The sequence below is a fragment of the Felis catus genome, chromosome C2, assembly GCF_018350175.1.
Source record: "Felis catus isolate Fca126 chromosome C2, F.catus_Fca126_mat1.0, whole genome shotgun sequence".
Classification (NCBI taxonomy): domain Eukaryota; kingdom Metazoa; phylum Chordata; class Mammalia; order Carnivora; family Felidae; genus Felis; species Felis catus.
The window spans coordinates 143,873,914-143,946,002 of record NC_058376.1 but is presented as its reverse complement, the minus strand read 5'-3'; the positions used below and the strand labels follow the sequence as shown (position 1 = coordinate 143,946,002).

The 72,089-nt window shown below is 39.5% G+C and overlaps 1 long non-coding RNA gene across 1 annotated transcript; it reads right to left on the bottom strand.

Moving 5' to 3' along the window:
• Positions 1-32,800: 32,800 nt before the first annotated feature.
• Positions 32,801-55,369, bottom strand: LOC123379823. Its single transcript, XR_006584690.1, has 3 exons — positions 54,401-55,369; positions 50,918-51,148; positions 32,801-32,944 (listed from the first exon to the last, which is right to left on the bottom strand). It is a non-coding gene; the product is annotated as an uncharacterized LOC123379823 (long non-coding RNA).
• Between the last annotated feature and the right edge of the window lie 16,720 nt (positions 55,370-72,089).

The following is a 72,089-nucleotide window of genomic DNA, read 5'->3' as shown; positions in this document are numbered from 1 at the left end:
GTTCCTCAAAAGATTAAAAATAGACCTACCCTATGACCCAGCAATAGCACTGCTAGGAATTTACCCAAGGGATACAGGAGTATTGATGCATAGGGGCACTTGTACCCCAATGTTTATAGCAGCACTCTCAACAATAATCAAATTATGGAAAGAGACTAAATGTCCATCAACTGATGAATGGATAAAGAAATTGTGGTTTATATACACAATGGAGTACTACGTGGCAATGAGAAAGAATGAAATATGGCCCTTTGTAGCAACGTGGATGGAACTGGAGAGTGCGATGCTAAGTGAAATAAGCCATACAGAGAAAGACAGATACCATGTTTTCACTCTTATGCGGATCCTGAGAAACTTAACAGAAACCCATGGGGGAGGGGAAGGAAAAAAAAGAGAGAGGTGAGAGCGGGAGAGAGCCAAAGAATAAGAGACTCTTAAAAACTGAGAACAAACTGAGGGTTGATGGGGGGTGGGAGGGAGGGGAGGGTGGGTGATGGGTATTGAGGAGGGCACCTTTTGGGATGAGCACTGGGTGTTGTATGGAAACCAATTTGGCAATAAACTTCATATGATGAAAAAAAACAAAACTATTGGGGCTACATCAAAATAAAAAGCTTCTGGACAACAAAGGAAACAACCAACAAAACTAAAAGATATTTGCAAATGACATATCCAAAAAAGAATTCGTATCCAAAATATATAAAGAAGTTAATACAACCCAACACCAAAATATCGAAATCCAATTAAAAATGGGCACTAGACATGAACAGATATTTCTTCAAATCAGGCACAGGTGGCCAATACATATGAAAAGATGCTCAGCATCACTTATAAACAGGCAAATACAAATCAAAAGCACACCTGTCAGAATGGCTAAAATAAAAGAGACAAGAAACAACAATCGTTGGTGCAGATGTGGAAAAAAAGGAACCCTCGTGCAGTTGGTGGGAATGGAAACTGGTGCGGCCACTTTGAAAAACAGTATGAAAGTTCCTCAAAAAGTTAAAAATCAAACTACCATATGATCCAGTAATTCTACCACTGAGTATTTACACAAAGAATATGAAAACACTAATATGAAAGGATATATTCGCCCCATATGTTTATTGCAGCATTATTTACAATAGCCCAAATATGGAAGCAACCCAAGTGCCCAAGGATAGATGAATGGATAAAGAAGTGGTGTGTGTGTGTGTGTGTGTGTGTGTGTGTGTGTGTGTGTGTGTGTATATATATATATATATAATATTGTTAACATATTAACATATATATAATGGAATATTACTCAACCATCGAAAAGAATACAATCTTGCCATTTGCAACAACATGGATGGATCTCAAGGGCATAATGCTAATTGAAATGCTAAGTCAGTCAGAGAAAGACAAATACCATATGATATCACTCATCTGTGGAATTTAAGATACAAAATCAATGAACGAAGAAAAAAACCGACGAACCAAAAAACAGCCTCTTAACTATACAGAACACGTTTTGGTTACCACATGGGAGGTGGGTCAGTAGGTGGTTAAAATAGGTGAAGGAAACGAAGAGTACACCTAACACGATGAGCACTGAGTAATGTATAGAATTATTGAATTGCTATATTGTACATCTGAAACTAATATAACATTGTGTGTTAGTTATATTGGAATTAAAATTTTACAAATGTGAAAATAGATGTGGAAAAATAAAAATAAAAAATAAAACGACGCAGCACCTGGGTGGCTCAGTTGGTTGAGTATCTGACTTGTGATTTCAGCTCAGGTCTTGATCTCAGGGTTGTGAGTTTGAGCCCCATGTTGGGCTCCACACTGGGCGTGGAGCCCACTTAAAAATAAATTAATTAATTAATTACATTAAAAAACAAAAATAAGGGGCGCCTGGGTGGCGCAGTCGGTTAAGCATCCGACTTCAGCCAGGTCATGATCTCGTGGTCCGTGAGTTTGAGCCCCGCGTCGGGCTCTGGGCTGATGGCTCAGAGCCTGGAGCCTGTTTCCGATTCTGTGTCTCCCTCTCTCTCTGCCCCTCCCCCATTCATGCTCTGTCTCTCTCTGTCCCAAAAATAAATAAACGTTGAAAAAAAAAATTAAAAAAAAAAACAAAAATAAGAAAAAATCAAATATTATTAATTTCCTGTATGTAACCTGGGTTTGTTTCTGGACAAACCCTTGTTTTCCCTTTATTTTTTTACTTACACAGGATCACGTTTCTTAATGTCATGAGTTTTTCTTAACAGTAAACTGAAGTTAACAAACTGTTTAGCTCACGCCAAAATTTTGAGATGAGAAATTCTATTCGTTAAAGAGTTGGTTTATATACACCTAAGTTAATAGTGCATACTTAGAATTTTGTAAAGAGGACAACACGCACCATATACTTCATTTAGATTCATGGATAATTAAAATCTGAAGTTAACAGTAAATATGAAAGTTAACCTGAGAGAGCATTTGTGTGATGTCACATAAAATTGTCTTAAATTTTATATGATGACAATCCCAGTTCCTTATCTGCCTTCTTTCCCATACCTCCCAACCATGTAAAAACTAATGAATACTACGTAGAACTAGAGGGGGAAAAATCCGCTGAGAAGATTAAAGCTGGTTGGGGAGGAAGGATGCCAAGATTGGTAATTGAAATTCTGATTTTAATCCATTTGGGATAATGATAAAATAATGATATCTAATGCATTTGAGAGAGAGTGGAAACCTTTTCTATATTTTTCAGGAGCAACACAAGAGACTTCTCCTGAGTCCAAACTGGGTGTAGTCTTTATAATATGTTAATTAATTTCATAAAACTTTTTGATTTTACTTTGTTAGATTGCTTTTTGCTTTTTTTTTTTTTTTTCAGCGTATAGAAACTTTTTTATTGTAGGGCATCCAAGCAGGGGATGGGTAGACTCATCTCATGGAACATGTCATTAGACAGGCTCAAGTATTACCCAACTCACAATACAAACTACACACAAATCATGCACAGTAGGATCATGTATCAATCAATGGTTGATGGGGAATGAAAAATAACAGGTCTTGGCTCACAGACAGTAGAGATGCACTGCTTCATAGAAACCATCCCCAATAACCCGATTTTAATTGGCCTGCCTCTCCACAGACAGTGTTTCATGACAGCGGCAGGTGTTTTGCTCACCACTGACCCCAGGACCTACTGATATCCAGCACAGAAAAGGGGGGTGATAAACAGTGGACATATAAATGAATGGGTTGAATTAGGACTGCAGGGGAATTGCGATAGGCAGGGGTGTGGAGAATGTTCTATGGGGACAGAGCGCTTGAGGCCAACATTTGAAGGTGAGAAAATACTGGCAAACACAAGCCTGCCTGCATTATTTTTAAAACCTGGTGACTTCACATTAGGGAATTACTCAAATTTTAATATGGGGCCCAGCCGGACAGATGGAGAATTCCAGAGGAGTGGATAGATTCCAGAGGATGGAGACTAGCATGTTCACAGTTAGCAGTGTTCAGGTTTTGTTTTTTTGTTTTTTTGTTTTTTAATTTGAGAGATGGGGGGGAAGGGGGAGGTGAGCAGAGGGGGAAAGAGAGAGAGAAATAGGGAGAGGGGGAGAGAGAGAGAGAAATAGAGAGGGGGGGGGAGAGAGAGAGAGAGAGAGAGAGAGAGAGAGAGAGAGAGAGAGAGAGAGAATCTCAAACAGACTCCATGTTCAGCACAGGGACTGACATGGGGTTTGATCCCACAACCCTAGGATCATGACCTGAGCCAAAATCAAAAGTCGGTTGCTCAACCAACTGAGCTGCCCAGGCGCCCCAGCAGTGCTCGGTTTTAAACAAGTAAAATCTTGTCCCTCACTTAAAGGAAATGCTCAAACTCTCTTTAGGTTTTGATGCAGCTCTACCACTTAAATAATCTGCTTGAATTTTCAAGGTTTTGATGGTTTGATTAGGTTCATGTAATTATCTTGGTTAAGTTTTTTACTCTCTTTCATAAAATGATATACTAAAATCCGGTTTCCTAGAGTGACAGAAAAGTGTTATAACAAGTTCTTTGACACAGATATTGATCTTGGGCAACCTGTAAAAACAGTAAGTGGTTTGAAGTCTGGAGTTGTAATGTCCTCAGCTAATTCTACCCTTGAATTTGTGGGCATGCTTTTAAGAACAGTTGACCAATAAATGCATCTTTAAACTTAGAACGATTCAAAACTAAATGGACTTGAGTATTAACGTTTAAATTTTTTTTAATGTTTATTTATTTTTGAGAGAGAGAGAGAGCGCAGAGGAGGGGCAGAGAGAGAGGGAGACACAGAATCTGAAGCAGGCTCCAGGCTCTGAGCTGTCAGAACAGAGCCCAAGGCGGGGCTCAAACTCAGGAGCCATGAGATCATGACCTGAGTGGAAGCTGGATGCTTAACCGACTGAGCCACCCAGGTGCCCCTGAGTATTAACATTTTAAAAACTTGACATTAACTGTGACTGCCCTCTCCTTTTTAATAGATTTGGCATTTTCTCTTCATTGTTTCAAAATTGTATTTTTTCCTTAGTACCAAAATACAACTTGAAAAATAGAAATGTGAAAAAACAAAAACAAAAACAAATGATTCATAGTCCTACTATCAAAAGTTAAGAGCTATTAAATAATTTTCTCTATGTTCTTGGAGTCACATACATTTTTCAAAAATGTTTGTGTGCTCACTAGGAATAAATTGTAACATGGTTTTCATTTTATTATTCGCCTCTCTTTGTGAAATGCAAAAACACAAATACCACATCTGCCTCCTCTATGCTCACACCCCCCGAAGATCAGTACATTCATATTTTACCTATGATTTAGAGCCCAGTTCAAATGGCATCTTAATTTCATTGATTATTCAAATAATTACTTCCATAAGTAAACCTAGCCTCTGCAAGCTCTTTATCTTTTGAAATGCCATTTGTAACTTGGTGTTTTGCGTTTTAATTGTGTACCTATCTCCCCTATTACATGTAACCTTCTTGAGGATACTGCATTAGTCGAGATTCATCTCCTTGTAAGAGATAAAGTCACAATGTAAGCAAAATCAGATAATTTATTGTCTCTGAACCCTGACAAATCTGATAGGCGTCAGGCACGGCTGGATCCAGAGGCTCCGTTCCTTTCCCTCCTCAGCTTTGCTTATTTCACTCTGGCCTTATCCTTCTCACAGACATATTTTACATCTCTTTACTGAGCAATTCATTTTGAAAGAGGAATTCTTTCTTAATACATATGGCAAAAAAAGTCCCACATATCTATCTTAGAGAATTTATCCGTCCTGAACCTATCACACTAGCCAGAAGAAAGGAACATGTTGATTGGCAGGCCTGGGCCATATGCTCCATCTTGTGGCTGAGTATGCACAATAGAAGAAATCAGAAAGGGAAGCAAGGAATCCAGAGATATGTGCTAATGATGGGATCCTTATTTGATTTACCTTTGGGCACTCCATGCTTCTTAGACGGTGCCTTAGCATGTACTTGGTAAGTATTCAATAAATATTTTTTGAATGAAATGACCGTATCATTAATTTCTATTCGGTAGTGGGTAAATAGGGGGGCATCAACATTTTTTAAAGATATTTTCAGCTCCTTGAGATCTGCTAACATAATTAAGAAGACTAACTTTGCTGTTTAGAATTCTTTCCTCAAGGAATTCCATTAAACTGATTTTGCATAAAAGGAAAAGAAAACTTAAGGGGAACAGATGCTTGTATCTACAGTAAAAAGTGGGGAGAGAAAGAGGTACTTACTTGGGACTTAAACAGAGAGCTTCTATTTGCCCCTGCTGATTCCCCGTTCACCTGTCCTGTGTCTGGGGAGGCTGATCTGTAGGATGGCATCACCAGCTTCCCTTGCCCTTTGCTGGGTTTAGCTAATGGGAAGCATCTGCAGAAAATCAGAGGGCAGGAAGTGAGAAGGGTTGAGTATTTGTTCCTCTAACTTCTGCACTGCCAGGTCATTGTGGGTTGGCTACAAGTCTCTTCAAAAAGCCATAGTTCATTTCGTATAGCCTCCTCTGTAGAGTTTGATAATGATTCCTTCTTTTTGCCCCTTGAGGCTAAGGGGTGGTAATGGCTACCAATATTGCACCTTGCTGGTTTTTCTAACCCCCTTTCACACCTTTATAAATACACTATTTACTGAACTCTCCTTAAATTAGCCGGTTAGAGTATGCTCTATGTTCCCTGTTGGATCATTGATACCTGCCTAATGGAAACAATACAAACAAACAAAACACAAACAACAAACAGAGCCTACGTACAATCTGCTAACCTTAAAATGTTTACTCTACGGGGTAGAGGGGAGGAAGACAGGTTGGTTCTTGACAACCACATCTTTGGAACCCTCAGTCTTCATACTTTGTAACACATGTCCCATTCAGCCTGCCCTTGGTGGTCATTCTCATGGAATTTTATTGCTACGAACACCCTTTCTGTTGGTTGGTTGGGTGGTTGCTGAAGAGTCGTTTTTGTTTGTTTGTGTTTGAGGATTAACAGGTCCAATGAATTTTAGTCTTCCGAAAGATAGAATTTGACTTCTAGAGACACGGCTAACATAAATCCATTGGCCCTTTATTTAGACATAAGTTTTTAACGAATGATTTAAGAAAATAGAAGGCAGAAAAAAAAATATTTCATTAATCATTACTGCATCAAAACCAAAGGAAGTAGCCGAGCAATTCCACTTGCCTGTGACTCAAATGACAAAGCACACTTAGAGTTTGCAAAAAAGAAGTGTTCCTCTCATCCCAATTAAAGCAAATTAATATTAAGATATTTCAAATGACTGTCCGTCAGCACTGTTATCAGGTAAGAAGCTTCATCGTGTTGCTTGGTTTTAAAGCGAATTACTTTTGCAACAAAGGTAAAATGTATTATTCTCCTTCCTCTGTGACATTTACTCCCAGCCTGTTTATACCAATGCAGCTGCTGTGTAAGTCACTGCTTTTTCTTCTTCTTTCTTTCTTCTTTCTCTTTTCATTTTAAAGGCATATATACGAGTCATCTGACCCAGGTTGTACATGAGCTATACAGCATATGGTTGGGGTAAAGCACATCGTATCTTTTGTTCAACAGTTTTTGTATTTCTTTCCAGTCTTTTGCTTCCCTGGTCCTCAAATAAGGCTAATTACAAAGAAAAAAAAAAGGTGGGACTGGTGGAGAGGGAGGCTTTAAAACCATTCCTTTTGCAGCATGGAACAAAAGAGAGTAGCAAGGCCATGGCTAGGCCTCCACAAAAAAGAAAAGAGAAAAATCACCTAATGAGGATGTCGAGATAAGTGCTTGTGAAGAAAACTGGCAAAAAAGAGCTTTTAGTCTAAAATCCATAAATAAGTGTGCATCAGATGGGTACTAGAACATTTTTAACAAGATAGGCCATGAAAACTATATCCTTCTATGCAAGAGCCTCAAAAAAAAAAAAACACCTCCTTTCTTTACAGGATATTTTTCTTTCAAAAATTAATTTAAAAAGAAATACTTGAGAATTAAGATGTTTTATTCATGTCTCTGAATCCATTATAGAGTGGATACCATATAAAGAGTTGTTTTTGAGACATAATTACCAATGCTGCTGGCTTCTTAGGGGTCAAAGGTCTTGCATGAGGATATGAAGAAGTCGTTCCCGGAGAAGAGCTGAATACAGGAGATTTTGACCTTGGAGACTTCTGTTGCATTTTTATTTTTACAATAGGAAGGAGAATAAGCAGACATGTTTGAAGTTTGTTAATTCTATGTAGCTCTTCTTTCTGTCTTCCCCGATACATCTGAGCCTTACCCTGGGCACTGACGCAATAGAGGTCAGAGGCTTCAGCCTAAATTAATTACAAAAATACCAAAGAGTCATAGATTTTTAGAGTTAGAAGGACCTTAAATTACCTACCTCTATAAAATATAAGGGTGAAAAAAAGTCCAAGCTGGAAGGAACTCTTATGACCTTAAAAAGGATTTAATTTTGTTATGTATTTGACCTGAATGTATCTACCTTCAGTTTATGTAAAGAAGAATATAGGAATGTATGTCATGGTAACCTTGATATTATGGTGCCACATAAATACAGTGCTCTATTATATATGGAGGACTTAATTGGTTGGTCTAAAGATTTTCTCCCCCCCCCCCTTTTTTTTTGCCACTTGGTCAGGTAAATACACACATTCTATATATTTGAAAGTTTACTTTCTTCTTTTTTGCTCACCAATCATCTCTCACTGTAATATGGTGATGAAAATTATAATCACTTTGGCTTTATCTTCTCCATGTCCCATGAGTTTAATACAAAAATGATGCTTTTATCTTTTATTTTATACCTTGCTGTAAGTAAAGACTTTATATTCTTCCATGGAGTTTATTAAATTCAAAGTCTTCCACTCTTCTCCTGCTGTTGAATGTGAGAGGCTGTCTTTATTTTCTCAATATTATCACTATTACTACTCCTTTGCTCAGGACTCTACCATGGCTCCATGTTGCACTTGATAGAAACCCAACATGATTCCTGCCTGTTCTAGTACCCTAAAGGCTGATCCTCGTTGCCTTCCTCTGCATTTTTTTTCCTGTAGCACCAATAGCATTCTAACATACTATAAATTGTTGAATGAAATTGTTTGAAATTGTTGAAATTGTTATTTATTGTCTGGTTTCCCCTGGTAGGCATAGATAGATCCTCATCTTTTCACTCCCCTATGTACCCTGGGCACCTACAACACTGTCTCCCACAGCAGGCTCTCTGTCAGCATCTGCTAAACTGAATTGAGCTCTAGACCAGAAAAGCTCTAAACCTTTTTTTTTTTTTTGTATTGTTTTTTCAGGGTAAATCCTTTGGTACTCTAAAGAGCCTAGCCTAAGACGAGTTTTGGTTCCAGAGTATGAACATTTTCATGATTTTTAATAAAAGTTGCCTGATTATCCTATAAAATAATCACCTTTGTTTATACTGTAACCAGAAGTATATCAATGTACGTTTTTCCACATTCTAATTAAAATATAAATGTTTTAGCTACTATACTTGGAGCAAACATATGGCAAATTACTGGTTTTAATATGATTTTTCCAATAAATTTTGTTTAATATCTTTACTTTTAAGAATTTTTTTAATGATTTTTTTATTCTTGAGAGAGAGAGAGAATGTGTGTGGGGGGGGGGGGGGGGAGGGGCAGAGAGAGAGACACACACACACAGAATTAAGCAGGATCCAGGCTCCAAGCTGTCAGCACAGAGCCCAGCATGGGACCTGAACTCACGAACCCTAACTGAGGTCATGACCTGAGACGAAGCTGGACGCCTAACCGACTCAGCCACCCAGGCACCCCTAATATCTTTATATATAATCAGTTGATATAATGTATAATGTCAATATATATGCTATTGTATTATCTAAGTTTAATATTAGATCACTTATATTTTCCTTTGTAAAATATCTACTCATTTCTGGGGTTTATTATATTTTGGAGTTTTGGTGATTTTCCTAGTTGTCATTACCAGTTCTATGTTATATTCACTAACCTGTTTATTGTTCTAGTATTGTCTTATATTTTCCTTTTACATAATAGTAATGCAGATTTTCTGTACTATGGAAAAGTTGAAGATGTTACCTATTTTTTTGCTATTTGCATTTTTCTACTATTCCAATTGTACAGAAATTAACAATTTTCTATACTTATAATGTATTGATATTTGAAACTTATTTTCAGGTCTTTGTTTCATAAAAAGTGGTCTATAGACCAATAGCGACCTATTGAATAGGAATCTGCTTTTTCATAAGATCCTTAGATGAGCGTGCACATTAAAGTTTGGGAAGCACTGTTTTAGGTACTCTCTCTCATATCCTGACATTAACAGACTAGTTTTGCTGTATTGGAAACAATGATAGATCAGACACACAGCTATTATCTACTTTTGGTTGTTCCTCCCCAGACAAGGCAGCAATCTTCTCTAGATTGTTGGGCAAACTAGAGTTTTCTAGAATTATCTAGAATAATCTAGAATTTTCTAGATTAACTGGGCAATCAAGCACCCTGGCTTTGACGTCAGACAGACTTGAATTCAAATGATGCTCTATTATTTTTTTCCCATTTTTTAAAAGTTTATTGAGAGAGAGAGAGAGTGAGCAGGGGAGGGGAAGAGAGAGAAGGGGACAGAGGATCCAAAGTGGGCTCCATGCCAACAGCAGAGAGCCTGATGTGGGACTCAAACTCACGAACTGTGAGATCATGATCTGAACCAAAGTCCAACGCTTAATTGACTGAGCCACCCAGGTGCCCCAGATGCTCTATTATTTACTAAATGTATTGGCCAAATCACTTAACCTCTCCATGCTCAATTGTCTCACTTGCAAAATAGAGACAAAAATAGCACCTAAGAGGTTCATCATGAGTGATTATACACTGTCTGGTGTATGGTAAGCATCAAACAATGGTAGCCATCATTATAATTATGATCTCATTGCAATCCAGAAAAAAACCTTATCTGCCCCAAACAGTGCTTCTCAATCCTCTTAAACTCAATGTTGCAAAGATTTTGTGAGTATTCTGATATTCATAGATTTAAAGAAATCCCTACCTAGAACTAAAAGAGAGAGAAAAGGAAAGTAGTTTTTATTTGTTTTCTTTTTTTTTTTTTCTTTTTATTTTTTTTTTATTATTTTTTTTTTTAATTTTTTTTTTAACGTTTATTTATTTTTGAGACAGAGAGAGACAGAGCATGAACGGGGGAGGGGCAGAGAGAGAGGGAGACACAGAACTGGAAGCAGGCTCTAGGCTCCGAGCCATCAGCCCAGAGCCCGACGCGGGGCTCGAACTCACGGAACGCGAGATCGTGACCTGGCTGAAGTCGGACGCTTAACCGACTGCGCCACCCAGGCGCCCCAGGAAAGTAGTTTTTAATGAAACAATTATGAAAGTTCAGACATAACTATACAAGAAAACATAAAAAGTAGTCACATGATTACTTTAATAGAGTCCACACAAATGGGAGAGACAAAATGCTGACTCTCTAAAAACTGGTGTTTCAAATATCGTAACCAGGACTATAATTAGGAACACAATTTTTAAAAAATGGTTAATATCTTTTTGTCAAATTGTGAAAAAAACAAAGGACAAACTTCCATTGATTTACATGGTAGTTACATTTCTAGACCTGTCCGTGAACCTAAAAATTGTGCAAAGTATAATATATGTTAATACATAAAAGAGAGCTGGGTTCTGGGCTCGGGTAATGAGGATATATCATCTTCATGAACATCTGGCATGATGCTAACCTGTGCTGATTGCTGGACAATTCTTCATCACACGGGACTTTTCTGCACATCATGGGTTGTTCTAGCATCCTTCTGGCTATTGCCCACTAAGTGCCAGTGGTAATGCCTTCCAACAATTGGGACAACCGAACATGCCCCATAAATTTGCAAAAGACCCTTAAGGAAAACTGACTGTGGCTCCTGCTGAGACACATTGCCCTCATTAAATGCAGGGTTCTCTTCTAAATATGATGTCTTTTTGTTGTTCATCATTGTAGCTGAGAAGTAACATAACCTATGTAATATGATTTAAGAGGGACCATCCAAGAAATAATTACCACACTTGTAATTTTAGGTAAAAACAGACAGAACCATTACACAATATAGTTATGCCTAAACCTAAAAGTAAATGCCTTTCAGACTGAGGGACCCACAGTGGAGGGATTAAAACTTTCTCTCTCTCCTTAAATCTGGAGATACTTTCAGATACAATTTAGGACGCTTGAAGTGAAACTGTGATACACTACCAATTGTAACTGACTTTCAGAGAACAGACTTCAGCTTTTCAATGCCCCGAGGTATGTGATCTTACATTAATACACACTTTGTCGAATCTGATTGCTTAATTAGGACCCAGAGTTCCTGTGATAGTTGGAAACTTCTGGGGTATTTTCCCTGGCAAAAACTTCATGATCCACACAATCGCACGATGAACAGTTCAAGACTGCAAATGTTATTAATGCATTTTTTAATGGTTGCTGTTAACATATAATTAAACACCATGACAGATGTTCACCAAGCAAGTCTCCAACAGAGATTGTTTATTTATTTATTTATTCATCCTTTAAGATTATAGTAGCAAATTTAAGAAGGAAAAGTTTGAGAAAACGACTAAGTGATCTAATAAAGGGGGTAAAATAGTTATGCTGAAAAGCCAAACAAACCAACAAAAAACTGTGCCATATTAATCTTTCTTTTGCGCATACCTGCCCTTTTCTACTTTTGGTGTGAAAGCATCTGTGGGTTATGTTCAGAGGGTTCAACGCAGCTTAATAAAATTTCCCAGTGAGCTCTTACATGACAGAAAATGTGAACTTTACATGTCCCCTTGGACGAAATGCTTTTGCAGAACTCGGATCTCACCCAACTATTTATGCACATAATTGTTCCTGGTGTCTCACCTTTACAAGGAAGTGTGGCAGGATGGCCAGCCTTCTGGCTAAATTGTATGCTTTAATAGCACAGAATTGTCATTACGAAGAGGTTTCTAGTCAGACACCATTGCTCAGCATCCCTGCATCCAGGCGAGGTCACGTGACAGAGTACTAGCCAATGGAATGTGGACGGAAGGGAGGTCTACCTCTTCCCGCCCTGGCCCATCAAGTCCCTGGACCATCGTCTATGCCCTCTTACGCCTCATCTGCTAACTCCGTACTTTTGTGGGAGCCGTGTTTAAACGACGGCAGATACTCCACCACGCGGTTCCTGAATCACTAGGTGGAGCAAGCGTCTCCTCCTTCTTCCCACATATTGGATTTTACACAAGTCAGAAATACACATTCATAACTTTAATCCGATGGAATTTGGAGTTTTATTCATTACGGCATCTAATATTACCTTAAGAAGTACTAACAGTCACTACTGTGCACACAAATCCTGGAAGAACATCGGGCACATAGTAGGCCCTCAACGAGCAAATGAAAGCACACTCCCTATAGACGGGCAAAGAAAAATGCCACATAAGCACAATTCCTTGGTCTTCTAGGGAAGACCTTGGTCAAACAGACGAGATCGTAAACTATCTTAAAGGAAGAGTAGGACAGACAGTGGAGCAGGTAATGCTACCTGCTGTCCAATTCCACGGGACAGTATTTTCTTATGGGACTTTGGGGATCAGGAGAGAATCTGATAGTAATTCCAGGTCATTGAGGAGCCATACAAATGATAGTTGCATCAGAGACACTACTGCAGTTTCACAGAAAAGCTACCATGGAAATTAGTACTAAAAAACAAAAAAACACAAAAAAACGTGGTGTCGTCTCTGTGACATAACTCTGGGTAACCACCTGCCTTTGCCCCTACAGCTAGTTGAGGAAAAGCAACCCCATACGACCATTTAAATGTGCTTTTTAAAAACAATTTTTTAAATGTTTATTTTTGAGAGAGAGAGAGAGAGAGAGAGAGAGAGGGAGGCAGCACAAGTGGGGGAGGGGCAGAGAGGGAGGGAGACACAGAATCCGAAGCAGGCTCCGGGCTCCGAACTGTCAGCACAGAGCCCAACGCGGAACTCGAACTCATGAGCCATGACATGGTGACCTGAGCCGAAGTTGGATGCTTAACCCACCAAGCCACCCACGCTCCCCTCAATGTGCTTTTACTGTAAGAATAATCACCATTATTTGTGGAGAGCGCACTCCGCCAATATCCACGATTGTGACAAAACCCTTCACGGTAGATTCTATAGTATTCCATTCAGCCTGATCAGAGATGGGTTTCGTTGATTATGCCAAACACTTGCACACACATTTTCTTATTTAAGCCTTCATACATTATCATCCCCCACCTCCCATGAGGGGGAATGGAGGCCCAAAGTTGTTGGTGATGTAATTTGCCCAAAGGCACCCAGCTGTGTGCCCCGCCAGACATCTCATTCTCTACTCACCACTTTCTAATATCCCCGGGTCTCACACTTCCATTGTGGCTCCAAGCATCCACCACCGTATCACCACAAAACCGCTAGTTTAACATCAAAGACAAACTCAGACAATTAATTCAGGTACAGCACACCGGGGTTTGGAATAATCTCCTTTGGATACTGGCTTCACAAGTTCACTCAAACTGCAAACAGAGCATCTCTGTTGTGGTTGCTGTGTTCTAGTAATCAACTTTTCCTCTAGGCGCGCAAGCTTCACCTTGTGCCATGGCACCTTCAGCTTGGGGTTTTTTCCCCCCTTCTTACCTGGAGGTTCACTACATGTTGCCAAGTGTTCACTGTATAGCTCAAGCTGTGTTTCCTAGAGATGTCTGTCTTCCCGGTGGGGTCCCATTACAATCCCTCGGCGCTCTATCCTCCAAAAAAACAATCTTTCATAACAGGGCTCATCAAACTCGCTTCCATAAAGGGACAGGTAGTAAACATTTTAGGCTGAGTGGGCCCCACAGCGTGTCACAGCTACTTAATTGTCTCCTTGTGGTGCAAAAGCAGCCACAAACAATTTGTAAGTGAATGGGTGTGGCTGCATTCCAAAAAAACTTTACAAAAATAGTCTGTAGGTTGGACTTGGACTGTGGGCGGCGGTTTGCCAATACCTACGTGATACACATATCATTTCTAGGATCAGATTTCATGTTTCCCCCAACATGTCTCTGTTTTACAATTTTCCTATCTTGGAGCCTTGATGTGACTGTCTAAACAAAAGCTGATACATACCCCCTCGGTTCTTTTAGGATTGTTAGAGTTCATGCACACTCTGTTTGAAAAGAAATTTGTGAAGGGAATTTTGGACTTAAGAAATATTTTCTAATGAGAAAAGAAAAGAAAGAAATGATTTCTGGCCAAGAGCGGAGGGCGCACTAATACGAGAGAACACAAAATTAATGTTGGATACCTAATATTGGGTAATTACTACTGCATACAGTGAAGGTAGGAGAGATTTGCTGTATTTATTTATTAATTAGAAATGTTTGCTTTGCTCCAGGCCCTGGAATTACAATGTGAAAAAGACAAATGTGGTCCCTGTCATACAGAGTTCATGGTTTAATTGGGGGGAGACATGCATTTGACAAATAATTATCACAAAAGGTAAAGAATGTACGGATCTGGCAAGTACAGATGAGACTGTCGCTTGGCTAGAAAAAAAGGAATTAGCAGGGGAAGAAGACAGGAAGAAACTGGTATTAGTAGAAAGAGACGGACAAATGGTGTTGGAATTTGAGGAGAGTTGAATGCGTATCTACAAGACTTTGAAAGGCCAATGACAGACGTCGAAATAGGGAGCGACAGTCAAAGGATTGGGAGATTTTTGGTTTTTTTGTTTTTAAATGTATTTCTAATGACCTTTCAGATTAACTGGAGGCAGAGGTGGGGGGAAGCAAATGGAAAGCAGCAGCTACATAACTAGATGGCAACTCTCAATGAGGGGTTTGGTTGTGTTAAGGAAACAATAAGTAACTCATCTGCCTGGGGCTCTGAATGAAGGAAAGAAAGTAGCTGGAGTTAGGGTGGGAAACAAAGGTTGGAGCCAGACGGTGGGAGGCTTTGAACGCCGGGATAAAGAATTAGATCCACTCGAACAGACTGCGCCAGACCTGAGTAGCCAAGAACGGGGTCTGCGCCAGGCAAGTTTTGGGAAGATAAGAATTAGAGAGGGACGATCTGGAGGCAAGAAAAACAGGTAAGAGACTCTATGAATAGTCCAGGTAATAAAGGGCTGGGAGACGAACGGAGTTACTCCCTCTTGTGAAATTGCTTCCCTCCTGTAAAAACTCCTTTGACCTAAACGCCGCATCTGTGCAGCTGCCTGTGGCACAGTTTTTTCTGGAGGAAGAGCAGCACCGTATTCAGTGGCTGCTGACAGTGTCTCTCCTTGTGCTATGTTTTAATTACGTTTGATATTCATCCCGCACTATCATCCAGTGGAAGCAAAGTGAAGACATACAGCTTCATTTGAAGTCCAACAAAAGCGAGGACACATGTAATTCTATAGTAATATATTATTCCTCGGAAGCCAGGAGAGTTTTAGGTTTCATGTACCTGTGGCTTCCCAGCTACCACCCCACTCCCATATCTCACTTTGATTCAATTGTAAGAAGCCTCAGTCCACAATTTAATTACAAATATCCTGAACAAAGAATCCAAAAATGACATCAGGAATCAGGAGAAGGCGGTACTTTTCATTACAGATATTTCAGACACCTACGAAAATAGAGACCAGTATAATAATCTCCCTGAACACATCATTCAGTTTCTACAATCATCATCACATGGCCTAACTGGTTTCATTTTTAACCCCACCTACTTTTTACCCTTTGCCCACAAATTGGATTATTTTGAACCAAATTTCCAGCATCCTTTAATTTCACCCATACCTACTTCAAACTGTATCTTTGAAAGAGAACTTTTGGGGCACCCGGGTGGCTCAGTCGGTTAAGCATCTAACTCTCGATTTTGGCTCAGGTCAGGATCTCACAGTCGTGAGATTGAGCCCCACGTCAGGCTCCATGTCAGGTGTGGAGCCTGCTGAAGATTGTCGCTGTCCCTCTCCCTCTGCTCCCCCCTAGTTGCACAGGTGCTCTCTCTTTCCAAATAAATAAATAAATTGATAAAAACTTTCTAAAAGCACAGGCTTAATTACTATTATAATGCCTGAAATAACAATGACTTTTCTTAAAATTTTTTTTTCAACGTTTTTTTATTTTATTTTTGGGACAGAGAGAGACAGAGCATGAACGGGGGAGGGGCAGAGAGAGAGGGAGACACAGAATCAGAAACAGGCTCCAGGCTCCGAGCCATCAGCCCGGAGCCTGACGTGGGGCTCGAACTCACGGACCGCGAGGTCGTGACCTGGCTGAAGTCGGATGCTTAACCGACTGCGCCACCCAGGCACCCCTAACAATGACTTTTCAATATCATTAAATATCTAGTAATGCTTTAAATATCTCCAGTTATCTTGTCATCTTTATTTGATAGTGGTTTTCCTTTGTTGTTCGAACGAAGGAGGAACCAGAGCCACATGTGGAGTAGGTTGATATATCTCTTAAGTTTCATTTATTTATAGATTCTTTCACCTTTTGTTTTTGTTTTTTTTTTTTTTGGTTGCTATTTATTTATTAAAGAAACTGGGTCATTTGTCATGTAGAATTTCCCACTTCTTGGATTTATTGATTAGTCATGAGTAACATGTTATTCTAGACCATGGCTTTTCAATAAACTGATAATTAGACCTAAAGGCTTGATAAGATTTGGTTTTATCATTGTTGCAAGAATATTATGGGTGGTCTTGAGTTCGATTGTACTAAATTAGGAGGCATTGAATGATTGGTTGTCTCTCTTTTGGTGGTGTTAAGAGAGATGAATGGGTTCATGTGTTATCAACCCTAGTCCAATTGTTTTAAAGTTCTCCATTAGTTATTTTAGAGCAAAAGTTTATGAAAGAGAAATAGAATAAATGGTTGATATTTTAAAATATCTTGTGTATTTATTAGGAAATTTGTGGATTTTTGAAAATACACTTTTTGAAAAAATGTATTGTGTTTCTTCAATACAATAATATAATATTTTTTGAATGCACAAATTATTTTATCTTTGCCCAAAGGAGAGAATACTTCAAGTTGGCTCCTCCTTACTTTTGGCTTTTCTTTGATATCTTTGGTAGCTTCCTTGCTTTCTGGTACGACAAAAGGCTCATTTTGCACTTTCTGGAATCAGCCACTTTTCCAACAAACCCTGTTTCCTTTTTTTTTTTTTTTTTTGAATGTTTATGCATTTATTTTTTGAGAGAGACAGCATGAGTCGGGTGGGGCAGAGAGAGAGAGAGAGAGACAGACAGACAGACAGAGAGAATCCCAAGCAGGCTCCACACTGTCAGTGTGGAGCCCAGTGTGGGACTTGAACTCATGAACCATGAGATCATGACCTGAGCCCAAATCAACAGTTGGACGCTTAACCAACTGAGCCACCATGGTATCCCAAGCCCTGTTTCCTTTTAGTGAGATGGTATTTAGAAACCACAACCTGGGCAATAAGGGTGTTTATTGATGCAGGACTGGTTATTGTTTCTAGGCCTTTTCAAAAGACAGAACTAAGAAATTTATTTTCAAGAAAAATATAAATCATGAGTTCATACTAATATTTCGAACATAAATGTATAATTTTTATTTACTTGATTTTATAGGGATAATTCCTTTCTCATGTGCTGCAAATCTTAGTTTCTAATGAAATATAATTCTTTGATTCTTATAACATATAATTTCAAAGTAACCATACCACTATTATTACTATCAATATGATTATTAAACATAGCTTAAAAAAAAACAAAAAAACAAATAGCTTCATTTCCTTGTAGGGTTTTTTTTTTTTTTTTTTTTTTTGTCTTTAGGGTATATTACACTAAGCCGTATAATTAAATATACAACATATAATTGATACATTAATAAAGTCATATGTATAAAATTAAAGTCATCAAAATGGTTTTTATCTGGGTGGATAAGCCTACAACTATGTTCATTCTTTCATTTTGTTTTTATTTTTTAGGGATTTTTAAAATTTTGGTAAATTAATCAAGGTGCTCCAGAGAAGCAGAACCATTCAGATATAGAGATGTGTATATAAAAAGAGATTTATTTTTTATTATTTATTAAAAAAAATTTAACATTTATTTATTTTTGAGAGAGAGAGAGAGAGAGTGTGAGCAGGGGAGGGGCAGAGAGAGAGAGGGAGACACAGAATCGGAAGCAGGCTCCAGGCTCTGAGCTGTCAGCACAGAGCCCGACACAGGGCTCAAACCCACGAACCATGAGATCATGAGATCATGACCTGAGCCAAAGTTGGAGACTTAACCGATGAGCCACCCAGGTGCCCCAGGGGATTTATCTGTTTTAAGTTTATCTATTTATTTTGAGAGAGAGCGAGAGAGCAAGCATACTCATGAGCCTGCAAGCTAGGGCGGTGCAGAGCGAGAGGGAGAGAGAGAAGTCCAAGAAGTCTCCACCCAATGTAGGGCTCGATCCCATCAACCATGAGTTTATGACCTGAACTGGAACTAAGGGTCCTATGCCCAACCGACTGAGCCACCCTGGCATCCCATGAGAGATTTATTATAGGAATTGGCTTGCACAGTTATAGAGGCTGAGAAGCTCCACAGTCTGCCATCTCTAAGAGAACTAGGAAAGCCAGTGGTATGATCCAGTCTGAATCCACAGGCCCGGGAACTAAGAGCTGCTCCCGAGAATCCTGAACCCTGAATCCCTGTGAACCGGGAGTGCCGCAATCTGAGGGCAGGAGGGGATGGATGTCTTAGCAGATGCTGGGAGAGTGAGCAAATGCACCTTTCTCCAAATTTGCTGCTCTATGCAAGCCTTCAATGGATTGGATGCTGCCCGCCCACACTGGGGACGGCCATCTGCTTTACTGGGTTCACTAATTCAAATGCTAATCTCTTCAGAAAATATCCTCACAGATACACCCAGAAATAATGTTTACCAGCTATCTGGGCATCCTTTAGCCCAGATAGTTAGTTAAAATTAACTGTCACATTGGGGTTAATTTGGTTTTCTGTTACATAAAACATTTACATGGGCCCAAAGGTAAAACTATATAACTAATCCAGAAAAGTGTAGCTTCCATTTCTTTCCTCTTCACCTTTTCCCTCCTGATCATTATAGATAACCATTTATATTTCTTTTTGGCTTGTTCTTCCGCTAAAAGTGCAACTGTTTAATCCCTTCTTTTATGTACTTTTATATTCCTTCTTTCTTAAAAAAAGATGTACCTTTATATTCCTTTTTTCTTAAAAAAAAGCACATGCTTTCATATTCATTCTTTCTTAAAAATAGACAGTATGTTATACATACTGTTCTCAAGAGGACAGTGTTTAGAAGCTATGGAATAAAGTTCTACAAATCTGAAGTTACTACTCTTATAGAAGTAATTTGTTATCTGTGTCATTAAAATTCAGATCTATTTAGTATAAAATCACTATGTTAACATAGATCTAGTAGAAAAAGTTACATCAAAATGAATTTTGTTTGGCTACACCTTTATAATATATGAACCAAAACACTTTGCTCATCTCATGATTATATATTCAGCATTTACTCTACGCCAGGCACTGTTTTAAGCACTTTCCAAATATTAGCTTATTTAATCCTCATAACAACCCCATGAGGTAAATATTATTATTAACCTCAATTTAGAAATAGGAAAATTAAGCAAGAGAGATTTAGACAGTTGCTAGAAATTTCCATCTAGTAAGCCACAGAGTTAGGATTTGAACCCAACATCCTGGCGTCAGAGTTCAGACACTTAACTGGATCACCAGGCTGCCATCCCCCAAGGTCAAACATTTACCTTGTATCCTTCTGTTTGCTATAATAAACTGCATGAATTGCAGTGAACAGTGGGCATCCTTGAAGACAAATTTTAGTTCACATCAATTAGTACTTCTCTACAATGATGACTTATCTAAGTGGGATTTCTGAGTTGAAAGACAAACATATTTTAAAGTGAGTATTTTGGAATTTTTTAACTTTAGCTCAAAGAAGTGAGAAGGAATCTTTCTGAGTGTGTGGACAATCTCTCTGTGTACGTTTTTTTTTTTTTTTCGATTCAACTCCATGAGGTATAATTTGCATATGATAGATGCATTCAATTTAATTTGTACTTGATGTCTTCACAAATGTATACAGCCATGTAATCCCCACTGCAATCACGAAATAGAACATTTCCAACATCCCCAAAAGTTCCCTTGTGTCCATTTGCCCTTGCCATTAGTTTTGAGGATGGATTCCTTTTACTTGGGGTCTGTTTAGAGGGATAAACAGACTTTTTTAGATATAGGCCATCTCATTCCCAAATGAACCATCTCCAGGCAGAAATAACTTTTCATACTCGTCTGTTTTCCTTTCTGCTAGAATCCACGTCAGAAAGCATTGACTTGAAGCTATCAATATTAACTACTGCTTCCACTATGTGAGCTGAGAGCTGACATCCACTGTGCTGTTCATAATAAGACAGCGACTCTCACATCTCCTGGGTTACTCCCACCAGCCAGCCCTGCTTTTGTTGGACGTGTATATTTGACTTTTATTTAGAGAGAGGAAAACACCCAAATAGCTATCACAGCCTGTTTCCCCAGGGGAGTGTTATACATCTGTCCAAAAGATGGGAAAGTTCAGTTTTTGGATGATTAGGAAATTTCACTTTGAATCAAGAATACGCAAGTGAGTTCTACAGACATGACCAACTATATTAGCATGCAATCATGGAATATTATAATTTTAACTTTGGCATCTATTTATAAGAAAAGCAAAGACCAAAAAGCTTAAATGGGTTGCACAAGGTCACATCATTTAAGATACAACTGAGATTAAAATCCTCAGTCAAGGGATCTGGTACATCTCCCCAACTCTCAGCCTGCTGTCTTAATTTCATGTTCTTTTCATGGTATCATGCTGTCATTTCATATATTTTTTTAAATTTTTAAACATGTTTTATTTTATTTTTTGAGAGACAGAGTGCAAGCAGGGGAGGGGCAGAGAGAGAGGGAGACACAGAATCCAAAGCAGGCTCCAGGCTCTGAGCTGTCAACACAGAATCCGATGTGGGGCTCGAACCTACAAACATGAAATCATGACCTGAACCAAAGTCGGACGTTCAACCAACTGAGCCACCCAGGTGCCCCAAACATATTACTCTTCCTTAGGCATGAGTTTTCCCAGACAAAATTTATAGATACTGTAATCATCATGCTAAGAGAAAATTCTCATGGCCTACACTTTTGGTATCATGTAGATATTAGTTGCAAACCACAATTATTATACTCGGGCTCATACTTACTTGGTATAACATATGCCTTCTCAAACAGCATGTTGTGCCAGAGTGGGAGAAAACACATGCACAACATATCTGTAAAATCTAACTCTTGCAGTCAATTACTATAATACAGAGCCACACTGTCACCAATTGGAAAGGGAGCTGCTGTATGCTTCATAGAATGTTTCCTGTGATAGTGTGGGAAGTCCCACAGGATAGTTTGAAATATATGACCTTCAAAACCAGTGGTTTTTTAATGTAAAAGTAAAGTATTTTTCCCATTTGGAAAAAATAAATAATAACAATAATAAAACAATAAATGAATAAAATAAAATTATCCCCAATATTTAAAAATTGCTTTCTACTGTTAATATTTTGGTGTATACATTCCTCAACTTATAAAAATATTCCAAATTTTTATAGGTTCAGTTTTAATAACACAATCAATACATGAGTAACGTGTCCTTCTTATTAGACATAAGAGAGTATGTTGATTAAAAAGACAAACCCTAGATTACTTGGTTAGCATCTGGATTCTGCTCATTGTTAGTCAGGTGACCTTGAGTAAGTTAATTTGCCCATGCCTCAGTTTTCTCATCTATAAAATAGTTTAATTCTAGTGGTTACTTCCTAGGGTTGCTGCCAGAATTAAATGAATATGTGTGAAGTACTTAGAAAAGAATCTAACAGATTATTATTATAGTATCGTCACTACAAAGCAACTTAATCAGCATGAATGTCCCCTTGGCCTATTGTCTCTGTCCCCCATTCCAATTCCCTCTACAGAAATCACCCAATTATACACATGACAACCCAAACACTCCAAAGTTGTGATCTCCAAGGATAAATTTATGATAGTGTTCTGATTTATGCTAGATTTAAAAGGATTAAGGACATACTTCAGGCGTCCTGAATAAAGCTTTCTGAATGGAGTGAAATTTGGGGAGGGGCAGAAATTGTCAGAAATAAGCTAAATGGTTTCCTTTATTGTAGAAAAAGTGCCTAACTTGCTACAAGGATAAAACAGCCCGGCTTCTTTTACAGGTGTGGAAAGGGGGAACAAATGATCTAGGTCCTGCTCTGGCCAGTCTTGACTGTAGCTGCCAGTGTTGGATACTACAGTTTTTACCGTGGCCTTTAAAAGTCTACACCGTTACCTGCATAAGTAGGGAGAGACAGAAGTAGTTATGTCCGAGTTCCATCTGTCTTTCATTTCAGAGATTTTTCTCCTCTGAAACCCAACTACAACTATGTCCTGTCTGCTCTCCACTTCATGTTGGTGTTTTTGTCATTCTTTCTAACTGTAGACTATTTTTCTCCTCTTAGCTGGAGACATCACTACTGACAGCTCTCTGATTTTCATCTTGTTTCTCACCACCATTGGAGAAGGAATGCCTCTTTTGACTTAGCTCAAATTCTGGGCAGAATGGGTCTAGACTAGGTCAAGTGCTGACCTCCTGAGATAATCACCTACAGTGAGGGAGACTGGGAACCTGTAAAAACATGACAGCCCCTGCCAGAAGCACATGCTGGGAGTGGTGGGAGAGCGTTTTCCATAAGAAGGAGGCAGGAGTGGGTGGGGCATGCTGCTCTTGTAATGATGGTGGGAGCTAAGCAGTCCATAGCACCACCATGACCCTTTCTTAATTTCCTTCTGCTCTCTGCCTGTGCGTCACCTCACTTTCATTACTCAGCAGCATGCTGTGGGTGTGACTTTTGCTCTTGTATGCCATTGGTGCCATCTGCTCCTGCCTTGTCTCCTTTGATGTCATTACATACAGATGGCAAGGGCACAATGGGAAGTGGCACTTAGTTCAATATGGTAGCTCTGGATGCATCAAGCCTGACCTTGTATCAATGCTGCTGATAAGTAATCCTGCTCATGTGTAAGTCTAATAATGGAATCACTACTAGATTTTGGTTTAGCTTCTGAAATCCCATTATAAATTATTGGAACCATATTCATCCATTCAAGATATGTACCTTCTACAGCTAATATATATGATTGTTTTAAAGGTAATCTAGTAGATTTCTATCAAAAATGATGACAATTTGCTACTAACAACCTACCAAAGTTCAGAAATATTGTTGATATTAGAAACAATGGAAAATGTCTTTCAAATGTGCTTGTTAATTTGACCATGTAGGTGTCAGAGCTAATCAGTCAACAGCTACAGCTAATGCAGGAAAGAAAAAAAATTAATATTCATTAGACTCTTGTTTACACTTCTGTTGTCAAGGTTAATCAGTTTGCTTTAAGCACAATGTTTCACTCTTATTAAAGTCATTAGTATCCTTCAGTACACGGAGAACACTTGGGTTTCACAAGTGTGTTTGATTTATACATCACATACACTGCACAGGGACCTAGGCTTAGGGCATATTTTGCTGGGATTTAGACATAAACCTTTATTTAGACCAACCAATTATTATTCTTCACAATTGAATTTTCAGGTATTCAGTAGTTAAAATTTTCAGGTATTCAGTAATATTCCCAATTGTACAAACTCACAGAAACTCAGCCTCTCATCTTCGATACAAACATTACATGGGCTCATATCAAAACACTACTGGTACTGATGGTGGAAGAGGATTCTAGGTGTTTTTGTTTACCTTTATATCAAAACAATCATTGTAAATAACTCAACTGTGACTAGAAATTTTTACTGAGGAACAATATATTCCATGGATACAATCTCATCAGAGGATCAGTTTTTCCTATAAATAAAAAAGTAATTGTTCATGCTCTTCCAAGGGTGGGACTATCCATCTGATAGAAATCCCAGATTAACATTATTCTAGTTTACTCGTCAACAAACTGCAAGTCTGGGTTTCCCAGGGGAAGAAGGCTTTTCTGGGTTAGCTCTCTCACCACTGGTCACCCTTTGTTATCCCATGGAGAAATCTGATAGAAATAATAGAATCTGGTTTTCAATTTTTACTTATGTTTCCTTGGAGTTCGGCTCCAGACACAGGAACTACCATGGGTTACTCAGCAGACTGGATATGGACTCTAATGGCTTATGATTTTCTGAAACTAACTCACTACTCACTGACTTGAGAATTAGAACCCACAGAAATAGTCTGTTCATTTGGGCTTAATATGGAGCTGTGTTGTTTTTTTCTTTTTCAAATTTTATATTCTGATAACTAGGAAGCTCTAGGTATATGCCTCTTGGCTAAAACATATATGACAAACAATATTCCTTCTGTATATAAATTAGATATGCTTATGATATTGAATGTAGAGGAACCTCTGAGAACAAAGGATTCTTGAATAATTGTTGTAAAAGGACTTAATATTAACTATTCTCAAACTACTAATTTTTTAGCAAATCTTCATTTAAAATTAATTAACACGTAGCCAATACATTCATAGAGTAGGAGAGTTCATTCATACTTAAGTGGGGTGGGGACCATTTGTGGTCAATCATTTCTGGTAGTTTTTCTCCTGAAATCTCTTAAAAATAATTGAATATTCACTGGAGCACTCTTGACATTTTCTGTAGATATGATAGGTGACACATATAACTTCCAGCACAAAATAATTTCCACAATACTATAGAAGTATAGACTATAGTACTTTGGGAATTGCATTAATTATTTATGAGTGAGAAAAGACTAAATCTGTAGCCAGATTGGAAATGGCCATCTATCTGGTTTGGAGCCTTTGTTTGGCTTCTCAACTTATTTACTATCTACAAATGCACTGTCCAATATAGTAGCCACTAGCCACAGTTAGGTGTTAAAGGTTGAAATTAATTAAAACTAAATAAAATAAAAAATTCAGTTCCTTAGCCACATTTCAGTATTTAATATCCACCTGTGGCTAGTAGTCACCATATCAAACAATGCCAGAATAAAATATTCTCATCATCTCAACGTTTTTATTGGACAGTGCTGATCTAAAACTTATGTGTCCTTAATATCACAAAAATGATCACTGCCCAGGAGATTTTTACCTCAAGGCTGCCTAACAAAGGTATATTTTGACCTTGTGTCTTCAAAGATCATCCTCAAACAATAACAGGAACAAGAAACAAAAGACAAATTCCATTACTAATGAAACTAGGAGATGTTTAATTCAAATGGAATATGAAGATAGAAAAATACAGAGAAATCATAGATGACATAGCAGGTGAGAGGAAGGTCAAGTGACTGTGTGTTCACATGTGAACAGTGCTAACCATAAGCAAGCAGATGAGCTTTGCAGAACCTGAGAGAGGCTTAGAAATCAGAGGTAGTTTCTAAAAAGTTTCATTTTTATCCTATAGGGCCAGAGTACTTCCCTTATTCTATTGAAGTGGGAAGCTGGATGTTTATTTTCCAGATTAACCAAACCAGAGATTCTGGACTGGGGACCCCAAGCATAGAGGGCAGACAGTGGAAGAAGGTGGCATACTGAAAACAGTGTCACCAAGAGAATAGGAACATCCTGAATGATGAGCATCAGGTTATTTATCCTCCCCTGTCATCACCTCATCTCTAAAACAGGAGACTAGAACCTCCTTCCTTGGAGGAAAGAAACAAGTCCAGAGGAAAGACATGCTGATATGGACATGGGGGGGGGGGGGGTCTACAAATAAAAAGTTAGTGGGTGTCTCCATTTCTCTGCATTACAGCCACTAGCACACAACCTCATCCTTGCACAGACAGATGCAAGGTGATTTCTTAGTGCCTCATTCTTAAACCCAGAAGAATAGCCAGTGATAATTGGGGATTTGAGGACAAACTTCAACATAAAAGAAAGAGAATGAAATAAGCAACAAGGGGAAAACATAGGCAGGAAAAAAAAGGAAAATACAAAACACAAAATCTCAAAGAAAACAGGAGAGAGATAAGAGAAATATTGCACAAATAAAACAAGAACAGCATACCATTAAAAGAAATGGAGAGGGAAATTTAAAATATGAGAGTAAATATGATAAACTCAGTGGAAGCACTGGGAAGACAGAGATGAGGAAATCTCCCCCAAAACTGAGCAAAAATAAAGAGATGACATCAGGAAGAAAAAAAAATAGAGGGACAATATGTGATGAATAGGAATTCGGGGGGTGGGGGGAAGAATAGAGAAAATGGTGAGAGAGAAATACAAGAATATTTTCCCCCAAACCGGAGGAAATGAGTCCAGAACGATGCATGAGGAGAACCTATGTGATTGTGAAATGTCAAAACATTAGGGACAGAAAAAGATCTTGGAGATACCTCACATTGCAAGGAACAGAAATTAGAAGGACACTGATCTTGTCAACGGAGACTCTGGTTGCTACACAGAATCAAGAGAAAAAGGCTGTATATATTATTTTAAAATATTGATACAAATTCCAGAGGAGACAATGACAACAAGCTGAAAATGATTTACTCTGGGCACAGGAGTGAGGAACTGGGGAGAGGGGCATTAAGAAGAGACTGCCATATTTTTGTTGGAAGCCTTTCAGCACTCCTTGATATCTAAGTTATTTGTCTGGCCTATATGAAACAAAACCTATCCCAAGAAAATGATCTTGAGTTATTTAACATCCAATTCTTATCAAATTCCCAGTTTAGAAAATAAGCAAACAGATAACTGAAACTTTAGGACTCAAATCTCAGAAATACCACAGTATAAAATGTATGTCTATAGGTTATGCTACAAAATGAATGAAGGAAAGTAATGAGTAAGTATTTGGGTCTTTTTATTGTGTGGTGATTAGAAGATATCATAAAATATGTAGTTTTCATTGATATGATACAACTGTGCCTTTTAAAAAGCAACCATAAGAAAAAAGGCAACCATAACCACATTTTTAATCTTACCCTCAGAATTCACAATGAAGACTCCTGAAATTATTCAGCAAGCAGAGAAAATAATCTAAATGGCTGACAAAGAATACTTTTTTCATGTTCAGTTTCAAAAATGCATTAATACTAGTCAAGCCTAACATCTTGACCATGACATTTTAGTATGTCAATGATTTTGTAAAAATTCTAAAAGCACCCTTTTTCAGGATGATTTTTCTGGAAACTGACATTTATTAAGAAGAGTAACAAAAATCCAAATATGTTATCACAGAAATCTTGAAACACCTGTATTTCCTACCAGGTCTTTCATTGGAGAATTGGTAATGTCTCAAGACTTGAATATCATAGAAGATGTCAAGTTATTAATGAGGGCAAATTTAAAAAGAAAGCCTGAGAGTGTGATTTTAAGGTATTTTTCCTCCTCCAAATCAAAGTAAAATCGAAATCTTTCAATTACCTGTGTAAGACTGGAAGCCTGGTGGCTTCCTTTTGTCTAGCATATAAAATGTGAATTTCTTAATATTTTATTCCACAGCCTACGTCGATTTTCTCTTTTCTCCTTACTCTTCTTAACACTTCATTAGCTCAAGCCGGATGAATCTATTTGCTTTTTTCAAGTCTGCGTTTGTTTCAGTTCTGCCTTTATGTTTTCATCTATATTTCTGTTTGCCTTGAATGTCTTAATTTCCCCCTTTACCAAACCTTATTTTTCTCAAGGCCCTTCAGGATTGATTCTAACTTTATGTGTTTGTTGCTACGCCAAGCCCTTCTGAGAACTAGTAGTAACTTTACCAATATTTTAGTTTTCATCATGAACTTACAGCAAATTACTGACCAACTTGTTTCCCTTGATAGTGGCCATGCCTTCGCTACCTACTGGGATTTCAACTCTATAGTAGCCTATATAAAATTAATAAAACCTTCCTTTATCTCTTTATGTATATTATGCTTTCTTTAAATTATAGATCCATTGATCACATGAATTTGCTTCATATGCTCAGTGTATCTATTTCCTATAGTGATTGTGTTCCTCAAGAGCCCAGATATTTTGGCCTGTGAGGGTTTGTTCCCCGGAGGGTTTTGGCAACATCTACTAGCATCATGTGGGGGTGTAGGCCAAGTCATGGTTGGTGCCCCTACTGGTGAGAGTAGGTAGAGGGGAGAAATGGGTCCCAGGGCACAGCACTCCAGGCATCAGAGAATGACAATTGACCATGGATGGGCCTAGGATTATAATCCACTGACTCTGGTGGTTTAGAGGAGGAGAAGTGGATACCCTAGCTCTGAATCTGTCCATACTCCAGCAAGTTTTGATGCCTCGATATGCCCAAACCAGACACTTGGGCTTCTTTTGTGGATGTTGATCTCCAAATGCCCACCAGGCTTGTGGTGACTCTTCTTGTGCAATACCGGGGGGGGGGGGGGGGGGGAGCAAGACCAGAAGGTAAAATAGCTCGCCCATGGCTGCATGGCTGGCCACCCTCTACCGTGCTCCCTATCCTTTGTTCTTTAGGTTCCAAGCTTTCCTCTAGCTATTCAGCTTCTCCGGGGTTTTCTGGGGGGGGGGGGGGGTGAAGCTTAGTTACCCCCCTTTCAGCAAATGTGGTATCTGTTCAGGGATTCTTCATCTTTTTTTGTTCCGCTGGCCCTTTTGGACTACACATGCCTATGGACCTCTCTCAGAATAATACTTCTAAATGAATACAACGAAAGGTATAGCATTTCAAAGGAAATAATTATATTAAAATATAGTTAACAAAGCCAATTTACGATAGTTATATGTATGCTTATTTATTCATGAATAAATAACAAGATCTAGTATCTCATTTAATAACTATGCTTTCTGATGATGCTGAGCTTCATAATTCCCAGATAGCTGAGACAACTGTAATATGAAATACATGATTTTCATTGATATAAGTCATAGATATGGTGAATATGGCAATTTAAAAATTTTTTAAATTAGTTCTAAAAATTAGCAATGCATAGATGTGTTACAATTCTAAACTCTTGTGTAGTGAAATACAGTTCTTCTTTCCTCCTCTGTTCCCTGGTCCTTTAGTTACCCTTTCTAGAAGCAGCTGCAGTTACTTGTTTGTATGTCTCCTTCCAGGGAAATTCAGTACATATAAAAGAGAGGGGGGGAAAGTTATGTATTTTACTTAATTCACTTAATACATTTTAAAGACTGTTTTATTTCAACTAAGACTTTTTAAAAACGTGTAGCATTCTACTGTGTGAATGTATTATAATTTATTTAACTCATCCTTTTTTGATAGGCATTTATGGTGTTTTCAACCTTTAGTTTTTATAAATTAGGCATATGCAATTGTAGAAACATGTGGATTATGTATGTTTCACAGACCACTAAAAATGAAATTGCTCAGTCAAAAGGAATATACATTTTTAATTGAGGAGAATTTGGCTGAACTGTCCTCCAAAGAAGGTACATCAATTTCTACTCCCACCAAGAATATTTGAGAACTGTATTTGAGAAATGGACACGTTGTCCCTGGAACTTGGCACTATTTAAGATACTGGGAATAAATTCACAGTATAGTTGATGCTTGAATAATGTGGGGATTATAGGTTTTGACCCCCCCCACACAGACAAAAATAGGTGTATAACTTTTCACTCTTCAACAACTTAACTATTAGAAGGTTACTGTTGACCTGAAGCATTATTGATAATATAAACAGTTGATTAGCATATTTTGTATGTTATATGTATTATATACATAAAAATAAAGTTAGATCAAAGAAACTATCATTAAGAAAATCATGAGAAAATATGTGTTGATTAACACATATTTTGTATGTTATATGTATTATATAATCAAAAATTAAGTTAGATCAAAGAAAATATTATTAAGAAAATCATGAGGAAGAGGAAATACATTTAAAATACTGTATATTTGTTGAAAAGAATCTACATATAAGTGGATTCATGCTGGTCAGACTCCATGTTGTTCAACTGTACCATTACCAATTCATTCCTCACGTTTTACTTGTCTCTAATGTCTCATGCTTAAGCTTAGTAGAATATGGTCATTTTCCTACCTCACTGGCAATTAATTTCACTCCTGTGGCAATGCCTGATTTTGGTTTTTATCTTTGGGAGTGACATAGGATCTTCTATTAGAACCCTGGCAGCCTAGGTAGAATGTTAGAAATCGTTCTAATAAATAATGTTCGGCAGATACTTCATTAGATGTATTGCCTGTCAGGGAGTGGTGGATTTGATGACAAACCTCTTTACCTATATCACACTGGAAGTTTAACACCAACTTCAAAGCATGCAATAGTTGTCTTCTTTTTAGATGTTTAATTCCTAAAATGTATTAAAAATAAATAATGCCAGTAATAGTCTAACAATGATGCAGTATCATTCAGTTTCCATAGTTAACCTGTGTTTTTATTAGCTTAAGGCTTCAGTTATGTAGCTTCAAACTGTGGGTAATTCTAGGAGGTTAGTAGAACACATTTTTCCTTCCACTGGGGAGGCAAACCAGGTTGTAAATGTCATTCATGAAGATAACTCCCAAATGCTACAGTGTTCTATTACATTAAATTCAGAGCAATAAAATATATCTAAGTGTGTTCTCAGAGACACTCATAGCTCTCCTTATTTGACATCATCTTTACCAGTGAAGAGAACATAATTCAAATACTACTAACACTCTTTATAAATTCATTATTTCCTGGATCTCCTCCTGGTTTTAGTTTTGACCAGTTCTTTTGGTAACTCTATGATTTGTAGACATGCTAATTTTAGCCTTCTTTAGACGTTTAGGCTAAAGGATTTCTAATCATTGCAGTCAGTGAGCCCCAAACTAGGTAGGCTCCCCATGAGAGAAGAAGGAGGATTATTAAACAAAAGTGGTGAGAGTTCATTAAAATAATAATGAATAAGTGGATTCACATTCACCGACTGTTCTGAAATCTGATATCAAGAATTGATCCTTGGTTAATCTCAGGCCAGTTAGGTACTCAGGGAGACATACTGAAATTCTTTAAGATTAGATAAGGAAGAGTGGTCATATGTGTTGGTACAGGAAACAGAAAATCTCGGCCTTAGAGATTAATTTTAATACCTTTGAAAACAGTGGGAATTGATAGGAGAACATGTAAAAGAGAATTGAGTATTGGGAAAACATCAAAAGTTTGGTTAGAAACAATCCTCCTATCCTCTCCTGTGGAAGGAGATAAGACTGAGTGATCAAGGAGAAATTATAACTGCAATAAATGTTGATTCAATTCATTCGTTCATTTATTCATTCAGCCTGGTCCCTGGCTCTCAACATAGCTCTCAATTCTATCCTCCATATGACAACCAACCATGTACTCTGGGCAGATCATCAGTTAGAGAGCCCAAAATAAGTGGTTGGACCGAGTGTCATGGTAAATAGTGTCATCAGTTGTGTACAGACTAATATTAAACCTTATTCAGGTAATTGATTAAAGAGAGAGTTAATTAAATGTATAGACAGATGAATCCTCCAACCAGGGATTTGCAAGGCATCTGTACCTTAGGCCATTACTTTTGGGGTCTCCACTGTGCAATGAACACAGGAAAATAACACTAAGAATTTTAAATAGAAGGAAGAATTTCTTAATACTCATTCACATTCAACCGATACTTGCTGAGTACCTAATATGTGCCAGGAACTATACTAAGATGCATTGGAACAAAAAGTCTCTGCTCTTGTGCAACTTACAGTTTATTGGTACAGTTAATGATAATCATAATGATCTGAAACACTTGAACAGTAAAGTGAGATTTAGGAATCCTTATATCTGAATGTCTTCAAGTATATGAGAGATTCTAATTTGCATGGGGAGATGAATGGATAATGGAAATGTGATATATATATCCATTTTATATATGTATATTAAATATATATAAATATCCACTGTATATGTCCATTATATATAAAATATATATGAATATTATATATATACATATGCAAAATGTATTATTGTCACCACAATAAAGAAGCGGTAATTATGTGACATGATGGCAGTGTTAACTAATCTTATTATGGCAATCATTCTGCAATACATACACGTATCAAATCGTCACCTTAAACTTTTACATCGAATGTCAATTATATCTCAGTAAAGCTGGGGATAAAAGCATTATGCATCATCCCATAGGTATGCATGAAGGCAACCGTCTAAAGTACATGCTTCTCCAACAACTCTTTTCAATATTCTAGTTCTTAAAGTTAGAGGGAAATTAGGGAAATAATAAATCTTACCATGAGTCAACATGAGGGTCATAAGACTGGTAAAAAGCTCCTGGAACTTCCGCCTGTGTTCACGTGTGTGCACAGAATGAGATAGTTAATGTTCTTTCACCCTCTGCTTTAGTCAGAGTTTGGAGTGACAGCACTTGGCTGTGAGGGTCTCATAGGAGAAACAATGAGAAAACAAGTTATGACAACATGTGACTAGTCAGCATAACAAAGAATCTGAAAAACCACATTTCATAACATGAAACCCAATTCAGGAAACTGGAGGGCATTTCATTTTTGTTCTGGGGATACAAGTTTGAGTCCCAGTTCTGCCCTTTGTCCTCTGTGCAACCTTGGGTTATATTTTACTTTTTCTACATCTGTTCCTCTTACATGAGAGGAGAATAATAACATTGCCCACTCCGTCAGGATGATGGGGGCTTCTGGTGACTGAAAAGCCAGCTAATCTTGGCTCAGTCCGTAAAGACATCACTTATTTACTTATTGAGATGTCTAGAGGTGGGTGGTTCTAGGGTTAGTTTAATGGCTCTGTGGGGTGAGGGTTCCAGGTTCTCTGTGATTTTCTTGACCTTCCCTCTATTGTTGAAAAATGGCAGCAGTGGTTCCAGACACGTTACCCTCACAATTTCAAGTTCAAAATCTGGCAGCAGTGAGAGCGAGCAGGGAAATGGGAGAAAGCAAAACCATCCAAACATGCCCCTCCCTTTAAAAGGGAGGAAAAGTTTTTCCCAGAAACCCCCTAGCAGATTTTCCTCCATGTCTCCTTGGCCAAAACTGAATCCCACAGCAACTCTTGGCTGCAAAGAGATGAAGACAGAAAGCATTTGCTTTGCCATCATCTATGGCAGGAGAGCACGCAAGAGAGATGGTGCTCATAGAGTTGGCCGTGACCACCTCAGAACATAAATGTAAATATACCATGAGATGAAACACATAAAATAATTTTCACAGGCACATATTGTAAATATTCAAAAATGGTAACAACTATTTGTTACTATTTGCCTTGAAGAGAAAACATTTTTGTTTTAAATAGCTCCACCCTCAGCAAGGAGCCCAACTTGGGGCTTGATCTCATGACCCTGAGATCATGACCCGAGCTGAGATCAAGGGTCAGTGGCTTAACTCACTGAGCCACCCACATGCCCCCAAGTCATAGTAACTTTCTATTATATCTGCTTCAAAATGGTACTGGCTCTGTGCGTAGTGAATGCACCATTAATAAAAGCAGAATTTGTACGATCCCTTTTTTTTAGGTACAAACTTACATCAGATAAATCTAGGATTACTCTTCATTGAAGCTTCTGTGATTCTATAGTACAACAATTAGAAGCTCAAGATACAAGGTCCTTCTCTTGGTTTAAAATGGATTTAATTTCTGATTGAGCTAAATTGCAATGTTCTGGCTATATTCAGAATTTCTAAAATGAGGATATTAAAAGTCTAACCATTCCAACTCTGATTGTAATGAGATGCAATCCATTATTATCAAAGAAGAAACTAGTTGCTTAGATACTGAAGGGTACAAAATAATAGCACTTTTTTCTTGTTCAGAGGTACAAAATTCATCTTATTTTTAGATCTTAAAATTCTAAATATTGATATCTCTTCAAGTGAAAAATGAACGTTGGGTCAGCAGTTCTCTCACAACTTCCTTATTCAATTATGTATTCTTAAAATGACTGTACATTTCTCATTTTATGAACTTCTCTATTGAGTGTGCATACTCTCTCTCCCTTCGTTAGGATTTGGTAAGAGTGTTCTGAATGTGTTAGAATGGTGTAAATGATATTTGCCATGTAGGATTTGTTTCCTCTCCCCAAGCCTGGCAGGGGAGGGAGGTGTTAGATCTCAAGAGACTCTTTTACCAAGTCCAAGTTTTAAATAAATGAAACTTGTACTGACTCCAACACACCATCTTGAGATAACCTCAGGCCCTGAAGCACACTGACAAGCAGAATGATCACAGCCAAGTCGTGAAACTGTCTTTTGAAAAGAATAGCTGGATGAAAAACATTAACAGTGACTGCACCAAGGGAAAGGCTGACTTCTTCAAATTGAAAGGGATTCTAAAGGTAAGATAAACAGTGAAACCGTTACCCCAAATTTATATTTTCAGGATGCTTTAAGCTATCCAAGGAACTCAAAGCTGATATGCAAAGCTTCTTATTGAGAGGCTCACACATGCCATCAACATTTTTCCCCCTCACATGTGTTCTTCAATTTCTCTCCATTTGGCTTCCATTCCACCATTCACTAAAACTGTTCTGTTCAGGTCACCAATGACCTGAGGGTTGCACAACTTGATGGCTGATTTTCTAATCCCACTTTATTTGTCTTTTCAGTACCATTCAACAAGATTGACAGTTCCTTCCTAGATGGCTTTGGTGATATCACATCCTTGTGTTCATGCTTCCTTTCCAGCTGCTCCTTCTCAGTACTTTTTTTTGCTAGCTCTTTCTGCTTTATTCCAGCTTCTATTCTTGGAGTATCACTGATCTTGGATTGGATTCCTCCTTTTCTTCTCTATCCACACTCTCTAAGGCTTGAATCTTTAGCCAATGCTAATCTATGTGTCCAGCCTAGAACTTCTCTGAATCCTATTCCAGATTTCAAACTGCATGTGCCCGGAATGAGTCATGGCTCTTCCTTCTCCCATTCAATGCCACATGACCTCATTGTTCCCACAGTAAATGGTACTATCATCCACCAGTTAATAATACCTGAAACCCAAGCATCATCCATGAGTTCTCCTTTTATAAAACCTTCACACCCAGTTAATCAGCAATTCCTGTCAATGTATCCTCCAAAACTTACATCAGGTGCATCCACTTTTTCCACCTCCACCACTGACCTGGTTTAAGCCACCATCATCTCTCACCTTGTAATGCTGCAGTAGCTTCCAGGTAGTTCTCCCATATTCCTTTATTAGCTCCCCTATAATTCATTCTTTGCAGAGTAGGTCAAACTGGAATCATACAACATCACTCCCCTACTCAAAATGCTTCAAGAGTTCCTACTGCAAGTTAAATAAAATCCAGACTCCTTACTACAGTCTTTGGGTACTTCATGTTCCAAACCCTGGCAAAGTTTTCAATGTCATAACAGTTCTTGCTCTTTCTTTCTTTTTTTTTTTTTTTCAACGTTTATTTATTTTTGGGACAGAGAGAGACAGAGCATGAACGGGGAGGGGCAGAGAGAGAGGGAGACACAGAATCGGAAACAGGCTCCAGGCTCTGAGCCATCAGCCCAGAGCCCAACGCGGGGCTCGAACTCACGGACCGCGAGATCGTGACCTGGCTGAAGTCGGACGCTTAACCGACTGCGCCACCCAGGCGCCCCAGTTCTTGCTCTTTCTTATAAGCCTCAGTCATATTGGCCTAACACACCAAGTGTTTTCCTGCCTCAGGCTCTTTGCACTTGTTACTTCTCTTAGAATATTCTTTGTATGGCTCTTTGTATAGCTTGCTCCTCGTTATCTGTCAAGTCTCAGCTTAAATGCCACCTAATCAGGGATGTAATTCTCAACATTTTACCTAAGGTTTGTTTGTTTGTTTATTGTCTATTTGTTTATTTAGACTGGTAGGAAGATAGTTCTTTTCTCCCTGGGATTTGAGGCACTTTTAGAATCAAACCTGGAAATGATACAAACAGCTGAAACAAAACTAGTATTTGGAAGACAAAATAGATTATGATGAGAAGGACCCCATTTGACCACTTCTCCTGGACATTTTAACTTTTAACAAGACTTATAAATTCTAAAGCTATGAGGGGTCTTTCAGGTGGCTGAAATGAATGTGATGGGTTATGTTTAGGACAGCAGGGAGTAGTGAACTAGTCAGCACGTGTCCATGTAAAGGTATTCGAGACAGAAATTTTAAAATGCTGTCCATGAGCAGGTAAGCCTGTGGCAGAGGGTCAAATTTGGCCCTTTTTCTTTTATTTAATAAATCAGAGAATTCCTAAGTATATAAATATCATTTTTTATGCTTCCATATGTGGAGACTAAAAAATACTAAATAATCAGTCAGTAGTCTAGAGCTATTTACTCTTTATTAGCTCTTTAGATATTTTACTTTTTCTACGAATGTTTTTTGGAGCATTTTAATGGAGCAATTTGGATCAAAATTCCAAATTAATTTGGAGCCATTTAATTAAATTTTAATATTACATAGGCATATTTACCTAACCTGGTTTCCAGAAAAATCTTTGTGTGCTGGCCAAATCTCTTAGTGGTGACCCTAAAGGGGATTGTGGAAAGATTTGAAGCATGCGAATGACTTTCTTTGTATTTTAGATCATCATCTTTGGAAAAAAATCAGTCCACAGCAGTGTGAAATAAGAATGAAAATGAGAGGCAGGTGGCAGAGTGGTTAGTAACTACTGTAATTTAGAGAACTGGTGAAGACAAAGACAGCTTGCGGAGATGGAAGAAGACATATCAATCTAGAAAATCCAGGTTAAGAAAAGCTACAAAACACGTATACAAAAGTTTTAAATTTCCTAACAGTTGTGGAAAAATGGGGAATAAAAAATGCTATTCAATAATAATTACTGGGGGCACCTGGGTGGCTCAGTCGGTTAAGCGGTCGACTTCGGCTCAGGTCATGATCTCGCGGTCCGTGAGTTCGACCCCCGCGTCAGGCTCTGTGCTGACAGCTCAGAGCCTGGAGCCTGTTTCAGATTCTGTGTCACCCTCTCTCTGACCCTCCCCCATTCATGCTTTGTCTCTCTCTGTCTCAAAAATAAATAAACGTTAAAAAAAATAATAATAATAATTACTATATACCAGTCAGTACCAAACTATGTCTTGAACTCCAAGAGGAACACATATGGAATACTGACCTTCAAAGGACACTATGTATGCATTTGGCCTTATGTCAGCCTTTGATGAAGAGCAAGGGAAAAATAGTAGTTCACAATTTATTGAATCAGGTCTATAAGGAGCTAAAACAACATGTTATTTTCTTATGATTTAACTATTATGGAAAGAAAACTTTTGAAATCTAGGAGATAATTTAACTGCATGTCTCTTAAAGTCATGGTTTTCAAATCACAGTTGATGAGCTGTTAAGAGTTGTGAAATCAATATTGTAGGTCATGATCAGCTCTTAAAAAAAACAAAACAATAGCTTTGAATAGAAAATAGACTGTAGGAACAAGACAAGGATGTCCACTCTCACAACTCTTATTCATCATAGTACTGGGGGAGACAGCCCACAGCAATCAGACAACATAAAGAAATAAAAGGCATACAAATTGGTAAGGAAGAGGTAAAACTCTATTTGCAGATGACATGATACTATATATGGAAAACCCTAAAGACTCCACCAAAAAACTACTAAAACTGATAAATGAATTCACTAAAGTTGTAGGACACAGAAATCAATGTATAGAAACTGGTTGCATTTCCATACACCAAAAATGAAGCAGCAGAAAGAAAAATTAGGAAAACAATCCCATTTACAATTGTACCCCAAATAATAAGATACTTAGGAATAAACCTACCCAAAGAGGTGAAAGACCTGTACTCTAAAACTATAAAACACTGATGTAAGCAATTCAAGACAACACAAAGCAATGGACAGACATTACATGCTCATGGATTAGAAGAACAAATATTATTAAAATGTCTATACTACCCAAAGCAGTCTACACATTTAACTCAATCTCTACCAAAATACCGACAGCATTTTTCACAGAACAAGAACAAACAATCTTAAAATTTGTATGGAACCACAGAAGACCCTGAATAGCCAAAACAACCTTGAGAAAGAAAACAAAAAACAAAAAACTGAAGGTATCACATTTCTGCACTTCAAGTTATATTACAAAGCAATAGTAATTAAAACAGTATGGTACTGACATAAAAATAGACACATAGATCAATGGAATGGAATAGAAAACCCAGAAAGAAACCCTTAATTACATGGTCAATTAATCTTCAACAAAACAGGAATGAATATCCAATGGGAAAAAGTCTCTACAACAAATGGTGTTGGAAAAACTGGACAGCTGCATGCAAAAGAACGAAACTGGACCACTTTCTTACATCATACACAAAAATAAATGGATTAAAGACTTAAATGTGAGACATGAAACCATAAAAATCCATGAAGAGAGCACAGGCAGTAATTTCTCTGATATCAGCTGTGGCAATACTTTTCTAGATATTTTTCCAGAGGCAAGGGAAATAAAAGCAAAAATTAACTACTGGGACTACATCAAAACAAAAAGTTTCTGCACAGTGAAGGAGACAATCAACAAAACTACAAGACAACCCACAGAATGGGAGAAGATAATTTCAAATAATATATTTGATAAAGGGTTAGCATCCAAAATATATAAAGAACTGATACAACTCAACACCAAAAAAACCAAGTAATCAAATTTAAAAATAGACAGAAGACATGAACAGATATTTCTCCAAAGAAGATATATGGATGGACAACAGGCACATGAAAAGATACTCATCATCACTTTTCACCAGGGAAATGCAAATCAAAACTACAATGAGATATCATCTGACACCTGTCAGAATAGCTAAAATCAACAATACAAGAAACAGCAAGTGTTGGTGTAGATATGGAAAAAAAAAAGAACCTTCTTGCACTGCTGGTGAGAATGCAAACTGGTGCAGCTATTGTGGAAAACAGTATGGACGTTCCCCAAAAAATTAAAAATAGAGCAACTCCAAAAATATAAAAACACTAATTCAAAGGGATACATACACTCCTATGTTTATTGCACATTATTTACAAGAGCCAAACTGTGGAAACAGCCCAAGCATCTATCAATAGATGAATGGATAAAGAAGATGTGGTGTGTGTGTGTGTGTGTGTGTGTGTGTGTGTGTGTGTGTGTGTGTATTTTTCTATATGTATATATATACAATAGAATATTACTCAGCCATTAAAAAGAATGAAATCTTGCCATGTGCAACAACATAGGTAGAGCTAGAGAGTATTATACAACAACATGGATACAGCTAGAGAGTATTATGTTGAGCAAAACAAGCCAGCCAAAGACAAATTCCATACGAACTCACTCATGTAAAATTTAAGAAACAGGAGAGGTTCAACATGGCGGAGAAGTTGGGGGACCCAAAGTTCTCTCGTCCCTCAAACACAGCAGTGTTGAGGCCAAAAGACTTTGAATTCCAAGGGTCTGGGCTGCAGAATGACAGAGACTCTCCAGGGGCCCACGGGGACAACCTGGCTAGCCATAGGTGCATGATTGAGAACTGGGAGAGATAAAACAGGAAGCATAGGCATAGAGGGGAAGAATTCTCTTCTGTGGAGAGATAAAGGGAAAAGAAAAAGAGACTGTGGAAGTGTAAGACTGTATCTGGACAAGAGAAAAAACCATGGACCAGGACAGAGAAAGATCCAATCTCTAACTGCAAGGCTTTCTCTGGACTTGGGCCAGCTACCCTGTTCGCACACCTGGGGAGGAGGGGAGCCAGCCCCAGGTTTGATAACTAGTTCAGAGGCGCAGTCTGCGTGAGAGAAAGCAATGCCCTCCCTGGAGTGCTATGGGAAGAAGGTATATAACCGTTCGAAGGACAAAGACTGCCTGCACCCCTCAGCCAGAGGCCATATACTGGTGGCGTGGAGTGGCACTTCCCCGGAACTGGGGCACACAGAGCAGGACCCTTTAAGAAATCAGGGTTTAAATCCCAGCCGAGCACCAGGGAGGCGCAGGAGTCGGCAGAGCAGGACAAACTGCCACGTTCATGCCCACAGCACTGTGAGGATGAACTGAATGGAGTGGTTTGGGATACCTGGTCCATGGAGGAGAGACTGGGGTGTCGCCTTTATTTTCCACATCACCAACAAGGTGGGGCTTCAGGGAACGGACAGCAGGCCCACAGTGGAGGCAAGACCGCCTACACCAAACCACGCCCCTCCATGCCTGGTAACTGCATATCTGTTGGAGCAGGATTGATGCCCTCCAACCAGACAGCCCCTCCTCCAGACCAGCACTGCCACCATTTCCAAGGCACCCAGCGTTTTTGCATTTCCTGATTTAATTTTTGGACGATTCTTATTATATGTATGTGTGTATATACATATATATTTTTTCTTTTTTCCTTCCTTTTCTCCTTTCTTCCCTCCTTCTAGTCTGGTTATTCTGGTTGTTCGTTTGTTTAAGCGGACATATTTGATCTATTCTCTTTATGCCTCTTTTATATCCCCTTCTTTATTTTCCTCTCTCGGGATTAAACTGTATAGTTTCTCTGCCTGGTCAATTTTCTTTTCTTTTCTTTCTCCTGCCCCTGTCATTTCTCTCTTTCTATGCGATAAAGCCCCTTTTCCATCAACACTGCTCCCACCCCATTGTTTTCTTGGTGCTGGTGTTTTTGTTTTTTGTTGTTTGTTATTTGTTTGTTTTCTTTCCCAGGGCTACTTCAATGAACGAATCAAAGCACAACTGGTATAAGGTCCAAAGCATCACTATGAATAGGGAGATAAAGCAACCAGAGTCATAATAACAGAGAGCAAGTAACACCTCCTGAAGATCCAGGCCCCGGATGGTGTATGACCCCTCTTTCATAGTGCTCACAGATACAGGACACATAACTAGCCAAGGGACAGAAAACTAGCCAAAATGCTGAAACAGAAGAATTCTCCTCAAAAGAAATTCCAGGAAGAAATGACAGCTAAAGAATTGATCAAAACAGATATAAACAATATAAATGAACAAGAATTTAGAATAATAGTCATAAAATTAATCGCTGGGCTTGATAAAAGCATAGATGACAGCAGAGAATCTATTGCTGCAGAGATCGAGGAACTAAAAAATAGTCATGATGAATTAAAAAATGTTGTAAATGAGGTGCAAAATAAACTAGAGGTGGTGACAGCAAGGATTGAAGAGGCAGAGGGGAGAATAAGTGAAATAGAAGATAAAATTTTGGGAAAAGATAAAGCTGAGAAAAAGAGAGATAAAAAAAATTCTAGACCACAAGGGGAGAATTAGAGAATAAAGTGATTCAATGCAACATAATAATATCCATATCGTTCCATATCTTCAGGAGTTCCAGAAGAAGAAGAGAGAGAGAAAGGGGTGGAAGGTGTATTTGAACAAATCATAGCTGAGAACTTCCACAATCTGGGGAAGGAAACAGACATTGAAATCCAGGAGACACATAGAACTCCCTTAAGACATAACAGGAATTGATCTTTTGCACAACATATAGTGAAACTGGCAAAATACAAAAATAGAGAATTCTGAAAGCAGCTAGGGACAAATGGGCCTTAACCTACAAGAGTAGATACATAAGGGTAGTAGCAGACCCATTTACTGAAACTTGGCAGGCCAGAAGGGAGTGGCAGGAAATATTCAATGTGCTCAATAGAAAAAATATACAGCCAAGAACCCTTTATCCAGCTAGGCTGTCATTCAGAATAGAGGGAGAGATAAAGTTTTTCCTAAACAAAAACTGAAGGAGTTCATCACCACTAAATAACCCCTACAAGAAATCCTAAGGGGGACTCCGTGAATGGAATGTTGCAAAGACCACAAAGTACCAGAGACACCACGACAAGCATGAAACCTACAGATAACACAATAAATCTAAATCCATATCTTTCAATAACACTGAATGTAAATGGACTAAATGCTCCAATCAAAAGACATAGGGTATCAGAATGCGTAAAAGAAACAAGACCCATCTATTTGCTGTCTACAAGAGACCCATTTTAGACGTGAGGACACCTTCAGATAAAATGAGGGGATGAAGAACCATCTATCATGTTACTGGAGGTCAAAAGAAAGCTGGGGTAGCCATACTTATTTCAGACAAACTAGATTTTAAACTAAAGTCTGTAACTAGAGATGAAGAAGGGCATTATATCATAATTATGGGGTCTATCCATGAAGAAGAGTTAACAATTATAAATGTTTATGCACCCAATTTGAAACAACCTAAATATATAAAACAATTAATCACAAACTTAAGCAATCTTATTGACGATATGGTAATTGCAGGGGACTTTAATACTCCACTTACAACAATGGACAGATCACCCAGGCAGAAAATCAATAAAGAAACAATGGCCCTGAATGATACACTGGACCAGATGGACTTGACAGACATATTCAGAACTTTTCATCCTAAAGCAGCAGAATACACATTCTTCTCAAGTGCACATGGAACATTCTTCAAGATAGATCACATACTGGGTCAGAAAGTAGCCCTCAATAAATGTAAAAAAATTGATTTCATACCATGCACATTTTCAGATCACAATGCTATGAAACTAGAAATCAACCACAGGAAAAAGTTTGGAAAACCTCCAAACGCATGGAGGTTAAAGAACATCCTACTAAAAAATGAATAGGTCAACCAGGCGATTAAAGAAGAAATTAAAAAATTTATGAAAACAAATGAAAATGAAAACATGAGAGTCCAAACCCTCTGGGATGCAGCAAAGGCAGTCCTAAGAGGAAAATACATTGCAATCTAGGCCTATCTCAATAGACAAGAAAAATTCCCAATACAAAATTCAGCAGCACACCTAAAGGAACTAGAAACAGAACAGCAAAGAAATCCCAAGGCCAGCAGAAGAAGACAAATAAGATGAGAGCAGAAATAAACAATATAGAATCCAAACAACAACAACATCAACAACAACAAACAGTAGAACAGATCAATGAAACTAAGAGCTTTTTTTTTTTGAAAAAATAAACAAAATTGATATCTCCCTAGCCAGACTTCTCAAAAAAGAAAAGAGAGAGGACTGAAATAGATAAAATCACAAATGAAAACGGCCTTATTACAACCAATCCCTCAGAATTATAGAAAATTATCAGAGAATACTATGAAAAATTATATGCCAAAAATCTGGACAACCTGGAAGAAATGGACAAAGTCCTGGACACCTACACACTACCAAAACTCAAATGGGAAGAAATAGAAAATTTGACCAGACCCATAACTAGTGAAGAAATTGAATCAGTTATCAAAAATCTCCCAACAAATAAGAGTCTTGGGTCAGATGGCTTCCCAGGGGAATTCTATCAGACATTTTTTTTTCCAACGTTTATTTATTTTTGGGACAGAGAGAGACAGAGCATGAACGGGGGAGGGGCAGAGAGAGAGGGAGACACAGAATCGGAAACAGGCTCCAGGCTCTGAGCCATCAGCCCAGAGCCTGATGCGGGGCTTGAACTCACGGACCGCGAGATCGTGACCTGGCTGAAGTCGGACACTTAACCGACTGCGCCACCCAGGCGCCCCTCTATCAGACATTTAAAACAGAGTTAATACCTATCCTTCATAACCTGTTCCAAGAAATATAAAGGGAAGGAAAGCTTCCAGACCCATTCAATGAAGCCAGCATTACCTTGAGTCCCACACCAGACAGAGACCCCACTAAAAAGGAGAATTATAGGCCAATATCCCTGATGAACATGGATATAAAAATTCTCAACAAGGTACTAGCAAATCGAATTCCACAGTATACTAAAAGAACTATTCATCATGATCAAGTGGCATTCATTCCTGGGCTGCAGGGCTGGTTCAATATTCGCAAATCAATCAGTGTGATACATCACATTAATAGAAAAAAGAATAAGAACCATATGATACTGTCAATAGATGTAGAGAAAGCATTTGACAAAATACAGCATCCTCTCTGAATAAGAACCCTCAATAAAGTCAGGACAGAAGGAACATACCTAAACACCATAAAAGACATATATGAAAAGCCCACAGCTAATATCATCCTCCATGGGGAAAAACTGAGAGCTTTCCCCCCTGAGATAAGGAACACGACAGTGATGTCCACTCTCACCACTGGTGTTTAACATAGTGTTGGAAGTCCTAGCATCAGCAATCAGACAACAGAATGAAATAAACGCATCCAAGTTGACAAAGAAGAAGTCAAACTTTCACTTTTTGCAGATGACATGATACTCTACATGGAAAACATGAAAGACTCCACCAAAAGGCTGCTAGAACTGATACATGAATTCAGCAAAGTCACAGGGTACAAAATCAATGTACAGAAATCAGTTGCATTTCTGCACACCAATAATGAAGCAACAGAATGAGATATCAAGGAATTGATCCCATTTACAATTGCACCAAGAACCATAAAATACCTAGGAATAAACTTAACCAAAGATGTAAAAGATCATGCTAAAAACTATAAAAAAAAAAAAAACTCATGAAGGAAATTGAAGAAGACACAAAGAAATGGAAAAATATTCCATGCTCAGGGATTGGGAGAATAAATATTGTTAAAATGTCAATACTACGCAAAACAATCTACACTTTCAATGGAATCCCAATCAAAATTGCACCGGCATTCCTCTCAGAGCTAGAACAAACAATTCTAAAATTTGTATGGAGCCAAGGAAGTCCCCAAGTAGCCAAAGTAATATTGAAAAAGAAAAAGTGGGAGGCATCACAATCCCAAACTTTAGCCTCTACTACAAAGCTGTAACCATCAAGACAGTATAGGATTGGCACAAAAACAGACACGTAGACAATTGGAATAGAATAGATAACCCAGAATTGGACCCACAAATATATGGCCAACTAATCTTTGACAAAGCAGGAAAGAGAATCTAATGGAAAAGAGAGAGTCTCTTTAGCAAATGGTGCTGGGAGAACTGGACAGCAACATGCAGAAGGATGAAACCAGACCACTTTCTTATACCATTCACAAAAATAGACTCAAAATGGATCAAGGACCTGAATGTGAGACAGGAAACCATCAAAGCCCTAGAGGAGAAAGGAGGCAACACCTCTTTGACCTCAGTCGCAGCAATTTCTTGCTTGACACATCTCCAAAGGCTAGGGAATTAAAAGCAGAAATGAACTATGGGACCTCATGAAGCTAGAAAGCTTCTGCACTGCAAAGGAAACAATCAACAAAACTAAAAGGCAACCAACGGAATGGGAGAAGATATTTGCAAATGACATATCAGATAAAGGGTTAGTATCGAAAATCTATAAAGAACTCACCAAACTCAACACCCAAAAAACAAATAATCCAGTGAAGAAATGGTGAGAAGACATGAATAGACACTTTTCCAAAGAATATATCCAGATGGCCAACAGACACATGAAAAGATGCTCATCACTCATCATCAGGTAAATACAAATCAAAACCACACTGAGATACCACCTCACACCAGTCAGAGTGGCTGAAATTAACAACTCAGGAAACGACAGATGCTGGCAAGGATGTGGAAAAATGGGAACCCTTTTGCACTGTTGGTGGGAATGCCAACTGGTACAGCCACTCTGGAAAACAGTGTGGAGTTTCCTCAAAAAATTAAAAATAGAACTACCCTATGACCCAGCAATAGCACTACTAAGAATTTATCCAAAGGATACAGGCATGCTGATGCACAGGGGCACATGTACTGCAATGTTTATAGCAGCACTTTCAATAATAGCCAAATGATGGAAAGAGCCTAAATCAACTGATGAATGGATAAAGACAATGTGGTTTATATAGACAATGGAATACTTGGCAATGAGAAAGAATGAAATCATGCCATTTGCAGCAACGTGGATGGAACTGGAAGGTATTATGCTAAGTGAAACAAGTCAGTCAGAGAAAGACAGATACTTATGTTTTCACTCATATGTGGATCTTGAGAAACTTAACAGAAGACCATGGGGGAAGGGAAGGGGAAAAAAATAGTTATGAACAGAGACGGCGGGAGGCAAACCATAAAAGAGTCTTAAATACAGAGAACAAACTGAGGGTTGATGGAGGGTGGGGAGAGGGGAAAGTGGGTGATGGGCATTGAGGAAGGTACTTGTTGGGATGAGCACTGGGTGTTGTATGTAGGCAATGCATCACGGGAATCTACTCTGAAGCCAAGAGCACACTGTATACACTGTATGTTAGCTAACTTGACAATAAATTATATTAAAAAAAATCAACAAAACAAATGCGCAAAGGACAAAATAAAAAGGGAGAGCGCGAGAGAGATAAACAAGGAAACAGACTCTGAACTATAGAGAACAAACTGATGGCTACCAGAGGGGAGGAGGGTGCAGGGATGGGTAAAGTAGGTGATGGGGATTAAAGAATACACTTATCATGACTAAAAAATGATAAAATGAAATACAAAAGGATATCTGTATTTAGTAAGGGCAAGTGATGTAACATAAAACTTGGGTGTGAGTTTGTGTGTACATGTGGCCCAGTACATTTCTTACTGCGGGTCATGGTCAAAGTAAGTTTGAAAAGCTCTTCTGTAGACAATCCTCCTGTATTCCTCACCTCAGCTATGATTCTGACCAAGGGTGCCGCAGAGGAAGAGAGTATCTCTGGGCTGCTGTTTAAATGCCGATTTGCAGTCATTCATCCGTAGGTAGGTGATGAGACAAGTGACGTCCTCGTGGTTCCACGCAAGGTTACACCCAGATAGACCCAGCTCCTCCTCACAAATTGCTACAAAGGATGTAAGGCTGGCCCAATTGTCCACCTGCTGAAACGAACGCTAGCTTGGAGCTACAGACTTCGGTCCCTTAAAAGTCAAGGCTGCTAACTCAGGAAGCTTCCTTTTGAGTAGGAGCACATCTTGGGCAACCTGCCAGAATGTAACAGTTATGAGATTTCTGTTGTTTGGTGTTGTAAGGAAAAATTCGCTGCTTCTCCCTCCTCTGTACTCTCGGAAGACTCGCAGAATACTTCACTTCCGGTCAAGAAGCGTATGAGCTTTCTTCCCACACCAAGCAATTCTTAGATGCCAGCTGGGTGTCTTACAGTTTAACTCTGATCATGACACTAGGTACCTGCACCCCGCGGGTTAAGTGCTCAGACCCTCAAGCCGGCTCGGACTTCAGATGCCAATCACAAGTCCACGTGGCTACCTGTGCTTTTGACTGATTGGCTATAAATCGTTGGTTCCCACAACCCTGTCCTCAGGTTCAATCATTTGCCAGAGTGGCTCCCAGAGCTCAGGAAAACAGTTTACCTACTACTACCAGCTTGTTACAAAATGACGCAATTTAGGAACAGCCAGACGGAAGATATGCACAGGGCCAGCCATGGGAGAAGCAGCCCAGAGCTTCCATGCCCTCCTTGACAAGTCACCACTCCCCCAGCACCCCCACATGTCCGACCACCTAGAAACTCTCCACACACTGTCCTTTTGGGCTGTAATGAAGGCTTCATTACATAGGCTTGACTGATTAAATCATTGGCCGTTGGTGATTAACTGAACCCCCACCCCCTCCTCCCTTCCAGGACCAGGGCGGGTTGGGGAAGGTAGGACTAATCAGCTTCTAAAAGCAGGTTGGTTTCCCTGACAACCAGCACCCCTGCAAACCCCCCACCCCCCCCCCCGCCCTCCCACCACGCCATCATCTGAGGGCTTTCAGAAAAATCACCCCATTAACATAACCTCAGGTGTAGTTGAAGCGGGGAGGGTTATTCCGAATAAAAAAGACCTCCATTTCACCTTTATCACCCTGGACCTATTTCAGAAATGGAAACAAAGACTAAATATTACAACAAAAGATGCCCTCACTTGGGAAATGATGAGGGTTATAGGAACTAGATGCCAGGAATCTTGACAAAGACCAAAAATATATATTTCTTATTATAGCACAATATCACAGGTGTTAAACATGTACATCAGAGATCACCACCCAAACTGCCCTCAGGTGTGAGGCAAGTAAAATAAATGTGTGACTACATACAGGTGGATAAAAGAAAAAATAGAGAGTCGTGGGGACATGGTGAGTTGGAAAATGTGTAATGTTCTAAAGGAGGCAGCCAGTCCTTAGCCGCAGTAATTATTGTCTAGGGGAATGTGACCCCAGGGGCTCCTGGGTGGCTCAGTCAGTAAAGCCTCCAACTCTTACTTTCAGCTCAGGTCGTGGTCTCACAGTTCGTGAGATCGAGCCTGGTGTTGTGCTCTGCACTGACAGTGTGGAACCTGCTTGGAATTCTCTTTCTCACTTTCTCTGCCCCTCCCTGCTTGTGCTTGCGTGCACACACTCTCTCTCAAAATAAGTAAATAAACTTAAAAAAATAAAATAGAAAGAAATGTGACCCCAGTGTTTTCAGTCCTCCCCAGTTGTCAAGGGACCCAGAAATCTGGATTTTATGTAAAATGACATATTTTTAAATATAGGCAACATTCTTTAAAAAACTGAAGGATGTATTACAGCCTCCAAATTCCATAGGTTAGATCTCCAATGGTTCCTGGTTTGCTTCTTTTCTTTTAGATCAGACTTTTAACATTTTATTTTATTTTATTTTATTTTATTTTATTTTATCAAATCCTTTTCTTTAAATGAAATTTATATGGAAGTCCAATAAATAAAACCACCACCACCACCAATGGTTGGGGGTGGGGCGAAGCTGGCCTCCACTGCCTTAGTCTTTCTAGCCCCGTTCTATGTATGACCTGCCAGTTCTAGAAAATACAGATAACACAGATCTAAATGAGAAACCTATGGCTCTTTGAGCTAGAATTCTTTTTTTTTTTTCTTTTTATTCACATTGGCAATTTGCCAGCCATTTTTATCGCTTCTTGAAGCCATCCTTATAATGTAATAGTAAGATTACATCATCAACCAGGGTGGGGGTGGGGTGCAGGTCATTTAAAATTTTTATATATGTTGGGGCTGGAGGAAACAATATAGATTGTTTCTGTGAGCAGAATTCAATTACTTAGGTACAAGGTATAAATGAAGATACCTAGACACAATCCTGTTGTAAGCCATTAAAAAAATTTTTTTTAATGTTTACTTATTTTTGAGAGAGAAACAGAGTGTGAGTGGGGGAGGCACAGAGAGAGAGGGAGACACAGAATTCAAACAGGCTCCAGGCTTTGAGCTGTCTGCACAGAGCCCAACGTGGGGCTCGAACTCACAAACCGTGAGATGATGACCTGAGCTGAAGTCGGACGCTCAACCGACTGAGCCACCCAGGCGCCCAATTGTAAGCTATTTTAAATTAGAATCAACACTATGAAAATCCATTCTGATACCACCATGTAGATTCAGAAAAACTTTTAAAATTTGATATCTAAGTCAAAATCATATAAGCTAGCCCATAGGACAACCTAGAATTCCTTCTGGTTTTAAGCAGAGTATAGATAACAGGTCTACGTCTATGGAATCCAAAGCTGTTATTAGATCACTTAGGACTGGAAAAATAGGACTTTTCATAGCTTTGAGCCCATGATTAAAAGACACGTTTTAAATCTCATTGTTAACTAGCTATGAGGTGGGGCCTACAATCCAGCTTTTTCTATTCTGAGGTTCCTCTATCGTGAGTTTTCTACACAGCCCCCATCCAAATAACACAAGATTTTAAAATCTCCGTAAAAAAATGTTTCAGGCATCTGATTCAAAATAGCTTTGACAAAAACTGTAATGAGACTAGATACTTTGCTTCTAAACAGATTTTTTTAAGTTTATTTCTTTATTTTGAGAGAGAGAGTGAGGAGGAGGGGCAAAGAGAGGGAGAGCAAGAATCCTAAGTAGGCTCTGTGCTGTCAGCCTGACTCAGGGCTCGATCCCATGAACTGTGAGATCGTGACCTGAGCTGATGCTTAATCGACTGAGCCACCCAGGCTCCCCTAAGCAGATTTTGTTTTAAACAGATTTCCTGTATAACTTTTGTATAAAATCAGTTGACAGCCTTTGGGAGAGGCAGACCAGACTACTAAATACTATGAAAAACGCATTGTAAAATGTGGGTTATTTGCTTGATACATTTCAAACGTTCCCACAAATCTCATCACTCCTCTGGCCTTCCTAACTTCTCTCCCATCCACTCAATAGGGCAGTAAGAGTGAAAAGTGACCCACATAGAAATACTATTTATATCTACCCTTCTACTAGATATCCCACAGTATTTATCACAGAACTTTCATCCTTCCCTGAGCACAGATTCCCTCAAAAACAAAATAAAACAAAACCAAACAAAACCAAAAATAATCCGTCGATATTTTCTCTTCCATTTCTTGCCTCCTGCCCACAATTCTCTTTCTGTTAAGTTCTGCTGAACTCTTGACCTTGGGCAAAGATGCAGCTTGGCATGAATATTTGAAAGTGACTTTTGGTGATTTAGCTGCTAAATGTGTATGATAGAAACCCAGCTTACCTTGGAGGCTCTCAGGGTTTTTCACTCACCGTGCCAGAAAGCAGACCAGTCTGGGGAAAGCCAGCTAATGTCTCCCAGCTGTGCGGAGGAGGTGTGAACAGCTCTGTCAGAAGCTTTGCCTCTTTCTCTTGTTTTCCAGACGGTACCTTATACTCAAACCATCACTTCTCATTTGCCGTTTGGACAACGGTGATGAAACCTCTGCCTTATTGCCCACGGAGAAGCCAAGTGGGGAGTCTGGAGCTGATCTTGTGGTTCCTCTGGACAAAAGAAGTTTTGAGCTCAGGCCTGGTGCCCGAAGTACAAAGAAGGCTGACAGAAAATATATATTCACGGTTTTGACCTAAAGGTTGCTGGTCGACCAATAGGTAATAAGAGGAGAAATGGTCTTTTCTCAAGTTGCAGATCTTTCCGGGTGAGAAAATTAAATGCCATCACTTAGCCCTGGGAGCGATCCAGCATTTCTTGGTAAATATCCAGAGCGTGTTTGTTAGAATGTTGGGGCTGTCGTATGTTCAAAGCTGTTAGAAGAAGTGACAGAAACATAGGGAACAATACCTCGGAAATAAATATTAAATTTTAGCTATGGGGCAATCACTCTCAACCTTAACACTTTATCAAAAAGCAGATATTGAATGACTGCATTTGCTCAGAACTGTTTGTGGCAGAACCCTTCACTTCCTCCCGGGAGCCATCCCCCCCCACCTCTTCTTTCCTATAGCAACACCCTCCTGTCATGGTAGAGGCTGAAGTTTTGGGAACTTGCCTTCCTAGCCTCCCTTGTAAGCAGTTAGTGCCATATTGTGACCCATGAGTTATAAGAAATCTTGTGACTTTCAAGAAAGATTTTTCCCATGATTAAAAATGATAAGGACATGGCTACCTGGGTGGCTCAGTCATTAAGCATCCAACCCTTGATTTTAGAATAGGTCATGATCTCACGGTTTGTGGGTTCCAGCCCTGCATTAGGCTCTGTGCTGACAGTGTGGAGCTTGTTTGGGATTCTCTCTCTCCCTCTCTCTCTGCCTGCCCCTCCCTCCCTCATGCACATGCTCACTCTCTCTCTTTCTCTCAAAAATAAACGTTAAAAAATGGTTTAAAAATGATAAGGATAAAAAAGCCCTTTTCTTTTTTAATCTTTTGACATTAGAATGAAGCTTCATGAGAATAGGGACTTTGTCTATTTTGTTTATGGCTATGTTCCTATGCTCACAACAAGGCCTGGTCCTTAGTCCCTCACCATATTTACTTCCTGACTGAATGAGGGAATAAATGCAAATATTTGTTAGAGAATGTGATGTTTAGAACTACAGCAACCATTTTGTAACCTTGAAGCAACAACCTTTATGAAAATAGCCGACACCCTAAGGATCTCACCACGGAAGTACCTTGGGATCACTGAGCTACAAAGACAGTCTTGTGCAAGTTACCTCTGAATTTCTTTTAATATTCAACAAAATCCTCTATTTTTAAAACTACTTTTCATTGGTTAATTCATTCAGTAAATATTTCCTGAATGCCCAATCTGTGCCAGACTTCATTCTAAGCTCTGGGGAGACAGCAGTGGATAAAACAAAGCCTTTGTCTTCATTTTCATGGAGAGAGTCAGCCAATGAACAAATTCACAAGTTTTCGTGAATTTCATGCATTTCGTATGGTAATTAGCAGTGTGGAGAAAAATAAAGCCACATTAGGAGGGATGGGAAATGCTGAGCTGGGAGGAATTTTTACTGCTCCTTTACCTAGGATGGTCAGGGAAGACCTTACTGGAAAAGTGACATTTAAGCAGGAATGGACGAAATGAGGAAGGGAGTCCTGCCATTATCTGGAGTTGGAGGAGCATTCTGTGCAGAGGACAGAGAAATGCAGAGGCCCGGAGGTGAGATCATGCTTGTGTTTTAAGAACGGCAAGTAGACCTGTGTGATTCGACCAGAATGACAGAGGAGCTTAGTAGGAAGGAAGCTCAGAGAAGTAGTGGGCTGCCTGGTTAGAAGAGCCTGATAGGTGACAGCAAGGACTTTGGCTCCACCCTGCATGAGATGGGAAGCCATTGGGGTGAAGGGAGGTTTAAGCGGAAGAGTGACTTAATGGGACATATTTTAAAAGGATCCACTGTTTGGGGTAGGGACGGAAACAGGGAACCATTTAAGAGGACCTTGGAGTAATCCAGGCAGGATAATCCACTGGATTAAAAAAACAACGACAAAAAAAAGGGGGCACCTGGGTGGCTTAGTCGGTTGAGCTTCCGATTTCGGCTCAGGTCATGATCTCACACTCAGTGAGTTCGAGCCCCGCATCGGGCTTTGTGCTGACCGCTCAGAGCCTGGAGACTGTTTCAGATTCTGTGTCTCCCTCTCTCTCTGAGCCTCCCCCATTCATGCTCTGTCTCTCTCTGTCTCAAAACTAAATAAACGTTAAAAAAATTTTTTTTAAATACCAGATCACATTAGTTTGAGTTCCAGTTTGCTTGATCTCAGGAAATGCAGATGCTGATCGTATTTCCTTCCCCCAAGGAATACCTGAGAAATGTCCATATATTCCAAATGGTGGTCATTTGTCATTTCAACTAACTGGCTTGCTCTGGACCACAAGCCAAGGTCCACTCTGTTCTCTTCTTGCCAATTTTAGGCCAGCTTCTTGCAGGCATCTGTGCTCCCCCGGACCACTGCATTTTTATTTAATTCATTTTTTTTAAATGGTTATTTTTGAGACAGTAGAGACAGAGCATGAGCAGGGGAGGGGCAGAGAAAGAGGGAGACACACACAGAGAGAGGGAGACACAGAATCAGAAGCAGGCTCCAGGTTCTGAGTTGTTAATACAGAGCCTGACACAGGGCTTGAATTCACGAATGGGAGATCATGATCTGAGCTGAAGTCGGACGCTTAACCAACTGAGCCACCCAGGAGCCCCAGGACCACTGTATTTTTAGCAAAGACATCGCCATCACTTTTAATGAGAATTTTCTGAGGTCTTGAGGATAATGTTGTGAGAATCCAGTGAAGAATGGCTATTTGATTCTATCAGTCCTCAGAGTCTTCAGGTCCAAACTTTCCTACTTTGTTTCTCTATTAGGTTCCTCTTTTTTTAAAAAAACATTTATTTATTATAGAGAGAAAGAGAGCATGATCATAGGAGGGGCAGAGAGAGGGGGAGACACAGAATCTGAAACAGGCTCCAGGCTCTGAGCAGGCTGTCAGCACAGAGCCCAACACGGGGCTTGAACCCACAAACTGCAAGATCATGACCTGAGCCGAAGTCAGACGCTCAACCAACCGACCGAACCACCCAGGTGCCCCAATTAGGTTCCTCTTTGTTTACGTCTTTGCTTCGCTTGAATCCAGTAGTCATGGTCACATGACCGTGTTAAAGGGACAAGTTTAGTTATCCCGAAGTGAGGATCTGAAACACATTTACCATACCCAGTATGGTAGTTATATTTGTTTCCCGTGGCTGTTGTAACAAATTACTACAAACTTGGTAATTTAAAACAACAGAAATGTATTCTCTTACAGTTCTGGAGGCCAGAAGTCCAAAATCAGTATCACTGAGCAGAAAGCAAGGTGTCAGCAGGGCATCACTCCCTCCGGAGGCTCTGGGAAAGGTTGTTTCTTGCCTCTTCAGCTTCTGGTTGCTGCCTGCATTTCTGGACTTGAGATTGTATTACTCTGATCTCTGCCTCCATGGTCACATTAAAACCTCCTGACCTCTATCAGATATCTCCCAGCCTCGATGATTTAGAGCCCAGTTTTGATGTATGTATTCCTTTTCCATGCCGCCAAGCAATTCTCTGATACTAGAGCGCTGTCCAGTTCAACTCAATTCTCATACTGTCTACCTGGAGGGAGCATCAGATCCCACCGGTTAAGGATTCAGTCCTACAAAACTTCCATCCCTGCCCCCGCCTCCCACTTCAGATGCTGATTTTAAGTCCGGTTGTCACCTGTGCTTCTGACTGACTCAAATTGATTAATTTGCTAGAGCAGCTCACCGAACGCAGAGAAATATTTTACTCACCAGATCACCTGTGTATTATAAAAGGCTAGAACGCAGGAACAGTCAGACGGAAGAGACACCTAGGGCAAGGCATGTGCGAAGAGGCATGTGACTTCCATGTTCTCTCTGAGCGCATTCCCAGAGTCTCCGAGTGTTCACCAACCCAGAAGCTCTTCAAACAGAGTCCTTTTAGGTTATTAGGGAAGCTTCATTACAAACACATGATCGGTATAACTCATTGGCTTCTTTTGATCGAAGTCAATCTCCAGCTCCTCTGCCCTCCCTGGAAATTGGGAACTTTCAATCCCATCCCTCGGATCAGCAGCCCCCAATCCTCAGGTTACCTAAGGGCTTCAGGAAGTCAATCGTCAACATAACAAAAGACACCTTTATTGCTCTCTTCACAGGGAATTACTAGGGTTTTGGAGCTCCCTGTCAGGAATGAGATGAAAACCAAATATAAATATCTTATTATAAATCACAATGTCACAGCCTCTCCTATACAGACACACATTGTGTCATTTAGGGTCCACCTGGAAAATACAGGATAATGTCCACATCTCAAGAGCCTTAGCTTAATTACATCTGCAAAGGCCCTTTTCTTTCTTTTTTTTTAAATTTTATTTTTTTAACGTTTATTTATTTTTGAGACAGAGAGAGACAGAGCATGAACAGGGGAGGGGCAGAGAGAGAGGGAGACACAGAATCCGAAACGGGCTCCAGGCTCTGAGCTGGCAGCATAGAGCCCGATGCGGGGCTCCAACTCACGGATCGTGAGATCGTGACCTGAGCGGAAGTCGCGGCTTAACCGACTGAGCCACCCAGGCGCCCCAAGCTCTTTTCTTTAAAAAAAAAAATTTTTTTTTTTTAACGAGTAGTCATTGAGAGACAGAGAGAGAGACAGAGCATGAGCGGGGAAGGGGCAGAGAGAGAGGGAGACACAGAATCCGAAGCAGGCTCCAGCCTCTGAGCTGTCAGCCCAGAGCCCGACGCGGGGCTCAAACCCGCCAACCTCGAGATCATGACCTAAGCGGAAGTTGGATGCTCAACCGACTGAGCCACCCAGGCGCCGCCCCCCTCCATCTTTTTATTATTAACAGCTTTATTGAGATATAATTGGATGTACTTCATACACCATAACATTCACTAATTTAACATATATATTTTACTGTTTTCTAGTATATTCAGAGTTTGGCAATTATTGCCACTAATTTTAGAACGTTTTGCCACACCTAAAAGAAATCCTGTACCCATTAGCAGATATTCCCTATTTCTTTCCTTCTACTTCAGCGTCTGGCAATAACTACTTTCTATATCTGTGGATTTGCCTGCTCTGCACATTTCATATAAATGAGATCACACGCTATGTGGTGTTTTGTGCCTGGACTCTTTAGCATAATGTCTTTAAGGCTCATCTGTGTTGTAGCAAAAGCATGTCTACTTCATTCCTTTTGTGGATGAAGAATATCCTACTGTACCCATATACCATGTATGCTTTATCTGTTCATCAGTTAGTGGACGTTTGTTAATAGACATTTTTGATTATTATGAATAAATGCCGCTGTGAACCTTGTGTACAAAATTTTGTGTAGACATAGGTTTTCAATTCCGAGTCATTCAGTCTTAGAATTACATGTGGACCATGAATAGTCGAGCCTAGTCCCTTTCCAAGATCTTTCCTCAAGTTTGGGGTGATGAGGTTACACACCTGTAATAGTTTTCCATAATTGTTGTAGCAAATAACCATACTGGGCTCAAAACAACACAAATTATCATCTTAAAGTTCTGGAGGTTAGAAATCTAAAACAGATCTCCCTGGGCTAAAGTCAAGATGTTCTAAGTTCTAGAGGGGATGATCAGTTTCATCTTCAAAGCCATCTGTCTTTGTCACAATGCATCACTCATTGTAGCTCTTTCTTCTGCCTCCTTCCCCCATGTTTAAAGGATGCCCCTGGTTACACCAGGCCCACCTGGATAATTCAGGTAATCTCCTTATTTTAAGGTCAGCTGATTAGCGACCTTAATTCCAAATGTAACCTTGATTCCTCCTTAACAGGTAACATAGCGTATGCACAGATATTGACACATCTTGCCACTTTCCAGGGGCGTTATTCTGCCTGCCACAGTATCTTTTGAGCTATCTTGAGGTCTCTGCTAGCAGTCCTTTGGAAACAACTATTTTATTTATTTAAAAACAATTTTTTTTTACATTTATTTATCTATTTTTTTGAGAGAGAAACAGAGCACAAGTGTGGGAGGGGCAGAAGGAGTCACAGAACCCGAAGCAGGCTCCAGGCTCTGAGCTGTCAGCACAGAGCCTGAGGTGGGGTTGGAACTCGCAAACTGTGAGATCATGACCTGAGCCAAAGTCAGACACTTAACTGACTGAGCCACCCAGGTGCCCCAGGAAACAACTATTTTAACACACACACACACACACACACACACACAGCAATAAAGTATAGATACAAGGAAGTCTAAATCAATACCTAAAAATAAACAAAAAACAAAAAAACCCAACCTATTTGGTGAGGTTGCAAAATGTATAACTACCTTGGAAGATAGTGTGGCAGCTTCTTAAAAAATTAAGTATGCTCTTACCAGATGCTCCAGCAATCGCGGCTCCTTAGTACTTACCCAAATGAACTGAAAACTTACAACAACACACATAAATTCTTCATAATTGCCACAACATGAAAGCAATGAGAAGAGGGTAAACAAACTGTGGTACATCTAGACAATGGAGTATTATTATTCAGTGATAAAAGAAATGAGCTAACAAAAAATTAAAATGATAAATTAGAAGCCAAGCTGAAAAGGTTACATATTATTGAATGATACTGACTGGATGACATTCTTTAAAAGGCAAAGATATGGAGATGGTAAGAAGATGGGTGGTTACCAAGAGTTTGGAGGGAGAGAGTGAGAGATGAACTGAACAGGTGAGGCACAGGGAATGTGGGGGACAGTAAAACTCTTCCCTATGATACAATGATGGTAGAAACATGTCATTTTACATTTGTCAAAATCCATAGAATGTACAATGGAAAGAGTGAACCTAATGTGAGCCAACTTTAGTTAATAATAATGTATTAATGTTGGCTCATCAATTGTGACAAAGGTACCACAATAATGCAAGATGTTAGCAACAGGGTGAACTGCAGGGAGGAGTGAGTGGGGTATATGGAAACTGCCCTCTATACTTAATTTGTCTACAAATCTAAAACTTCTCTAAAATGATTTTTATTAATAATAACTAATATATTTATTAATATAATGGATTTATTAATTATTTAAAATTCCACCTACAGAGATGCATTCTGACCACCGTAAGGGTAGGGTTTCACATTATTTCCTAGAGAAGTGTAGCTCCTTGTTATCTGCCCTTCCTTAATGCCTGGATTTCAGAAATCTTTCTCTCGTGTGTACAACTAAAAGTTCATTGGAACAGTCTCAAAAAAAGAGGTCAATTAGCTTCAAAAGTCAATTTTTGTCTCTACCTCATAAATGACAGCACTTTTAAATGACAGATTTTGCAGAATCAACTCATTAGAATTTCAAACTTTTGTGGGGTCAGGTCCCCACTGCCGTCACTCTGTGACACCTACAATATGGGTGAGAAATCCAACAGGTTTCTATGTTTAGTAGCTACTTACGTTGGCTGAAATTCAGAGGAATTTCATTTCAGATAGCAGCTATTGTACACTTAATCTCAAAGTAAGCTATTTTTGCACTTTTTAAGTCATCTTCAGACCCCTCAGGGGTTTGTTCTTTTAGAAAAGAAAAGAAGTCTCCACCAGTGAACACTGAAACAGACATCTGAGCATTGCCATCATTTCCTGTTTTTCAGTGAGGATTTCTGGCAGGTCAAACTTGTTCATCATTAACACTTCTGTTCAAGGATTATGAAAATTCAAGTCAATCACCAAGAAAGTGAGTTTCCTTGAGTCTTGGGCAAGATACTTGGCTGGGAATGGGGATATGATCTTTGAGAAGGTAAAAAAAAAAAGAATTTACCATTAGTGAAATTCAAAAACTGCTCAATTTGCTCATTTTTTTAATATTAAGCAGGCAACAACTAGGTATCTAGTAAATTTCTGTCAAGAACTGTGAAGTGTCTGTGATTTTATCCTATTCAAGCTAATGAGCCTGTCACAATTTCATGCACGCTGAGAGACAATATAAGACTTCTGGGTCAGAGACAAAGGACTTGTCTCAGATTTGACTAACTGGTTGTTTTGTTTGTTTCTTTGTTTGTTTTTGGCTTTTGGTTTTTGATTTCTTCCAATTCTTTGACCTCAATGCATTGCTAGTTTGCAGGTGACAGATTCAAACAGCATTAACAAGGCTGAAGCATTCCATTTTATTACGCAGCACGACAGAACGTTTGTGAGCCCACCATTGTAGCTGCCATCATATTTCTACATCACTGGTGTTCTTGACATACAGGAAGAGTGAATTCTCGAGGCAAGTCCAATCCTTCTAAAGGCACATATTTGCCTTGGAATATAATGATGAAGAACATTATTACATCGCGGCATTTGTCACTACAGCTGGTTAATTTACATCAGCCCTTGAACGGAATGATCCTCTGAAGTTTGACAAGTCTGACTCCACAAGGATAGGAGGCCCTATAGTGTCCAGTGGGCAGGGCACTGAGCCACAACATTGCCTTCCCAGTCCCTGTGGACTGGTGGGAATAAGCTCTACCCAACCCTAACACTCCCTTCTGCCTTCAATACCAGGATTACACTAAATGAAGAGTCAGTGAAGAGAGGCCTTTCGTTGGGAACAGCCTAGGGAAAGAAAGGATGCAGTTTGTTTGCCATTCACAGGAAACTCATCTTCAGGCTGGAGTGCCTTGCGATACCTGGTTCATACAGCATATTGGGAGGCCCATTATTACCAGCCAAGTTCACACTTGATGAACATCAAGTTCCTCCAGTCAAAATTATTCCAAACTTAAGCAGGTCAAACAGAGCTGAGTCTGGAAGTTCCTGTAGATCCTTACTGGTGAAATGTACCCCCAAGGTAAGTGTTGTTCCACAGGAGCAGTATCTGAATTTAAAGAAGTCACATTACGATACAGTTATGACATTGCAGAGATGATGATGATGATGATGGCCATTGGAGGAAAACTCTGGTGATTTAAGTTTATATAGCTCATGTGTCTTGATATTATGGGTATTAAACAGTATAAATTCTTGGGTTTAATTTTAAGACCATCAATGTGCCATAGGTTTTTCAATCCATCAATCAACATTTTTGTTGTCATAAAACTCATAAAAGAAGTCATACACTCATAAAATATTGTGTTTGTAATCTCTAGTGAAATTATTTTTCTCCAAAAAATTTATAAATTTCTTCACTGTCCATATACTTAACTTTGGAATCATGATCTAGGCCTATAATAGATTCTTGAAACTTTTCTGCAGATACTTTGTGGTTCTTTGTTTTGTCTTATGCTTTTTGTTTTGAGGCCGTTATAGAGTCACAGGAAGTTGCAAAAATAGCACAGAGAGTCCTGGGTAGTCTTTACCCAGCTTCTCCCAATGGCAATATCTTACATAACAATATACTATAAAACCAAGAAATGACACTGGGACATTACAATACAAAACTGAGTAAGTCCTCAGATTTCACCAGTTTTTACATGCATTCATTACCATGTTTCTGTATGTGTTTGTATTTGTGTGTGTGTGTGTTATTGTAAAATGTTACCTTATGTATTGGTTCATAAATTCACGGCCACAATCAAGACACAGAACTCTTCCATCAGCACGAAGGAACTCCCTTGTGCTACCCCTCACCCAGCCTCTATCCCTCTATCCACAGTAAGATCTTAGAGTGTTATTTACTGTTCCCACTGTCTTAGACTGATCTAAGTGTAGGTCTTCTTCCAGAAAAATTCAAACTATAAATATGGTTTGAAGGCTCCCACTTAGTGGGGGTAGGGTAATCTTTGACTTACATTAACCAGCTACTTTCTATCCAGGTTAATACTTTTCTTTATTTATTTAACTTTAATTTATTGAGAGAGAGAGAGAGAGAGAGAGAGAGAGAGAGAGAGAGAGAGAGAGAACACAAGAGGGGGAGAGACAGAGCGAGAGGGAAACACAGAATCCAAAGCAGGCTCCAGGCTCTGAGCTGTCAGCACAGAGCCTGATGCAGGGCTCGAATCCATGAACTGTGAGATCAAGACCTGAGCTGCAATTGGGTGCTTAACCCACTGAGCCACCCAGGTGCCCTTATCTAGGATAATACTTAACTCAAAATTTTGATTTTGCATTGCTTTTAATTAACGATGCAAGAGGTGGAGAAATTCTTACCTTTTAAATAGTACATACCAAGTAATTTCCTCAAAAGAAGAGAACTATCTTTGGAAAAATACATCAAGAAGTGCCAAGGGCAGAAGGTGAGCCTTTGGAGAGTACGTGTGTTGAGGCCAGAACTCCTGAGGAAGGGAAGAATTCATCTATGAGACAAGGACAGGAGTTTGTTGTTTTGTTTTGCATCTCAAAGGGAAAGCGAAGTGAGTGAATAGGACATTCTTGAGAGTGTGGATACTTAGAATTCCTTTTAAGATGATTTATACCAGGGGGTGCCTGGGTGGCACTGTTGGTTAAGCCTCCAACTTGTCTCATGTCATGATCTCACGGTCCATGAGTTCGAGCCCCGCATCAGGCTCTGTGCTGACAGCTCAGAGCCTGGAGCCTGTTTCAGATTCTGTGTCTCCCTCTCTCTCTGCCCCTCCCTGCTTTTGCTCTGTCTCTGTCTCCCTCAAAAATAAATAAAGATTTAAAAAGAATCTAATAAAAAAAAAGATGATTTACACCATTGGGGCACGTGGGTGGTTCAGTCAGTTGAGCATCCAACTCTTGATTTTAGCTCAGGTCATGATCTCATGGTTCATGAAACTGAGCCCCACTTTGGGAGTGCTGTTAGCGCCATGCCTGCTTGGGTTTCTCTCTTCTCTCTCTCTCTGCCCTTCCTCCTACTCATGTGTGCACTCTCTCTCAAAATAAATAAACTTAAAAAAAGAAGATGATTTATACTGTCGTACTGTGAGCCTCTCTTTCGTCTTAGCCCAGAATGCTTCAGAAAAATCTGTTAGACTCATGTTCTTTCATTTTTTCATGTATTCATTTGTTCATCCATTCACTCATCAAATTGTAACTGAGCACCTTTTATGTTCATGGCATATCCAAGGCTTTGAAGTTACATCAGCGAACATGCCCAAGTCCATTATCTCACCAAGCTTATATTCTAGTTGGAGAGAGAGACAATAATAAGATTAATACATTTGCAACATGTCAGCTACTATGGAATATCGTGAGGAACAAGAAAGCAGGGCATTGGGGCAGAAAGAGAGAGGGGTGTGAGTTAGTTTAGACAGGGTAGTCAAAGGTGGTGATGTTTTAGCAGTGACCCAAATGAAGTGAGGGTGTAATGTATACAAGTATCTGGGAGAACAGTGTTCCAGGCAGAAGGAACAGCAAATGAGATAGAAGTTGGCTTAGTGTGTTTAAGAAACAGAAAATATGGGGCAACTGGGTGGCTCTGTTGGTTAAATGTCTGACTTTGGCTCAGGTCATGATCTCCTGGTTCATGAGTTCAAACCCCACATCAGGCTCTCTGCTATCGGCATGGAGCCTGCTTCGGGTCCTCCGTCCCCCTCTTTCTCTGTCCCTCCCCTGCTAGTGTGCTCTCTCTCTCTCTCTCTCTAAAAAATGAATAAACATTAAAAAAAAGAAATAGAAAATAGACCAGTGTGCCTTGAGATTAGTGAAAAACCGGGAGTTTCAGGAAATGATGTGTATGATTGCTGTGGAAAGTAAGAAAGGACAATTCCACATAGCAAAATGAATATTCCTTTAAAAAAATTTTTTTAAATTTTTATTTATTTTGGAGAGACAGAGAGACAGAGTGCAAGGGGAGGGGCAGAGAGAGAGGGAGACACAGAATCCGAAGCAGGCTCCAGGCTACGAGCTGTCAGCACAGAGCCCAACGCGGGGCTCGAACCTACGAAGCACAGGATCATGACCCGGGCTGAAGTCAGATGCTTAACCGACTGAGCCACCCAGGTGCCCCGCCACGTAGCAAAATGAATAGAACAGAAGAAACTTCTAGAACCCAGACGCCTGACAATTGTGCCACCTCTGAGAATACAAGCCATCACCTCCTTATCCCAGAAAACTTAGGTGCTACTTTGGACTTAGGAAAACAGGGGAATTGGTAGGAGTCGAAGACATTGTCTCAATTTGGAAGGGCAAGGAGTCCCTGACATAGAGTTTCCTCTGGCAGAACTCTTTAGAAGTACTTGAACTTTCATCAGAATTTTCATTTTTGGTCATCATAGCTTTTCAAGAAGCTGTTGCATCACTACAGTGTTCCATTCATTCTTTAGTAAAACTCACTAAATTCTGATAATAAAATCACGGAGATGTAAATTGCGTGAGAGTATCACCTTGGTCTGTCTTGCTCTACACTTTTCAACCTCTGCGAAAGTGCCCGGTGCATAATAGTGAACATATGTATCCTTAAAGAAGTTAACAGTACACATATGTCCCCTTAAATAAGTTAATTAATTAATTTATTTAAAATGTTGATGCTGATGATTTTTCTCCAGGCAGAAGGTAAACAGTACACAGCCCATTCTATCATCTTGGCTTCCCAGGTAGAACATTTTTATGAAAAAATATGATTTGATCACAGAACATCTGTAATAGCCTCCAATATTTACAAGTAATAAGAGTTTAATTTAGATAGCCGGTGTTCTCATCCAGATTTTGTGACATATTTTATTACTGTGAAGTATCAGTCTGAATAGTGTCAATCTAAACTGAAAATATGCCAGATTGATTAGCACCAGCATTAACAGAATTTTTAATTAAGTTGCTGAGTCTGTCAATAATATAGTTAACTGTCGTTTCTGGAAAGAGTTGTGTAATTATTTCTTCTTTATAGAACTTTTATCCTATATGGGTGTGAAGTAGGGCAAAGTTTCAGCAAATGTGCAAGAATCTAAGCACAATTTCACGACGTGTTGTTTTAATGCTGTAAAAATAAAAACATTTGAATTTGTTCCTCAAAACATAAGTCTTGCTTGTCAGGCTTATGCTTAATGTACTATTGCTTAAATGTACTATTGAATCAGTCAAATTTTCTTTTTTTTAAATAGGTACACAGGTTGATCCTCTGGAATCCTGGTTCCCGGATAGGCAGCTGGTGACATCTGGTAGTGCAAATTACATTTCTTCTGCTTTTTTATACTTCTAAAGACTTCTACCACTACTCTCTCATTATATTAGAAAGGTTCTCTTTGTGCCAAGCATACAATACAAAAGAGGACTTACATTCATAAAAACTGAACAACTGAATAAGATGTGATATTCTAGACTTATTGCAGAATCTAGATACCCTATCCAAAAGCAGAATCTTCATTTTCCACCGGGAAAGGGATAGTACTTAAAAGATCCCTATTACTTACATGTTGGGGCTGGATAGTCCGAATGACAATATTGCCCTAAGATGTGCTGCCATTCACATTCATTCGTCTGTAAATATTTTGTTCTGTGCCAAACCAAAACAGGTTGGGTGTTAGAAATGTTGTCTTCCGTGCAGAATGACTTGTTTCAAATTTTCTTTATTGACCGTGTGTCTAGATGATCTGTCCATTTCTGTAAGTGGGGTGTTAAAGTCCCCTGCAATTACCACATTCTTATCAATAAGGTTGCTTATGTTTATGAGTGATTGTTTTATATATTTGGGGGCTCCGGTATTCGGCGCATAGACATTTATAATTGTTAGCTCTTCCTGGTGGATAGACCCTGTAACTATTATATAATGTCCTTCTTCATCTCTTGTTACAGCCTTTAATTTAAAGTCTAGTTTGTCTGATATAAGTATGGCTACTCCAGCTTTCTTTTGGCTTCCAGTCGCATGATAAATAGTTCTCCATCCCCTCACTCTCAATCTAAAGGTGTCCTCAGGTCTAAAATGAGTCTCTTGTAGACAGCAAATAGATGGGTCTTGTTTTTTAATCCATTCTGATACCTTATGTCTTTTGGTTGGTGCATTTAATCCATTTACATTCAGTGTTATTATAGAAAGATACGGGTTTAGAGTCATTGTGATGTCTGTATGTTTTATGCTTGTAGTGATGTCTCTGGGACTTTGTCTCACAGGGTCCCCCTTAGGATCTCTTGTAGGGCTGGTTTAGTGGTGACAAATTCCTTCAGTTTTTGTTTGTTTGGGAAGACCTTTATCTCTCCTTCTATTCTAAATGACAGACTTGCTGGATAAAGGATTCTTGGCTGCATATTTTTTCTGTCTAGCACCCTGAAAATCTCGTGCCAATTCTTTCTGGCCTGCCAAATTTCAAAAGAGAGATCAGTCACGAGTCTTATAGGTCTCCCTTTATATGTGAGGGCACGTTTCCCCCTTGCTGCTTTCAGAATTTTCTCTTTATCCTTGTATTTTGCCAGTTTCACTATGATATGTCGTGCAGAAGATCGATTCAAGTTACGTCTGAAGGGAGTTCTCTGTGCCTCTTGGATTTCAATGCCTTTTTCCTTCCCCAGTTCAGGGAAGTTCTCAGCTATTATTTCTTCAAGTACCCCTTCAGCACCTTTCCCTCTCTCTTCCTCCTCTGGGATACCAATTATGCGTATATTATTTCTTTTTAGTGTATCACTTAGTTCTCTAATTTTCCCCTCATACTCCTGGATTTTTTTATCTCTCTTTTTCTCAGCTTCCTCTTTTTCCATAACTTTATCTTCTAGTTCACCTATTCTCTCCTCTGCCTCTTCAAGCCGAGCTGTGGTGGTTTCCATTTTGTTATACATTTCGTTTAAAGCGTTTTTCAGCTCCTCGTGACCGTTCCTTAGTCCCTTGATCTCTGTAGCAAGAGATTCTCTGCTGTCCTGTATACTGTTTTGAAGCCCAGCGATTAATTTTATGACTACTATTCTAAATTCACTTTCTGTTATATTATTTAAATCCTTTTTGATCAGCTCATTAGCTGTTGTTATTTCCTGGAGATTCTTCTGAGGGGAATTCTTCTGCTTGGTCATTTTGGATAGTCCCTGGCGTGGTGAGGACCTGCAGGGCACTTCCCCTGTGTTGTGGTGTATAACTGGAGTCGGTGGGCGGGGCCGCAGTCAGACCTGATGTCTGCCCCCAGCCCACCGCTGGGGCCACAGTCAGACTGGTGTGTGCCTTCTCTTCCCCTCTCCTAGGGGCGGGATTCACTGTGGGGTGGTGTGGCCCGTCTGGGCTACTTGCACACTGCCAGGCTTGTGATGCTGGGGATCTGGTGTATTAGCTGGGGTGGGTAGGCAAGGTGCACGGGGGCAGGAGGGGCAGGCTTAGATCGCTTCTCCTTAGGTGATCCTCTTCAGGAGGGGCCCTGTGGCAGCGGGAGGGAGTCAGATCCGCTGCCGGAGGTTTGGCTCCGCAGAAGCACAGAGTTGGGTGTTTGCGCGGAGCGAGCAAGTTCCCTGGCAGGAACTGGTTCTCTTTGGGATTTTGGCTGGGGGATGGGCGGGGGAGATGGCGCTGGCGAGCGCCTTTGTTCCCCACCAAACTGAGCTCTGTCGTCAGGGGGCTCAGCAGCTCTCCCTCCCTTTGTTCTCCAGCCTTCCCGCTTTCCGAGCAGAGCTGTTCACTTATGACCTCCCAGATGCTAAGTCGCGCTTGTTGTGAGAACACAGTCCGTCAGGCCCCTCCGCTTTTGCCAGCCAGACTCGGGGGCTCTGCTTGGCCGGCGAGCCGCCCCTCCGCCCCGGCTCCCTCCCGCCAGTCCGTGGAGCGCGCACCACCTCGCCGCCCCTCCTACCCTCTTCCGTGGGCCTCTCGTCTGCGTTTGGCTCGGGCGACTCCGTTCTGCTAATCCTCTGGCAGTTTTCTGGGTTATTTAGGCAGGTGTAGGTGGAATCTAAGTGATCAGCAGGACGCGCGGTGAGCCCAGCGTCCTCCTAAGCCGCCATCTTGCCGCTTCTCCCTTGTTTCAAGTTTTCAAGTCTAAAGTTACATTTGTTCTGGGAGGCCTGGGTGGCTCAGTCTGTTAATCACCTGATTCTTGATCTCGCCTCAGGTCACCATCTTGCAGTTTGTGGGATCGAACTCTCCATCAGGCTGTGCGCTGACAGAGTGAAGTGTGCTTGGGATTCTCTCTGCCCCCCTCTCTCTGCCACTCTGGTGCATTCTCCCTCTCTTTCTGAAAAGAAAGAAACTCAAAAAAGTAAGGTTAGATTTGTTCTAGCTCATGTAGCCTCAGCAGTTGTTTTTATATTTCCTTCATCGATGATTATTTCATATATCAACTTCATGTTTTGTATCCAACCCTTGTTTGAAGGTCTGGATTCCTTTAAAGAGAAAAACCACACGCGGCTTTTGAAAGGAGTATGTCTCTTCTAAGAAGATTCACCTCCATTTTAGTTTCTAATCCTTCCTCATTTTAGCTTCTGCCAAGGAGTCAATTTAGCCCTTGGGGTAGGTTGATTGTGAAAATGTTTCCATTGTATTTAAACCTGCTCTTTGCTCTGTGACTTTGCACTTCCTTTCATTTAAAGGGTGTATTCTATTTCCCCACCCCTTGAAGCTGGGATGAACTTGTTTTGGCCAACAGAACCCAGCGAAACCGAGCCTCAGACTTACAGACTTCTGCTCTATCGCGGACCCCTCACCATGCGAATAGCCTACACTAGTCTGCTTGCCAGTGATCAGATTCCTCCCACTCAAGGACATCCTGGAACTGCCCACCAGCCGGCTAACTGCAGATACATAAGCAAGCACCTCTGTGATCAGCTGAACCCCGAGCAGAGTACCAGAAGCACTCAGCCAGCCCATGGATTTGTGAATAGAGTAAGTGTTTATTCTTACATGCCACTGAGGTTGGCGGTTACTCGTTACTCAGTATTATAATGGCAGCAGATAACTAATACAGCTCTTAATGTTATCTTTGTTCAAACGGCTGCAAAGATTCTTGGAAGGCAATGCTCATCAAGCAACTTATATTGAGTTCTATGTGCCTAACATCATTTCTAGCCCATCGTAGGGACTCTGGAAATCGTTGTTTACTGAGTTTACTCAGTTGTTTACTCAGTAAAAAAAGTTTACAGTTGTAAACTCAGTAAACAACGATTTCCATATATATATATATATACACACACACGCACACACATATGTATATATACATATATTCTTTCTTTAAAAGATTTTATTTTTAAGTAATCTCTACACCCAACGTGTAGGGCTCAAACTCACAACCCTGAGATCAAGAGTTACACTCTCCACTGACTGAACCAGCCAGATGCCCCACAAATAAGTATATTTTCGTACTGAACACACTATACCTGGTGCTACGTGAGAGACATTTCTTTGGCTTAAGAAGTTTGCATGTCTGTAAATATTAAAACTTAGGAAAAATTCTCCCTACAAATTCTACAGGAAGGTTTCGTGTCAAGATTTCCTGAAGGGCCAACATGGAGGCAGCTGCCACGACTCGTGTCCTCAGAGCCTCAGACGGGGCTGGTTTTGGTGCCGCCAGACTTGCGGCTGCTCTGTTTTGTCCTGTTCTTCGGTCCTTCTGGTTCCCATGAGTTTGTTGGGTGCAGGCTCCTTCCAGCCTTATGACCGTCTGACGTGTCTTGCCTATGTGCGTCTTCGTCGACTTCGGTCCAGGAGAATTAGAACACGTCTGGCCCCACGGCCTGTGACCTAGATCCTTGTGCTTTGAACTACATTCTTCTGCTCCCTTCCTTGTTACCAACATGCAGTGCAACTCTGAGCAAACTACGTAACTGCTCTGACTCTCGGTTTCCCCATTTTTAATAATGAGAGCATTGGTTTAGGATGGTCCATGATGGCCTGTCTAATTTCCACTCTGGTTTCTTCTTTGAGTCATTACTTACTTAGAATGTATTATTCATTTTGCAAATACGTTGACTTCTTAGATTAAAAAAAAAATGACTTCTCACTTTTTACCTCTTTAGCATTGTGGTTGGAGAACATGACTTGTATGGGACCTGGTGTCAGAAAATGTTGAGACTTACTTTGTAGACTCGCATGTGATGAATTTTCATGAATTTTCTATCTGTGATGTGTGTTTTTTCCACCAAGGTATAATTGGCACACATTATATTAGTTTCAGTTGTAAAACATAACGATTCAATATTTGTATATATTGCTAAATAATCACCACAATAAATCTTGTGAACATCTGTCACCATACAAAGTTACAGAATGTTTTTCTTGTGATGAAAAATTTTAAGATTTACTCTCTTAGCAACTTTTAACTATGCAGTACAGTATTATTACCTATAGTCTCCACACTGTACATTACATCCCAGGACTTACTTGTTTTATAGCTGGCAACGTATGTATAGCTTTTGACTTCCTTTACCCATTTTACTTACCCCTCCCACCCCAGCACCCCCTGCTTCTGGCAACCAACATTCTCTTCTCTGTATCCATGAGCTCATTTTTGTTTTTTATTTTTGTTTTTTTTAGGTTTTACACACAGGTAAGAAAATACAGTATTTATCTATACACACACACACACACACACATATATATATATATACACATAACTATTACATATACATAAATATATATACACATAAACATTATATATACACAAGTATGGTATTTATACACACACATGCCACATTTTCTTTATCTGGTCATTTATTAATGGACACTTAGGTTTTTTCCATATGTTGGCTGCTATCAACAATTCTGCAATGAACATTAAGGGTACATATATCTTTTTGAGTCAGTGTTTTTATTTTCTTCAGACAAATACCCGGAAGTCGACTTGCTGGATCATATGGTAGTTTTTTGTTTTGTTTTGTTTTGTTTTTATGGTAGTTCTATTTTACATTTTTTTGAAGGAACGCCATACTGTTTTCCGTAGTGGTAGTGTACGCGGAAGGGTTCCCTTTTCTCCACATCCACACCAGCATTTCTGTCTTGTCTTTTTGATAACGGCCATTCTAACAGGGATAAGGTGATGTCTCATTATGGTTTTGATTTGCCATTCCCTGACAGTTAGTGATGTTGAACATTTCGTTATGAACCTGTATATCTTCTTTGGGAAAATATCTATTCCTATCCTCTGCCCATTTTTAAATTGGATTGTTTGGGAGATTTTTTTTTGCCATCCAAATGTATGTGTTCTTGATATTATCTGAGTATTAATTGCTTATCAAATCCAGGGTTTGTAATTATTTTCTCCCATTTAGTTGATTGCCTTGTTTTGTTGATAGTTTGCTTTGCTGTGCAGAAGGTTTTTAGCTTGATGTAGTCTCATTGGTTTATTTTTGCCTTTGTTGTTTTAGATTTGGTGTCAAATCCAAAAACTCGTTGCCAAACTGATGTCAAGAAGCTTACCTCCTATGTTTTCTTCTAGGAATTTTATGGTTTCAGGTCTTACATTCAAGTCTTTAATCTACTTTGAGTTAATTTTTGTGTATGGTGTATAAGATAGTTGTTCAGTTTCATTCTTTTGCGTGTGGCTGTCCAGTTGTCCGGTAATTGAAGAGACTGTCCTTTCCCCACCATATATCCCTGGCTCGTTTGTTGTAAATAAATTAATCATATATGTGAGTTTACTTCTGGGCTCTCTATTCTGTTGCTTTGATCTATGTGTCTGTTTTTAATGCCAATACCATACTGTTTTGATTACCAAAGCTTATGACATAGTTTGAAATCAGAAAACAAGGTGCTTCCAGCTTTGTTCTTTCTCAAGATTGCTTTCACTATTTGGGCTCTTTTGTGATTCCATACAACTGTTTTATTTCTGTGAAAAAAAGCCATTGGAATTTTGATAAGGTTTGCATTGAATCTGTGCCTTGCTTTGGGTACTGTGGACATTTTAACAATATTATTTTTTTCAATCCATGAGCATAGACTATCTATTTGTCTCATCTTCAGTTTCTTTTATCATTGTCTCATAATTTTCAGTGTATAGATCTTTCACATCCTTCGTTAAATTTATTCCTAGGTGTTTTCTTCTTTTTGATGCAATTGTAAATGGGGTAATTTTCTTAATTTCTCTTTCTCATAGTTTGTTATTACTTTATAGAAATGCAGAGAATTTCTGTGTGTTGATTTTGTATCCTGCAACTTTAGTAAATTCATTTATTAATTCTAACAGGTTCTGGTTCTAACAGTTTTATGTCTGTGATGTGTACTTTTTAATCACTGGGTTTAGGATTCTAAATATGCTTTCTGGGACCATCAAGCTTAGCACTAACTGTTGCCATCATGCTAGACGTGGTACTCTCTTTGCTACAGCAGATTTAATAGGGTCTCGGAAACATGATACGCGACCATTAATTTTGGCTGTCTGGTCTATCCCAATAAAGAAAGGAGATAGTCACACTTATATGGAAGGACTGCCACTATGTATTTACAATTTTTCTCCAGCTGGTGGCTCACGGAAGGTAGGCGTCAGCTGTGGAGTGCTGTCCTGAGTGAGCTCACACCCTTTTTGGGGCAGTCTGCATTCTGTGGCCGAGAAAGGCAAGGCAACACAGGCCCAACCATTGCAGCCCAACACGAGATGACACTGACAGCCAGAGCGCCTTGCTAGTCATGTACTGGTTGTAGCAAATAAACATCCTGTACCCCACGGTCTTGTCTTAGCATCTGCTTTCCAAAGAATCCAAACTGTGACAACCCACAAATGCTATGCAGTAAAACAAATTCAGATGTGATGCAATTTGGAAAGTGGTTCCCAAACCCCCAGAGCTTTTAACGGGTTAGCTGCTCAGGCTCTCCCTAGTCCTATCAGTAACATTCCATCCGGTAATGCAACCTTATATTTTATGCCATTCAATACTTTGGACTGGATAATGTCATGATGGGGTTTTTTTTTTGTTTTGTTTTGTTTTTTATGTTGTGCTGTACTTTATTTTACAGTCCTAATCAGTACTTTGATTGTCTTTTCTATTTTCACCAAAAATGAGTTCTTCTTGCTCCCTCAACCTCTCCATCAATACCTAGAACCAGTTGTAGATAGGACAGCTGCCTTTAGGGAAGAGAGAATATTGCTTCTCTGTTTCCTTTCTCCCCTTCTCAACTGGCTAACTGGAGTTTCACACCTCCTCCAGGGTCAAAGCATGGAAAGGACCATTTCAAAGCAAACATTTTCGCTCTAACATATTTTGGAGCAAACGCCTTTGTTCCCAATCGTCGG